Raw genomic sequence first — 72,089 nt, forward strand, 5'->3', positions numbered from 1 at the left:
CGGGCCGGGCTCAGGTTTTTTGACGCGGGCCCGGGCCGGGCTCGAGCTTTCTGGTGGTGTGCATGTAATGTGCAGCAAGTTATTCTCGGGTGTCTAAACTCTGAAAAACATTATTTTTCGGTCTCGGGCCGGGTTCGGGCCGGTTTCGAGTCGGGCTCGGGCCGGGCTCGGGCCTAAGGTAAAGGGGTGGCGGGCCGGGCCGGGCGGGTAATGTAGATTATTTCCGGGCCCGGGCCGGGCCCGGGTCTCGCCATAAAAGTTTTGATCGGGCTCGGGCGGGCCGCCCAACGTAAAAACGGGCCCGGGCCGGGCCCGGGCTGAAAAAATCGGCCCGTGCAGTGCTCTATGTGCAAGTACAACTAGACCCATTAAATGTTCAGTTACGCGAAATCATTTCCCAAAACAAGCCCGTAAATATTATAAAGATTGACTTTAATGATATATTTTCTCCCAGTGACAAAGTATTTCGAAATTCTATTCCGTAAATTAGGCACCCTCAAACACTCAATATATTTCTCCTTTGGGGAGTCTACATTAAGTTTTAGGCACAGGAATTCCTTTATGCCACAAAGCGAATACCTGGTTAACTTATTTATTTAATAATTTACATTTCCCAAACTTGCGAGTTTTAACTGAATTAAATTTATTAACTTCCAATTTGCTATCATTTCCTAAAGCACACGTTTTCCTCTGAAGGAAAAATAAATGTCTCTAAAATTAGTTAGTCTACTCTGTTTGCTGTACGCCTTCCGCTTTACCCTGATATAGACTTTATCTCAAGCTTTATCTCTCCTCCCCCGTTTAACCGACGGCTTCTTGGCCACTCCCCTGTGGTGGTTACGCGCCATAGTATACGAGGTGTGTTCAAAAAGAAACCGAAATTTTAAAATAGCGTGCTGCGGCTACTGAGCGCACGTAGCGGCAGGTTTAGACAACAAACTGCCATTTGCCGCGTTTCGCTCTGATCGTTAGTCGGCGAGCTACAGCCGCTGAAGTGAGCACGTGCACAAACTGTTCATCGGATTAGTGCTGAAGTGACAATGACGGAGCTTCAGGGAAAACAAGGGGAATGACAGAGCTTGAAGAACAACGTAAGTTGTTTGAAATTTTGCTACAAACTTGGCAAGACTTTCACAAAGACATTTCAGTTGCTTAGCTAAGCATACGGGGAGGACTATATGAATCACACGCAATGCAATGAGTGGTTTAAGCGTTTTGAACACGGCAGAATGTTGGTCGGTGACGATCCCAAGCCTGGACGACCTTCCACATCAACAGATGATGATCATGTCGAGAGAGTTCGTACTGTGATTCGTGGAAGTCGTCATTTAACTGTCCGCGAAGGTGCTGACGAAGTGGGCTTCAGCGTAGGATCATGCCATCAAATTTTGAGTGACAAACTTGAGATGCGTCGTGTCGGTGAAAAATTCGTGCTGCGTTTGTTGACTGACGATCAGAAACAGACCCATGTTGAAATCAGCCAGGAAATGCTTACCACTGCCAGTGACAATGAAAACTTCCTTAAGAACATCATAACAGGCGATGAGACGTGGGCTTATGGCTATGATATTGAAACGAAGGGGCAGCCGTCGCAGTGGGCACTGTCCATTAGGAACTTGTACCACGTGGTCAGATGGTAAACAAGAACAAGGAAGTCTACCAGGGAATTCTAGCGTGTTTGAGGGATGCTGTGCGCGGTAAGAGGCCTGAATTGTGGGAAAACCAGACTTGGATGTTGCATCATGACAATACGCCGCTCGCGCGTCGCTCCTTGCCCGCAGCTATCTGGCGAAACATCACACTCCCGTTGCGTCCCATCCACCGTATTCTCCAGACCTAGCCCCGGCAGACTTTTTCCTGTTTCCCAAGCTTGAAACCACGCTGAAAGGACGTCGTTTTCAAACCATAGAGGAGATTCGGGACAATGCAACAAGAGACCTGCGCGCCATCCCAGAAAGTGACTTCCAGAAGGCTTTCCAAAAATAGAAGAAACAATGGGAACAGTGCATTGCCAATATAGAGGGGAGTACTTTAAGGGTGGCAGTGCTTAAATTTCTGTTCAATAAGCAATAAAGATGTGCTAGCAAAAGTTCGGTTTCTTTTTGAACACACCTCGTATAGGGAGCAAGCAAACAAGCACTACCGCTATGCGTGACCGTTTGGGTCTCATCTGCACCAAAGCGCAACCGTCTTGGAGCGTGCGCATCTGCCCCATCTGGGCAGCGCGTCCTGCGTGGGTGCCAGCGCATGAGTAGATTGCGCCTCTTTGATTCTGGTTATAATGGTTAAGTATATTTTTCTAAGTTATCCAAATCTATCTTACCCCCCCCCCCCCCCCCCCCCCAACCACACCTCCTCGGATCCACGTGCTATATCCGTGAAAATATGGTGCTTTAAGCTACGCATTAACCCAACCTTTGCCATCACGAACCTTTTGTTCGATTTGGTTTTGCGAAGTTAGGTGCGTAAATTTACTTATGGGGTGAACCAGCAGGTGAAATGTGAGGAATAATTCAAATAAAAGGAAATTAAATATTTACTCTTCTCTTTATGGTTACAAAAGAGAGCGGGCGCAAGGGAAAAAAAAAAAGCTGCTCGTAGCAGCTTGAAAGCCTTACTCGCCCCACATGACGAAGAACAGTTTATGCATCACAAGTTTACACATGATTGGAAGCATTCGAAACACATGCTGAATTTGTAAACGGACAGGAGTACAACACATACATGTACACACTTTTTTAAATCGATGCACTCGACTAACATTTAATAATTGCAATAACGTAAAAGGCAGTGGTTAAAATAGTGGCACAACCCCCCCCCCCCCCCCCCCCCCCCCACACACACACACACACACACTAAACAGAAATAATCCCAGATGGGATGGGAGTAAATCCCTGGTCGCCTAGCGCATTCACGAATCAGAGTTTAATATGCTCCATTCATGTGGAGTTTTGTTAACTCCATCTCTCACAAGAGTTTTTATCGTATTCAAATTCAAATAGAAGTAAATATTACTTCATTTCTCTCGGGAATTTTTAAGATGTTCCATTTGGAGTGAATATTACTTCATTTATGGAAGGTATTCTAAGTATCCTAATTGTAGTGAATATGACTTCATTTTTTTGAAGGAATCTTTAAGTGTTTAAATTGGAGTGAATATTATTTCCATACTTGCAAGGGTTTTAGGGGTTTCATATGGAGCAAATATTACTTCGTTTCTGGAAAGGGTTCCTGAGGTGTTACAAATTGAGTAAATACTAATCCATTTCTGAAGAGAGTTTCTCGAGATCCTGCTATATTATTTATATTTTTTTCCTGCAGCTTTCGTGCCGTGGCTTTACGACACTTATTAATGACCGATGAAGTTCTGCAGGTGGCATGTTCTGTGCCGGTAACAATATTTTGCTTATTTGTTTCTTATTTTGTTTTCAACCTTTCTAGTTAGATATTGAAATTATTTATAATACTTCACTGGACATTACAATATAGAATTCAAGTATAGTAAGAGCATTTATCTATCCATCCAGTTAACCGCCCTTTCTCGGCTAGTCAACTCTCTTAATAACATAAATCGAAGCGCCAATCACGGAACTAGGGAAATATGCTCAATAAAGCTCCCTATCAACAATATTCACCAAATTATTGGTCTGTTTTCGTTGGTTTCACAGTGGCTGAATGTGTGTCGTTCAAGTGGTGCTCCCAGTTCACGCTCATGAAAGTGATTTGTGACCCGCTCTACCACTTCACGCGTAGGCGGCTGCATATGTATACTTCCAGTAGCATGGAAGCGCGTAATGTCGATCTACCTTAAGTAAGGATAGCTCCAAGATTCAAATTCTTGCACAGTCCCGGTGATCTCGCCTTTTATTCCTCACCGCACAGACCACTACCTACAACACCCTGGTTTGTATTTCCCGCCAACAAGCTATCAGGTGAAGTCGAAGCGCGAACCAAAATAATGCAATTGTGGCACTCAAATTCAATTTTTTTTCCTCGGTGAAAATGTAAATTACTTTGATTAGAACGTCCGTGGCGAAAGTACTTATGCTTCTCAATTATATCCGTTTTTCTGCTTATTTTTTCATGGACCACTTTAGTGTGTTACCGACGTCTAAACATAGGCCAAAATAGCGGTTCTGCCAAATTGAGGCTTTTATTTTAGAGCCTGTGCACAGCACATAGGCGAAAATAAAAGTTTATAATATAGTACGTTTTAGGGAAAGTTCTACGAAAGCAATTTGAGGTTTTCGTCCCTGACCGTTATTTGTGAAAAAAATTCCAAAAAACGCTATAATTTGCGCATTTTCACCTCGGTGCTAAGGAGTAAAGAACATAAAGTTATTTTGTGAAACTGTTCTGTAATGAAAGAACATCGTTCAGACAACGCAAAAACGCAAATTCTCGAAGAATGCACAACACGGGCGATTTTTGGCGAATTTGTTTTTTACTCCTGGTTTTCCACCATTTCGTGAAATTCAAATGGCCCTAACGTGTCCAAAAATGTTTTTCCGCTCAAAATATTTTGGAAAAATACTGTGTAAGTAATGCTCATATACATGTAACTTTTCAATAATTTTTTGAGAGAAATGATTTTTCTCGAGTGCCACGGTTGGGACAGTTGGCGTGGAATGACCCTGTCCAACAATATTATGATCACGCATCTGGATCTTTAGCCAATTAGGCTAGTAATAGATCAATTACATAAAAATATTCTAATGAAGATGAGGGCGAAATGCGAACGAAAAGGCACACACATCATAAATTTTTTCATAAAAAGTGTATACATAAATAGTGAATACAGAAGATATAGTTGATATTCCCAAATATATGTAATATTTAATCAAGGTAACGCATGGGTTACATGCGGTATACATTGATGTCTAATGTTAATGACACAAAAGATTTTGTCGATGAGCAACACGACAAACAACAGAAACTTTAAAGACATGTCAGTGCATGCAAAAGTCAGCTAACATCATTCCCCCGTAATAAAAGCATGTTCTCGCCCCACGTGCAAAATCTGCAGACACCTTCAAAGTGACCTTAAAATTAAAAGCACCGCAAATGGCTATACACACAAAGTGAAAACTAGCTTTACTTGCACTAGCTCCGATGTAATTTATATACTTGAGTGTTCTTTCTGTAAGAAACAATATATCGGCGAAACGGGACAATCAATGAACGTCAGGTTAAACGGACATCGTGCTGACACAGTTAAAAAGCTTCCCAAAGCCGTCACCGAGCATTTCAACCAACCAGGTCATAACTTTGATGAACTTAAACTCTACATATACTACAGTCAAATTTCCGTTCTGCACGAGACAGAAAATATAGAGAATCGTACCTCATCCATAAGTTCAAGACATTGCACCCAATAGGCACGAACGTTTCAAAGGGAGCTTTAGAATCTATTCGCTATGCTAAACTTCAAAGCATAGGCAACAGCACTTCGTTATTTTTCATTGAAATGTTTAGTTGTTGTTGTTTTTTCTCTTTTTTTCGTTATTCGATTGTCAGTAATATTCTAACCTCCCTTTGCTTTCACTCATTCCTTTCGTTATTTTATTTATTTGTTAGTGCATGCTACGTTGTGAATTAGAGCTGCAGTTTTTAATTACGTCTGAATGAATGGTATAACGTTCAAATCTTTAAAGAATGGAGCAGATGCAGTGTTTGTAGGGGAAAAGGTCATAATTCTTATCGGTCTCTTCCGCAGAATGCTTACAGCTGCGTAATGCGACGAGTAAGTGTGACCCCATGATTCTATGCAGTAGGTCGTATATGGCAGTGAAAAATGTTCAAATATATTAGTCGCAGTATTTCCTTACAAAAATGCCCTCGAGCCTTAATTAATGCCAAACAACCTACGGTCAACTTTTTACATAGGTCAAATCTGAGTCAAGTTTCACTCCTATATTTATATGCATCGAGACCTTCTGTAGGTACTCCACTAAGGCGGAGACTGCAGTTATTTGGGACACGTTTGCGATTTGAGGCGGAAACAATAAATTTTGTTGGTTTTGTATTTATGGCCAAGTTTATCGCTGGCAAACCACGGCATTGTGTTATTCAGGTCCTCCTTCGCGAGAACTTCTGCTGCTTCTGTTGAGTAGCGTGTTATTAGAAGGGAAGTGTCACCCGCGTAGATTACAGCCTTTGATTGCGCAAGATACGAAGGACAATCATAAACAAACAAGGAAAAGAAAAGAGGTCCGAGTACGGAACCTGGCGGGACTCCGGCTGTTACGTGTTTAATGTCAGATTTTGTTTCTGCTAATCGTGTGTATTGTCTACGATTCCTCAGATAACTACTAAAAAACCTAATTTCCATCCCACCGAATCCATACCGCTCAAGATTACGCAAGAGGATATCATGGTCAACAGAATTGAATGCTTCTTTATTGTCAATAAATATGCCCAAACAAATTTCGTTATTGTTCAGTGCATGGTTAATGATTTCTGAGACTGAGACAACAGCTGCAGATGTGGAGAGGTTGCTCCAAAAATCATGTTGTGTTTAGGTCAGATATTGTATTTTTCGAGGAATTCAGTAATTCTATATATTTTTCGAAAAGCGTATTTACGCCGGAGAGTACAGTAAATGGACGATAATTAGATCGTTTGGTCACCAGTTTTAAATATTGGTACTACTCTTCCAAATTTTAATAAGTCTGGATAAATCCCTGTAGAAATGGATTGATTAAATATGTTTGCCAGTGGTTGACAACGAATTTCGATGTTGTCTTTTATTAGCTTAATAGTTATTTTATCGTGCCCAACCACCTTGTTCGTTGCCATCTCTTTGACAGTCATTATTTCTTCGGTTGAAGTGATTTCTGAACTCTCTGAGAGAGTACAGCGATAGTCGACATTAAGTGCAAATAAATGTCCATTCTGTGAAGGTATACTCTGCAGTTTTCATCTCTTTCTTATTGCCAGAACCGGTGGTATATGTATTTCTTTTTATAAAATCAGGTTCGCGATTTAGGCGACATCATTTTCTTATTGAACCAATAAAAAAACGGTGCGTGTTATATTCGGGGGCGCGTTAGAATCAGGTAGATATTTCTAAAGAAAGGTACGGTGTGCTTGGACGTTTTTATGCCTTTTAATTCGACTCTCCAGATAATTCGATCGATTCCCTGGATTCCGTCAAGTTCGAATTAACGGAAGTAGTTACTTCTAACTTGAAAAAATCTATTGCAGATGGCTGCTTCTGCAATATATTACTCCTTGCTCAACAACTCTAGGAGGCCAAGATAAACGACTTTCTCTTGTGCCTTGCACCTATGCAGTAGTGGAATTGAGGAGTGCAATTGCATCTTTATGATTAGGTGAGACACATGGCTATCTCGGCATCTGCAACATAATGCTCAAGTTCTGAAAAGCAACGTATACAGCTACTTTCATAAGTGGTCAGGCCACAGCAAAGATAACAAGAGCTGCTGCTGTGCTGTGCTGTGCGGTGCTTCCCCTGTGGTTAACCTGGGGCATTCATATAGTGGCTCTAAATGTGTGGAGCACAAGGACAAGTTCCAGTACTCTCTAGATATTTAGAATTTTGGGTAAACCATATAATTCCTCTCGCACTGGCCAGCATCAATTATGGTGACATGTACCGCAGCGTAAGAGCTTTTGAGTAGCAGTGTGCATCATAGGTGCCCAATGTATGTCTTGTAAGGCACAGTGGTGTATACTTCTTTAAAATTATTATTGCAGCCAACAGCACTTGCATTCACTTTCATACATCATGGTTCCGCTATTCCAAGTGGGTGATCGGAATATCAGGTAGTTGACAAACACTGTTCAGCAGACTAGTCAGCAATTCCCGTGTCACCTTGAGTAGATGCAAGTGGTCAGAATTAGTGGTGGAAACAGAACGTCACGTTTCACAGACTACAGTGAAGAGAGACGAAATCGTTGCATTTTCCTTGGGAATTTTTTAAGTCAAATAAATCTCAATGAACACTCAACTAAGTTTTTTGTGCGAAGGCGTCAAATGGCTCATTGAGCAAAAAAGCCGGCGTCCGGTGTCGCTAGCAGCCTTAATTATCATTGGCTGCGGCGCCAATAAAGTCGCGAGCACGCCTCGACGGCGCAGAGCGGGTGAAACGGTTCACCAGCGCGCCAGGTGTTCCGTGAGGGGCGAGGGCATCGCCGCGACGCTACGTCACCCTCGCTCTCGGAAGCCTGCATTATCGGCGCGTTCCTTGCCCGCTCAAGCTCTCGCCTGCGTTCTAACTTCGCCTCGGTAAGGCCAAATCAAAACGCTTCAAGCGTCTCAACGCGCTTGCTTGGCCGCGAGGAATTCATAACTCGAAGGACAGCTCAGCGGTGTTCAATTGGACATTAATGCTTTCGCATCCACAACTCATACGAAGGGCTTAGGTGTCCTCGGATTTTTATATTTGGATAACACAAAGCACTTCTTTGTGTGCTCTTAGTTAGGCTATTTAGTACATGTTTCTTGTCGGCGCTGTGCAAATGTGTGTGTTATCACGGAAGCTGTTATTTCTCCAAGTTTGCTATAAATCTCTCGATTAGAGCACTGCATGAGCCGTTTTTTTTTTTTTTTTTTTTTTAATCAGGACACTGTTTCAGCCACTGTATACTCATTAGAGACATGACACATTTTCGTCTAACTTTCAACATCACTAAGTAGAATGAAAAACAATGAATGACAGTAGTAGACACTAAAAATTGCCTCTTTGTTGCAGGTGGAAGCAAGCCCCGTGTTTCAACACCTCTGGTGATTCGCAAAATTCGCGAGTACAAGCAAGAGAATGGTGCTTTATTTGCTTGGGAGATTCGTGAGCGACTACTCCTTGATGGAGTTTGCCCTCGAGACTCTTTGCCCAGCATATCTTCTATCAATCGGATCCTGCGGCGAACGCTGGGCCGGTCAAAACCCCAACGCCTCATGACACAGCACCACATGGACATTGAACAGCACCCTCCTGCTTCCATGGGAGTAGACACACAGAAAAGAACCTTCTTTATTAAGGATATTTTAGGTCGGCACATGTAACTTATGCCACAACTCTTTTCAACACGTAGGCTAGTGGAAGAAGGTAGAGCTGACGCTTGTTAGGCACAACTAATTTTACACGGTTGTTTAGTTGTACTGTTTTTGTGGTGTGAAATAAAGTTATACAAAAATGTTGGCCCAGAGTTTCCTGAAGTGCCTCACTTTCACCTATACGAACAGGCTTGCATCTTCACTGCCTATAGCTTTGCCCAAGCTTGAATCTCAAACCAGAATTACAAACGTTTGCACACTTCAACTTACAACGCAATAATTTCAAATATAATCAGTTTTATTTAATGCACAAAATCCAGAAAGAGAATATTCGGTAGCTAGTGGACTAGCAGTGATGAGTTGCTTATGTTGGAATTTCAGGCGCTGAGAGGTGGACGGTACACATGTGTCAGAGTTAACAAATACACGCATCTGCGCAGCAAATCTCAATAGGTGACATATTCTGTAACAGTGAAGTGAGATCCGCGAATCAGTAAGAACCTGGCTATGCTGTTCATGCATGCTAAGAAATGCTAATATATTCTTGGTCACGATCGAGAGCTATTTTTTTTTTATGTTTGCACATTATTACTTTTTTTTCATCAAAAACATTTTGAAAAATTGCTTATATCAGCGGCGCTTCCACACGCCGCCAGCCTTTGACAGCGCGTGTCCGCGCTCATCGAGTACGTGTGATGTACTACAGCGTGTACCAGCGCGTCGGCAACATCATCTGGAAAAGGAGAGAGTGCCGGCTTGGCGGGCTAGGCCAGCTTCAGGATCAGGTTTGAATGAAGGGAGGGGGAAAGGTCAATTCCACCTCTCTCCAGGCAGATTACTCGAAAAGGCGAACATTATTTGTGCAAGAAATCACGGTGTTCGGTGTGCTAGCGTGCAAAATGTTACTTGCAGTCGAACCTCGTTATAACGAAGTCGCATAAGACACGAAAATACCTTCGTTATATTCGATATAAGCATACACGCAGATATCGTCGAAAAAGAAATCGCGATCAGGTATATACGATAGCAACGCAAGCTGGGTTGCTCCGATGGGCCAGTCAAGGGTCTCTTGCAGATTTTGATGACCCGTCAACATCTTGCCATGCCGATAGTAGGCACGGGGACCACAATAAATTACCACGTGCTCTGCACCGCCACGAATACGCAACTGTGCTATCGTTGTTCGATCGGGACCCGCACGTTGCTTGCCGACCGCGATCCAATCAACCCAAGCCACTGACCAAGAAGCACACGCTGCTGACAGACTTTTCGGACATAGAGGGGGCCGCACCTGGAACCGTACTCCGCAACTATATACGGCCGTCAGTCTATGGCCAGTGCGTCTTAATTATTTCCAATAATGTCTACGAGTGCGAAAAAATTGGCGGCGAGCTTCCAGGGACACCACTCTGCCGACTGCACTGCTTAGGCCGCTAGGCTTAACCAGCGCCGAACCGTTGGCAACCAAAGCTGCGGTTTCGTGCCAGTGGACATGGCGGCAACTTATTTGGTCATGGTCGCCATGTTTGCACATGTCACGCGGGGATGCTCGAAACACTGTGTGTTGTTCGAAAGTTTGGTTATTGCCGTTATATGTACACTGGCGCTAGGAGTACAATATAGGTTAGGTTATTGACAACAGTGACAACAGTGACTTCCTATGGATTCCTTTGGACATCCACTGCTGGGATATGGATATCCTGGAGTTATGTAGAATACGTCCGGCGGACGTCCCTCACATGATCGTTCGGCCGCACTTTCCGTGTCCTGCGGACATCCGTTGCATGTCCACGAGGGACATCATGGGGAAATGCTGCATACATTTTACGGACATATATGCCAGTGACTTTTGCACATTGTTTAATGTGATGTATATTTCGGTCGCACCACATGCTGTGTACAGATGCAACGCGCAGAGCAGCCACGCATAAAAAACGCATACATTCTGTGCACACGTTACACGCGCACACACGAGTCTGGCAGTGCAGTATCAATATACTCCTCATTCTTCTATGCATTCGGCCAAGCGCAAGTGGCCGGCTTATTGAACTGATGTTCTCAAAGTAAATTGCGTCAGAAAATTCGTAAGTACGACGTACACACGAGCTGCACACATGACAGCATCGAATTGTAATTCGAACATGCAAGAAAATAAATTCTGTTACGAGAAAACTCAAAGAGAAAGTCTCAATTTGAAGACAAATATTCACGTGTATGCCTAAAAATGTCCACGTGGCATAACCTTGTGACATTCGCGGTAGAATATTCGAAACAGGTCCATGTGAGGTATCCTTGGGACATCTGTAGGATATCCAAAACCGGAGGTACGGCGGATGTTTTATTTGTCTCCGAAATGGTGCATGGACATTGGGACATTATTTGGATGTCCTACGGATGAAGTATTTTCACTAGTAGGGGTAGATGGCGGTGCCGCAGGAATCATGCAGGTCCAAAAAATCTGGTGTCTGAAAAATTGGTCGGCGACAATTGTTTGACATCTTTGCAAATAAAAATTTGCTTCACCTAATGGATACCGTGTCGGATCCCTCATTTTCGATTTCATTATAGCACGAGAATACTCCATTGAAATAAACCAAATGACCAGCCAAACTTTATATTTACTTCGTTATATCGGATAACTCGTTTCGTCCATGTTCGTTATATCGAGGTTATTCATTTTAGGGAACGTGCTGGAATTGCTGAAGGGAAGCCTAACAGTAATTTGGTTTTTCATTTAATAAAAATATTATTAGCAGCGCTATTCTTGAGATATTCTTTCCAAAATTGTAGTACAACATATAATGGTGTTCCAGTTTCCCCAAAAGCCCCCTTGTGCACTGCGGGACAAAACAGAGCACCAGTGTATTTTCTTGCACCATTTTGATGATAGATCACTCGAAACTTGTGCTAGTATGAGGATTCCTCCTTATTGAACGTAACCTCATTACCAGTGAGCTTTAATCCCTCACTGCAACATGAAATCCTGAAGTCAGCAATAATTTAGTTTGTGAAATTTAGCTAAATGAACATTGCAATTTGTTATGCAAGTATTGTTCACCTCTTCTAGTAACATACCTTAGGAGGTGGAATAATGCTATCTGCCACAAACAATTGTTTAAAAATCTGTTCCACATACATAAAAGAAAAAACTGTCAATTTATGCACATCCTTAAATCTTGCTAGCACTTTGTAGCAGGAGTACACTAAAAAATTGAGTTAACTAGTAGTTACGCTTGCCTGAAGTGTGGTCAACATTATAGGAGGGGAAGTCAAAAAGTAAAAGGACATTTGAGAAAAGGTACATTTATTCTAATGAGAGAAAACTGAAACATACATTATTTTTCTACATAACCTCCCTGCACTTCAATGCACTTTGCCGAACGTTTAACAAGTTTTTTGATTCCGTCGGAAAAAAAGTTTTGGGGTTGCACCTGTAACCAATTTTACACTGCATCAACTACTTCTGTATCAGTTGCAAATCTTCTTCGCCTGAGCGCTTCCTTCAATGGTCCAAACATATGAAAATCGCTTGGAGCCAGGTCTGGACTCTATGGCGGGTGTTCCAGCAATTCGAATCCCAACTCCTTTATTGTTTCAGTCGTCCATTTGGCGGATGGTTGACGTTTAAATTTTTAAACTTCTGGCGGCGTTGAGTGTTTCCAATCCATGCTCGCTGCCTTACTTTCCGGTTCGTGATGATGCACCCAAGTTTCATCTACAGTAACAATTTGCTGTAAAAATCCATCTCCCTCGCGACGATAACGGGCCAAATGTTTACGAGAGATGTCCAAACTTTATGCCTTACTTTATGCCTTATGGCTGACAATTCTTTCGGGACCCACCTTGCACTCACTTTCTGTAAATTTAGCCTGTTGTGTAAGATGGAATACGCTGAACTATGACTGATATGTAAAGTATTGGTGATTTCATCCTCTGTGATTCGTCTGTTTTCCATCACCATAGAAATGACTTTCAAATTGTCCTCAGTCATTGACGTCGATGGCCTGCCCGCTCTTTCCTCGTCACATAAAGAAGTTCTTCCTTGTTTGAAATGCTCTATCCATTCGTAGATCTTGCTTCGCGATAAACAACTGTCATCATACTGCGCTTGCATTCGACAAATAATTTCCGCAGGTTTAACACTTTCCATAAACAAAAAGCTAATCACTGCCCTCATTGCCTCCTTGGTGCAGATCGACAATGAAGCTGCAATGTTTAATGGTCTGCTACACTCTAACGACTAATGCGGGAATAAGAGTGACACGTTCCATAGAAGTGTTGCCGATGACACGAATTCAGAGCTGGATACTAGCAGTGTTACCAAACCCTAGTGCAAGAAATTGCAAAAGTCCCTTTACTTTTTTGCTTCCCCTCACGTATTAGTCTTTACTTCATGGTGGATGAGTATGTACTGTGCCATAACAAATAGTACTAGAGATGTTTGTATCATTGTTGCATCTAATTAAGATAACACTATATGTATTTACCATTTCTTTCAGACGTCACTTCTGCAATATAAAATCATTTTCTTGTGGTAATTTCTTTTTGCCCTTTTCCTTTTTGCATGAAAAGAATATATATATCAGCGAGCAAGTAATTTTGTATTGAAGGATTGTTTCTTAGTTGTGTTTTTTACAGATTCCCTTCTTGTGCACCGTTTCATAGTGGGTGTCAGTAACCCAAGGGTTCCGAGGAGCAGCCATTGCTTTTCTGGATTTTCATTTACAAGAATAATGCTGAGAACACTCTTAGTAGACATAAAAACTTCAACACGGTGCACACCGCTAAATGCATGCTGGAACTTTTGTAGGTACAGCGTATATTCTCTGCCTTTGTTTCTGTTCTCTCGCTGTCCCTATCTTTCCTAAACTAACCTCTACATAACTTCGGAGAGCGCAAAAAGGAGGGAAAGACGAGCAAGGTACACAAGACAGGCGCTGATCTTCTGTACTTTATCTTTCGTCTCTTTTTGAGCTATCCGAAGTTATGGATCTGTACCAACTAGCCCTATCACAGTGTTCGGTAACCTCTACAAGCCCTCAATCCCCTTCCCTCTGCTGGCCAGTATTCCAGTGTGAGTTTCGAGCTAGGCAGTTATGGTGTGGCTAACAGAACCTTTCCTTCCTTTCCCTCATCAAACAAATAAAAACACTGGCTCTCCCGCAATCGAGAGTAGATGTAAGCATGAAATGGCTACCTTATGGTGTTTTTTGCTGCCTGCGGTGCCGCCGCCTTCAACCACTTTCTTCTGATAACAGTGCAGCGCACTCAGCGTCTGTCGCTACTTTTTCTGCTTGTCGCGGACCGCTCATGACTCACGAACCGCTGGCGTTCAAAAGAGCGCAGGCAACTCTAACTCAGTGCCAAAAGATGACAAGCAAGTGTATGGTGCCCTCTATCTACCTTTTGTACGTCGCTAGTGGAAATACCAAATAAAACTTCAGCGTACTAGAAGTTACAGATTGAGTGATATTGTGAACAAGCATTTGGAAGAAATTGAAGCAATATTTTTAAAAACTTTTTTGGGCACTAACCGGCGTATGTAATGCGGTTCTGTACAAGTTTCTTACATGTTTTGACTGGTTGCCCGGATGATCTTGTTTTACTCTTGTAACGATGCCTGGATGTTCTCATTTCGTTCTTGCCCCATTCTCGTCTTGAGTGCCCGGATAACGGCTCTGGATTTTGGCTCAAGGTCTCTTGAAGGTCGCCGACAACGGGAGCTAAAAGCATTTCATGCTTAACACCATGTGCCTGTTGTCAGCATACTATAGCTCCATGCACAATGAAAAGAAAGGTGTAGCATATCTTCATCACCACGAGTCCTCATCATCCACAATTATCAGAGCTGCCTACGTGCATGTGAGTTCAGCCACGGGTGAACAAGAATGCACTTTCGTTCTAGGATAGGCTGGATGCTGCAATAACCATTCTGCATGCTCTTTGGAATAAACATGAGGATGACGGCTCGCCAAGTTGGTCACGGGCATGTCGCCCTTACAAAAGGCAATGCCATGTGCCACAGGGCATTGTGATGCCAGCAGAAAATACCTGGCGCACATTAATAGTGATGATGCGCTGAAGCAAACAGCAATTCTAAAGACGAAGCCTTTCTCAGTGAGTTACCACCACTTTTCAATATTGGATATGTTTCTAGCCTCTTTCGTGGGCGGATCCTAGAGATAGTGCAGCCTAAAAAATGTGGGCTGATATGTTCTATTAGGCATGTGCCCCTGGGACTCCCTGAGACCAGTGGTCGCCTTGATGTTCAAGGAGGCAAGAAGACATGTTCGCTGAACCCGAATAAATATTCACACACTCAACAACACTATTCCTTTGCAAACGTCTCGGTCAGTGGCCCGGCCTTCTTCATCATCTTATATATATGTAACTATTTATTGAAATAAACAAATAAACATAAATGTCTGCCAGGAGGATTCGAGCACAGGACCCCTAGCACAGCAGCTCGATGCTCTAACCATTAGGCTCATGCCTCAGCATGCGGAATAGAACATTGTTAAAATTTTCTGTGTGCCAACACTTGGTGCATTTTCCGAACACCGACGGCTTCCTGTGTATCTCGCCTTGTGCACCGTCGATGCGCGACACGTGCAACCCTACAGGCAGGGCTCTCCACCATGCCAGCGTTGTAGGACATTTCGTAGCTGACAGGGTGCTGTTACTTCTATCCAGCAGGAGTCCCCTTAAGTGCTGCGTTGCTGTGTCCCTGTATGTGAGCATATACGGGGGCACCACGCGTCGTGCCAAGATGTCGTACCCGCGTATACTTTGAACAACATCCGAGGAAGTCCAAGCACAATGCTGAACCTTGCTATCACTGTCGATGTTTCAATTGCCAGTTTTTAAAATCAATAAATTAATGAAATTGTCCGATCACCAGATTTGAACAATGGACCTCTAGCAGAGAATCCCGATACCGTAACCATTATGCCATAGATGGTTTTTCCCCAGTACGGTGCGCCTCATAATCAGATCATAGTTCTGGCATGTAAAACCCAGGAAAATATTTTAAATTATTTAACACGTCATTATGCGTCAAAATGTGGGCCAATTGCAAAAATCGTGCAGTCTAAAAGTGTTAGCCGGTGCTGAAGATAGTGCAGTCAAAAAATTTTAAAGCCCAACACTCCTCCTACTCCCCTCATGCAAGGGCTGACGCGATACCGTCCCGTATGTAACCCCGCCCCTATCTGACCCCCCAACTCGCTCGGGAAGACTGATTTTCATTGACTTCAACTGGAGATTGAATCATCTTTCAACTTTCTTTTTCCTTTTGCAAATGAACACATGCTTTGTTGGACTCTTACTTACAAAAATTATTAGTACAAAAAATGATGCACAGTGCAAGCTGCAGATAGAACAATGAATACGCTGTAGATCATGAAATTATATTCAACAAGGTCACTTGGCATTATGTCTACACTCATGTCATGCAGAACATTATGGTATGTTTTGGAAGCAGCTGTCAAGGTGCCTGAGGTAAAACGTAAGTATCTGAAAAGTAATAATCTTCAATCTTCAAACTTGCCAGCAGATGCCTATCGTGTGATAGAACTATGAATACATAAATTCTTCACATATGCCAGCTCATGTCATCCTCATTAAGTAAGCACAGAGGCTGACTGTAATTCACAGAGTCGCAAAAAATGTTTAACAAAGAAAAGGAGAGACAGGAATAAGTTTAAGACCACACAGGTGCTAGTATAGCTCACCTCAAGATACACCCTATTACATCATTCATTGCCAATTCTTCGATGTTCACTGTCTATCAAGGCACCTCTTGGAATGTGAACATATTCAAATTACCCAGGGACACAGTTTAGTGACATGGCTCAGACGGTGCTGCAGACCAAAATTAGAATGTCACTACGAAAAGAATGAATACTGTATAAAATGATCATGCCAAGAGCTATTGGCCACCAGAAAGAAAGGCATTTGGAACACTGTGCATATAATTGGTAAAGAAAGAATGAAACAAACATAAAGACGTTTCTCTTGAATAACCTCCACAAGGTAAACATCAAAGTTGGTGTGCTCAAAGGATACATCCTTTTGGCTAGCTTGCTCACTGACTCTGCATGTGTGTGCACATTTTTGTACTAAAGACAGACGCCACCTGAATATAAATGGATAGGTATGCAACAGCAGTTCTGACCAAGTGCTATGGCCTATTGTACAGCTTCAACAGAAAGAATTGCCCTCATTTAAAGTTTTCCCAATTGTACTAGAGCTTTTGTGACACTTTTTTGGCAAGAGTACACACTTTCTCCTTTTTTGTTTTCTTTTTTATGAGGCATTTGGCATTTTAGTATGCTGCATCATACTAACAGCTGTGTGATTCTATGTTGGGACCATCTGTTTTGCCACTACTGTCGATAGGTGGACCCACAAGTTTGTCTCAAAGGTGCAACACATGAGGCATACTATGGATCAGTTCGTTGAACAAGACATTGCAAACAGGACTTGGAAAGGAGACAGTGCTGTGTAATTTTCACAAGCCCCTTTTCCACAAAGTGTACTATCATTTCCTTTGTACTGGTAGTTGCAAAGTTGAATGGTAGTGTAACTTGGTTGAGTTGGTGTTTCACTTTAGGAAAAAAAAAAAAAAAAAACGTGTTTAAGCAAAGGTACATCAAAAGGAGGGCACAGAGCGTGCAGATCATGCATAGTGTGTGCACTCCCTTTGTAAAGGCAGCAGTAAATGGTTTAACCGGCAAGAAAAATTTCTGCAGTAACTATTCAGTCATACTGTTAATGGCTAATGGCATTGCCTTCTTTTTTTTTTTTTTGTTGTTGTTTAAACACACCTTTCAGCACAACACGTGTACGCTTGAGCGTGGGAATGTATAAGAACAAGGCGAAAACTTCCCAAATCACCTTTACTGGTACATTTCGTCTTTGCGCGCAAATTTACGGTCAACCGACCATAGTTCGCTTTCTTCCACGCTGTTTTACATCTTCGAACTTCTTCCTGATGTTCGCAGCATTTTGTGGGTAGTTTCTTGAGTAGCTATCCAGGAATCTTTGAAAGAAGCTTTCGATTCCTGGGTGAGCACTCAAGAATGCCCTTTCTAGAACGTACAAGTCGACGCCTTTGTCTTCAGCTGTTTCGCTAATAAAACTCAAGCCAAAATCGATGACATAGATTAGAGGTGATGCTGCTTCGCGACGCTGCACCATCAAGTTTGAAGTGGTGAGGTCACCGTGAACCATGTGGTTCTTATGTAGAAGTGCAACAACCTCGCCGATTTTGTCCATAAGAAACTCCAAGCTTTCCGCACGGCCCGCTGGTTCTTCCGATTGCAGAGAAACAATCCTTTCACGAACTGTCTCGGAATTTTCGATGTATCCTGTCACAATGATTCGCGACGTCATGTCAATAAAGTACACAGGCGGAACCGGCACACCAGCCGCTCTGGTCTTTCGCAAAGCGCGGGCTTCGGCTCGCATGCGCTCAAGGGTCAGTAGCCGGTCCAAGTCAGGGTGCCTGTACTTTTTTTCAAATCTTTCCTTGAATATAGCGGGCTTTCCTAAATATGTGCCTTTGTACACCTTTGCTTCTGCTCCTTGTTTGACGAGAACTGCGTCAAATGCATCCATAATGACATCAACACAAAGCATATACCATAAGTAGAGTCTTGCAGTATCAGTAGACCACTCGGACCGGCGTAATGTCATAAATGTTCAAGTCGTAACCAGTCGTAACCTCGTAACTCAAAACTAAACCTGCGCGCGTGCCTACTCAACATTCGTGGACATCGACTGCAGATCCGCCATACTTACTATTACGAAACTGCTAATGCAGCGTGCACCACCTTTACTGCGACACATGCTGTAATACTGCAGATCGTTTAAAGCTAAATAAAACGCGCCAATAAATTTGATTTATTTATGGTTAATTGTGATGGGAACGGTATATTAAGAATTAGTTCTTAATACAGTGTAATTATTTATGCCTCTTAACGTTTAGGGAGTGACATCTGAGTCATAACTACAAATAAAAAATATGAGTGCCATAAATAGGAATGTTTAATTAATTGTTGTGTTTTGATGTTGTGATTTCTTGCAGTGATGAAATACCCATCGTATACGGCACTTTCGCTATTATAGCGGCTGCAGTTGTTAGGTGTAGAAGAGGCTACGGTGTAGCGTAGGAAGAGTCCTTGGGCGGTACGGTAGCCTCTTCTAGACTTAAAGTTTCGCTAAACTTGTCGATTTAATTCTCATTAGTATTGACGTGTCATCACTTGTATCCCCGAGCAGAGAGACTACACTAACTCCACGATGAGTTTCTTTGCGAAATTGTTTGGTGGCGGGAAAGCTGGCGAGAAAGCACCTTCGCCAGGCGAGGCTATTCAAAGATTGCGCGAGATCGAAGAAATGCTTAATAAGAAGCAGGACTTTCTCGAGTCGAAAGTCAAATTAGAACTAGAAGCTGCCAAAAAGCACGGAACGAAGAATAAGCGAGGTGAGTAAAGCGGACCTTGATCCGTGATTTCACATTGGCATGGGATTGGGGTATCGCTGGTGTTGTGTCATCGCGTTGTCAAGATGCTTGGCACGCAGTTGCCGCCCGCCGCTAATTCGTATTGGGAGTGTCATTGCGTACTTCAGAGCGTTTATGTTACATCACAAGGCTAAGAATACGAACGGCCTCCTGTAGAAATCTTGTGCGACGGAGCGTTGCACGGTTGAGCGCTTCCTTGCGTCTGGTAACAGTGAACTCAAACTACATATGACTCACGACCTCTGATACGGAAACAGGTTCATGCGGTCAGCAACGTTCTTACGTGTCAAGCTAGTTGCCTGGTCATACTAATGTGCCATTGAAGAGCAATTTCTATAATACTACCGGGTAGTCTCCGCATGTTGCGTTACACAGCTGTTACTATGGGCGAAGTCGTATAAAGGCGGAGCCGATGCATGCTGAGGTCACTCATCCGAGTGTTCATCTCATTCATCTCCTGCTGGACCCTGCTGACTGCGGCGTGAATGAAGTTAACAGCATTTCATTATCACGTGGACATTGCTGTCGGCATATGCTGTGTATACAAATTCGTTTATTTTGCGACTGTGCGCACGTATCACATGAACCAAACGTCAGCGCTTCATTTATCGAAATAGACTGAAATTTCATAATTGCTAAAGTGCGAGCAAACATTTTGTGAAAATTCTCCGCAAGCTGTGCCACTTCAAGTAGCAGTGCTTTCGGAGTCGCTCGAGGCTGAGTTGAGCCCCAAAGCTAGTTACTTCCTAACGAGAAGCGCGCTTGCCTCAAATGACGAACTCAAGTTCCGTCAAGTTCGAAGTGGTATCGCTACGGTGACAGTTGGTAACGTGTTTCGTTTCCCACAAGTCTGAAAGCATATAATGTGAGATTTCTCGCAAAGATAACTTAATAAAAACTTTGTGGCCCGGTGGTTTCTCCCTCCTCCCATAAATTTACGCTAGCGCTGCGATTTGTGACATGATAGTTGGGGCTGTGACGTTAAGATATTGTGGATAGATAAGTGTCATCTGTGAAATAGGCTACGGAATGGCTAACTATGCCACAAAAATAAGAAATGTACCCTAGTGACAAATATGAGTGAACAAAAACAACAGAGGCATATAAAGAAACATGTCTGAAGGAAAAAAAAAAAAAAAAAAAAAAAAACTTCGCACAGAGCCAAACCTGGCTTACCATTGGGCAACACATACTGCATACAAAGAGTGCACAATATATACCCGCCATACAAGAAAGTCCTGTCATACACTCTGCAAAAATTACAATGTCACTATATCACTATATATGCAAGGCTTTCAGTAAACATTGAAAACAAATACAAAAAATACCCTTGTACACAGCATAGAATAAAATCACATTACTGTAGTTACTACATGCAAGTCAGAGAAAATACTGGTGAAGTTTGCAGGAGCATGTATAAAGAAAAGCATGTCTTGCAAAGCGAGATGTAGGAACCTGCTTCCTGCCTTATTAAATCTTTATTCAGTATTTTGGCTACAGTAAAGCTACTTGAACACACAGTCACATCATGCATGCAGGAAGTCTGCATTGTTGCTGTTACCTGCAAGAGGAGTGGATAACACACATGAAACTGCTTTCACTGACCTAAGAGCATCAGTTGTTAAAATGAAAACTGAAGTATACAGCCTGTTTTTAATTGCCAAGGCTTTCTGGTAGCCTTGAGCATGCAGTTTTCAGACATGCTACTAGGCATTCAGCAATATGTTTTATTCACAGTGTAAATGAGGGATCCTGATGTGTGCTGTTACTTTTCTCATTTTCAGCTGCCCTTGCTGCTCTGAAGCGGAAGCGGAGGTATGAAAAGCAGCTTGCCCAGATTGATGGCACTCTCACCACCATTGAGTATCAGCGAGAGGCACTTGAAAATGCTAACACCAACACAGAAGTTCTCAAGATTATGTCCCTTGCTGCAAAGGCTCTCAAGAATGCCCATGAAAACATGTGAGTTGGTCATAGGCCACATTTCACAATTTTTTCAGTTCCTTTTGCAATGGTTTTATTCATTAAAGCTGTTAAGGTTACCTGTTAAGTTACATAGAGAAAGTGAGGGATGAAGGTAGGTATTTGATTTGGGGGAGCATCAGGGGAAGTGTGAGATGATGCACCACATCGGTTCACATTAATTTGTCTTTCTAGTAATATATTGGATTCTGAAACCTTTAAACTTGAAAGAAAAAAAAAAAAAACCCTTGTCACTTAAACTATAGCATAACCAAGTAAAAGCTTTTGGGTTTTGTGAAATACGCCGGTCTCACCATGCTTACAGCTGCACATGCATAGGTTCTGTCACTGATGTGATGCCTGTAATTCTTGCCGTATCTTGCCTTGATTCTATGTGCATAGGTTCAAGGCAACATTGAATGGAATTGAGAGGCTAGCCATATCGTGGTTGTACTGTCTAATTAGCATGTTTTTTTCGCACCTACTATAGAGTGCTTCTAAAGGTGTTGTGTCTGATGAGACCTGGGAAAGAATGACACCCTCACATCCTTAGTTTAATCGCTTAAGTGCTTATGCTCCCATCTACCTCTCTTTTGCTCAGCTTAACGCCTTAAGTGTTTTGGAGAAGCTCAGCTCATCAACGACAATAATCTCGTTTTCAAAGTGATTTGGACAAACTCGGCAAGTCCACTTAGTTTTTCTTCTGATACATAGATGGCTGCAGTGCCAGCGTTTGGAATCCACGGTTATTTCGCTCATTTTTGTTTTATTACATAGATGTCAGCACTTTTTCAGTGTCTCGAAGGCCGCGTTGATTTAGTCTTCGTGTTCTAAAACATAGATGGCAGCCATAAAGGCAGCATTGAAGGGCCACATTTATTGCAGTCTTTGTTTTCTATTGCATAGATGGCAGCAATTTGTCAGTGCTGAAAGACAGCGTTTTTGGAGTCGCAAGCTTTTTGCCCCTTTTGGCATATTTGGAACGATGGCGTCTGCCACTGACAGCATGCATGCGAGTCGTGCGTACAAAAGAAAGTTGCTGCTTGACCTGCCTTAGAAGTGCTAGAATGCACAAAAAACTTTCTTTGGTGAAGAACTTTGCTTCGCAGAATAGTTGATATTGAAACATGGTAAAATAAATCATTTTTTCTCTATTGTAACTGTACCCGAGTTCATAACGCTGAATTGACACATACAAGGAAGGCTACTGGACGAGCACACGTCCTGTCGTCTTTCTTATCCGTGTCAATTCAGCACTATGACCTCAATTACTGCAAGGAACCAATTAGCCCCAAAATATGTTCTAACTGTACCATTTGTGGCCATGACAAGTACATATATAAAAGCTTTAGAAGAGTTTTCGATGGATTGAAGTTAAAAAATAAGCCATAAAAATTAAATCAAAAGGAGGTCACTTTTGGTCAAAATACTAAAACACTTAAAGGATTAAGGTGGAAATGACTCATAATGGGACTGGTCAGCTACATATATAGTGACAAACACATCTTCAGCTTGTGAAGTGGGGATGTGTTTAAAGGTATAACGTTTGATGATAACAGCTTACCTCTAAGGTAGTCTTTATATCTTCATCAGTTAAGCGTGAAACGTCTCCATTGTGCAACACAGTTGTGTTGCAGTGAGGTGCATTTCTGTGATGTTATTTTCTTTCTCAGGGATGTTGACAAGGTGCACGACCTTATGGATGAAGTACAAGAACAGCAGGAGATTGCTAATGAGATTTCAGAAGCCATATCTAATCCTGTTGCATTTGGCACAGATGTCGATGAGGTAAGTTTTGAGGATCAGTGTTAATGTTGCCTGAAGACTTAAGTTGCAATAAAAGCATGAAAGCTGCCATGACTGGCAGCTGAACTAAAAAGTGGCTCTAGCAAAGCAAGATAAGTGAGGCTAACCAGAGCTCAGTGTGTCTACACGCATAGATCACTACTACATGCCACTTGCTGCTGCATCTATTTCTGGCAACGAATTAATTGTTGCATTGACTTGTTAAGGGAGGCATACCACACTTCTGTGAACTTTGCCTTTGGAAAAGGGTAAACTGAGCAAGTTGGTACGCATTCGTGTTGAAACTTCAGTGTGAGAAAATAGACAAAGACGAAACGCAGAGCACATTCTCCTTTCTGCCTTTGTGTATTTTATGTCTAGTTTGCTGTATTATGAATAGACATCATAATAGGAAAGGTAATGCAGTCCATATCAGCTCTGTACAGGTTACATTAACATAAACAATAAGAGCTCGTTAAACTGGATCTAACATGGTCGTGAGTAGTGAAACTTAGTTAAGTAAGATATGCAGCTTCCTGAAGCGCTTACGTTCACAAAGGCAGCAGGAATGCTGCTTATGTATATTGTGCTAGGTTATAGGCACTGGGCGGCCGTCGTAAGGCGCCAGCGGCGCGCCGGCGATATGCTGGCGAACAGCGCCGCGAACGGCAGCTGTCAGAGCACTGGCATGTGAAGCAGACGACGGGACGACGACGCTCGGTGCTTCCAGTGATTTGGCACTGCGGGTTTTAAGGGCTGACGCACCGGAAAACGCATTTTCGTGTGTCTGCTTTTGAGAAAGGTAGTCACTTGTACGTTGCAGATCACATTCGTGGCATCAGGTAGTACATAAAGCAGAAAACGAGGAGCGCGAATTGCGATGCAAATGCAATTCCATGCACGCGAACGGAGCTCACAGCGACAAGCCATGACGTGGAACTCCAGCAGTTATATTCCAGATGTTATTTTGCTGTGCGAGTTAACATTGCCGTGTATTTAAGGGGGGACCTGGGTTGTGGACTAAAAATTTTGTAGTATCTTTATTCTTTGACGTATAGTGCTGAAAACTTGTACATATATGTAATGTTATGTGCTTATTACGAATATAAGGTCAATTTTCGTTTATCTCTTTTGGTTCAAATTTCATTCAAGTTTCCTTTAATTATCTTCCGGAAAGATTTGCCAATTATATGTTTTTTAGATATCACTAAATACAGTATCAGTGGTTTCTGTATGATTCAAGGAGTGCAACAAAACCAACCTTATTGGTCTGCCGCACCTAGAACACGAGTTACTAGGTACTGAATTAGTCACCAGAAAAACTTTTTTGAGTTTCAAGCTTTGAAGTCTCGCAACTCTTGTTATAGGTAAGGCAGAGCAATAAGATTCATTTTGTTGCACTCCTTGAATCGTACAGAAACCATTAATACCCTGTTTAGTGATATCTAATGAACACATAATTGGCAAATCTTTCCGGAAGATAATTAAAGGAAGCTTGCATAAAATTTGAAACCAGGGGACATATACTGGAAATAAGACTTATATTGGAAATAAGCACATAGCATTACATATATGTACAAGTTTTCAGCATTATACATCAAAGAATAAAGATTCTACAAAATTTTTTGTCCAAGACCCAGGTCCCCCCTTAATCATGTAAATAGGCGAAGAACACAAACATTATGGCCAGAAAAAAAAGGAGACATACGTCTTCCTTATTCTGTACATATACAGATGTACATTTACATGTACCGATCGTACATGTGTCAGTAAGTTCTCGTTCTCTGTCCGTTGTAGTTCATCTTTGTAATGCTTCCCCATTCTTAATTGATTATAAACTAGGCCAATCTTCAGTCACGGCCGATTTTATATAGCTTAGCGCGACGGGAGCCGTCAGTGACGGCGAGTGTGAACACGCCTCTGCGTTGGCGTTGGCAGTCGATGCACAGCACAGTCATGTGCCGGACGCAACCAGAGTTGGGAATTGCTAGGAAGGAAAATGTACATTAAAAGGAAGACTGATACACTGATAAGATGGCAAAATGACGACAAATCTGAGTGTTCGCCTTCGGTTCCCAAGCTTCGGAGCCGTTACACTGCAGAGGCGAAGACAGGCAAGTGGGACACGAAGCTCTTGCGTATGAAAGAAGCTCTTGCGCATGAACGGCTCTTTTATTAGCGTTAGAACAACTAGACTATAGCAAATCAGCGTCAGAAATGTAAGTGCCCAGCGATTGAGGCGCTGGCAGCGCGCGGCTGTCGCCAGTTTTTTTTTTCTTCTTCTTTTCGCGCCACAGGTGCGCGCCGTGGGGCCAAATGCAGTCATAATGCGTTAGGAAGGCTCTCGCTTTCACTCTACACCAGAATGCATCAGTTTGGTGTTTTGCATTAGTCAGTGCAAAAAGCGCTGGCGACCATGCGATTCGAGTATCGCGTTTCAATTGCTGAGCACTGAACGCGCTGCTGCCTATATACAGACCGCACATATACAGACTTTCCGCCTGAAAACGCGATGCCGCGATGAACAACGATTGAATTGAATTGCCCAACCAGCTTCAGTCATGTTTCAGTAACTGTTGGTGCACCCAAAAACGCAACATGTTTGATCAGACTTGGTTTCACGGCAGCGCCAGCTGCGCGTGGCCCGGCCGCCACATGCCATTACTTTCGCGCCGCCGCCGCATGAAGGCGCCACCGGTCCAAATTCATCCCGCGCCCGGTGCCTATGGGCTAAGCAATTAAAATGTAAGCAATTTAGCACACCCTCTTTTCATGGCCGTGCAGGCACTTGTCAGTGTAATTCTATTCATAAACCATTCTTTTAATAACCTGTGTACCCATAAGGGAAAACCACCCTTTGCGTAATGTCAATAATTCTTCAATGTAATGCTTCATCCTGTGACATTACAAAGTTGACATGTGGCTGAATGGCATTGCGGAAGCATTGCAGCATCGTTGCTTCTGAGGATGCTTGCTCAAGCATAAACTTAAGTGGGGGGTGAATGCATTTGGTGCATACAGGCCCCTAATCAACTGTTTAATGCCAGTATTTGGGATAAGAGATCAAGCCAATAGACTGCAACATTTTTGCAAGTTATGTTACTGGACAAGGTTATGTTACTGGGCAAGGTGGGTTTCATGCATATCTCAATTGGCAAGAAGAATAAGGGTATCCGAGGGAATTTGTTTTTTGTGAGTCACCAAGTTCACAACCATTTGAAGAAACGGACAACGAAGCTTGAGAAAGTATAGGAGAAATTGATTGTCATGCTAAATTGAAATGTAAAATTGCTATGTGTGGGAACTAAACCCTCATCTTGTGCATTATGTGTGTGGGGCTTTACTAATTAAGCTACTGTAGAAGCCATCCTCTTGTCCACTTTCTTGGGTATTTGTGTATGTGTACAAGATTAGCTTGTAGGTGGCAGTGTTGCTCATGGCCAAGGCGGCAGATGAGGAAAATCCTTTTAACCTTAGCAAGCATCACATAGTATACAGCTTAGGAGCAGGTCCTGGAGACTTAGAAAGTAAAACTCAAGATTTCAGTATGGAATGTGATGTGTGCAATGATTGTATGATAATAGGTGACAAAGTAGGTGGGCTATGAGTAAATGTCTTGAAACACTGCTCATAATTTTGTCTAATTTTGCATTGAAATTGTGTATTGTGAGTGGTCAAACTGTACCTCAGTGTGTAACAGTAGGCTGGTGACGATTCAAATTTGCCTATATTTCCAGTTGATTCTAACAAGTTTCAGAAAATGATTGAAATACATTGCAGTTGTCTGCAACATTCTTGAATGTTGCATAATTAGAAGAGCACTCTTATTTGGAACATTTAACAACATTAGATTATTTTTCACCCATTAGAGCAGCTTCCAGTGGCAAGAATAGCTAGTATTTAAAATTAAGGTATTGAAGTGTGAACAGTATGTGAGAAATCTTTTTTTTTTTTTTTGACATGTCACAAAGTTTAGATTGTTGATAAAATAAGGAAATGTCATGAGCTGTTCACTATTTTGTCTATGCAGCCATTTTTGTCATTGTGCAGTGAGTTTATACACTCGAATCTCGTTATAACGAAGTTGAAGGGGGGAGCCGAAATTACTTTGTTATATCCATTTACATTAATGCAGTATATGCCCAATGGGGTGCACAAGTGTAAACATAGAAATAAGAGGGCTTTGCGGCCCGCGGAACCACTACGTGGCCATGCTTCCAATGAAATTTGATTAAAACCACAAAAGAATCTTTGACGTGCGTAACACGTGACTTGGCACCTGATGCGACAACCTTCAAATAACTGCCTTCTGTTCCATTGTGATAGTCTTTCGCATCCGCTTTCCACTTGGCTCGTCGTGGTCGAGCAGCACGTGGCACACAACACAGTGCTCCGCCGTGTGATCGAGGAGGCACGCGAACTTCGCCGCGCCGGCTTGGCGTGGCCGGCAAGTGGCCTCCAAGATTCCACCGATGCCTATGTTATCTCGAAGACCATGCCCAGCTGCCAGCCTGCACGGTGCACTGCAGGGATAGAGAGAAGCGAATGTACAGCCTGGGCATGACCCATGAGATTGCGCCGGGGAGGTCTCCGAGGCCAGGCCCTCGCGCAGCACGCCGTAGAGAAAAAAAAGTTAAAGCATTAATCTGTCGCACCGCTATGTGTAGTCGCGCAGCATGGTAAGACTCGTGCATTCTTGCGTGTGACCCCTGCGAATGCGCCAGCGAGATCTCGGAGGCCACGCCCAGCTGTGCCTACCTGCGCAACGTGCAGAAATGAATACACTAATCTTTCGCACCACCGCATGTAGCCACGCAGCCAGGCACACGCAAGAGAGAGAGAGGTCAGTAGAGAAGTGTGATAGTGAGCTATGGAAATTGCGCAGGTGCACAGCTACGCGCGGCGGTGAGACCAGTGTTACTCAATGACTTATTTTACGCGGGGGCGTTGGAGTTTTGAACTCCCGTGGCGAACAAGTGCCGAACCCTGTGTAAAGCGATGTACTCGGCACGCAAATGTTGGATATTTTTTGCCTTCGGAGATGAATTTAGTTCGTTATATCCATTGGTAGAAAAATTTCATTTTGTTAAAACGAATTTTTAAATACATGGTTCTCTATAAGGATTTCACGAGGAATTTCATTTACTTCATTATTTCCTGTTTCGTTATGTTCGAGTGTACCTACTTGTGTCTTCAAGTGGCATTTTGTCATTCACAGTATTTAGGTTTTGCAAGTACATCTATCCCAAGAAAGGTTTGAATTAATACTAGCTTCATAAATGTAAATTTTGGTTGAAGTCTGTTGTAGCTATGACACTGTGTATGCACTATACAGTTGTCCTACTATGTAATTGCATTCTATTTAGTTGATTGTCTGATTTCTGTAACATTTGATTTGTGTAGGATGAACTGCTTGAGGAATTGGAGACCCTAGAGCAACAGGAACTTGATCAGAAACTCATTGATGTGGCCGGACCAGCTGCTGAGGACCTTCCCGAGGTGCCTACTGCAGAACCCACCAAAGCTCGTAAGTGATTGGTGTCAGTCTTTTTTTTTTTTTTTTTTTGTTTATGTGCTTGGTCTTGGAACTTGTACAAGACCCTTGCAGGGAAACAATATTTGTGTTTACTTTTCTCATGCTATATAACTTTGCCTAAACAAACTTCAGTAGGTCTTTACAAAGTGTTCACTAAAGTGAAACATCTTTCAAGTGCAGTAAACAATCAAGAGCCTCCTATCATGAAGAAAAGTAGAACAGCATGTCATGAAAAAAAAAAAAAATTATTTTGGATTTCACAGAGGCACAGACTTTCAGTGCCTTGCAAAAAGTGATGTTATGCATCATGTATATCAGGTGTTGTGTAAAGTGGGTTTTTGTATCACCTCGTTAAGCAAAGTGGTCTGCTAAGTTATGGTGCTGTGAGAGGCTACTTCCACTACATGGGATCCACTTTTGTCTCTGGTTGTGATGCAGATTGAAACATATCATTCTGTTGGACTGTACCTGTGGCTAGAAAAAAATAATTGTAACCATCTCTGTTCAAAGCAAACCTAGCAGCCACCGCAAAGGCCATGTTGAATCGTGTGGTTTGCCGTTCCTATTATACAGTCGAATCTCGATAATTCGAACTCGAAGGGGCCTGGAAATTTGTTCGAATTAAAAGAAGTCCGAATTAAAGAACGGACATATTTTTGAAGTATTCGAGCACATTGCACGAACGGTGCGAGTCGTGAAATATCGTGGCGCGCAACTGCCCACGCTGGCCAACGCTCGGTTCCCAATAACGACAGCAAACGAAACTTCAGGGAGCAGACGGTGCCGGATGGCAACGGGCGCTCGCGCGCGGAGACCATCGAAGGTGAGGGAGGAGGGCTGCAGGGAAGCGGATTTGGCCTCGGCAACTCCGCCGCTTCGGTGGCTCCCCTCGCCCTCTCTCAGCTCCCTCGCAGCTCCTTCCCCTTCGACTGTCTCCATGCGCGCCCGCCGCCGGTACAGCCGGCTGGCATAGATTAGCTCGCTCCCTGAAGCTTCGTTTTCTGCCGTTATCGGGAAGCGAGCGTTTGCCGGCGTGGGCAGTTTCGTTGGCCGGACTGGGTCTCCGCCGCTGCATTAAGGGCTCTCTCCTAAGCTTTTGCTCTGGCGGTGTCGGAGCAATGCCGGTTGGAGGTGTTGCGCGTTATTTGGCGCGCTGCTGAGAGCATTGTCGGTCCGAGGTATGTTCGAATTAACTGTCGCAAATGCTTTTGCGTTCGAGATACCAAACGTTTTCACTTATTGAAATACATATAACTTTGACAGGACCACAGCGTCAGTTAGAATAAACCGGCAGTTCGAATTAAGCGTGTTCAAATTAACAAGATTCGACTGTAGTATGTTCATTAAAAAAAATTATATTGGCGAACAAAAACTACAATGATGACCTGGAATATGTGAGGTAGTGTCGTGGAAAATGTTTGTACAACGATAAGTTGTGCTGACTGAAGTTTCCTAAAATGAAATTTATTTCAATGGACAATAATGAGGCTTTGATAAAGTGTTCCAGAGCATTGTTGAAATAAAAGTTCACTTGAGTGATGTTTGCTGAAGTAATATTTCACTGCATCATTCTGTGACTAAAAAGTGAGGTACTTTCGAGGCACTTGATTATTATGTAAGGTAGTTTTTGTCGCCATGTAGTTTATGAAGCAAATTTCATTTTGACAGCATAAAATCTTTTTTCACAAAGTGTTTCAAGTTAAATTTTTAGATAAGGTAAAATTAGTTGTACCAAATATTTCTGAAGTTTGTGTTGATTTTGATTTAAAGGGCAACTCCGACGATTTTTTCACCATCTCAAGGTAATTAAATATTTAGGTTCCCGAGACCCCCCCCCCCCCCTGTCACGCGTCTGAAAGTAGAATTGTTCCGCTAATTCTGAAATAATTTTAAATAAGCAAGAAAGCACAAAATGGAAACCGGACCGAGCAGTCGTGTGATGTCATGAGCGGCACACCAGCGGAGAAGGTGGGCCAGGCATGCCTGTCTCACCCGCGGGGAGGACGAAAGCGGCGAGCAGCAGATGCTCAGCTGATTCGTGACCGCGCTGGACCTTTGGGCGACAATTTCAGTTGCAGCAGCTCTTCGGATCTGTCAAACAGTGACAGCTACAATTCCGACGAATTCTATAGCCACGAATCGCCGTTTGCATTCGACCGCCACCACAAGAGCCAGCACCCATGCTCAACATATCGTGCTGCAACATGAAGGCTAGTGGTAGCGCTAACCACTGATTTTATATGTGCTGCTGCTTTTTAAGTGTTTTACCCTTCTCAGGGAAGTGCTTCACATACTCGCTATAATATGTTGTGGAGCACTGCTTTCTGCATTTGTATCCCAGAACACCACTGACAGTTCAAAGCACCGACTGGTACATTTGTTTACATCGGCAGCTGTACTGCAACCGCTTGTCGTTCGCTTAAAATATAATGCTATAGCCGCACATCAGTGAGTATAAATAATCTCGGAACTTAGCAAAACAAGCAGATTTTGTGCATGTAAGCGCCATTGCATCACTTGAGTCACGCTGATATGATTCACCACATACCTTTGAAAACAGCCCGGGCTGTGAGCAGGAGACTGTAGTACGGGCGCGTTGTTATGCTCATCATTCTTCTTACTCTCTTTATGTACACAATGTGTTCTGTAAAGTAGACATGGGTCAGCACAGTTGTCTCATGGAAATGCCGATGCCAGTATTGACACCGTTAGCAGCTCAATGAGGTAGTTGAATGAGGGGCTGTTGTATCGAAAGGGCATCCGCTTGTGGCCCATTTGGGTTATGAGGTCAAAAACAGTGCACCATGGAAGCTAAATGTTGAGTCAGCATAACAATATATAAATATATACACCCATGTACGTAGTCACATTTAACTTAGGGAAGTGCCGGCGAGTGCTACTGGCAGCCTTTGAGAACGGCAATGTACCGATGTTCATAGTGCACCGTGTCGTCACTTGTAGCGTTTTGTGTGTGCACTGTACAAAATGAAAAATGTTGAACTTCAAATCTGTATGGTCAAAACTAAGCTATAAATGCAGTTTTATTCATCCTAATGGCTTAGTTAGCTTCAGGTCAGTTGCTCGAGGTTTGCTGGTTGTAGATGCATGAACTCAGCGAATGTGGTAGGTCTAATCTTGGCTGAACACGGTTGACATTGGCTCAAAATAGCGAGGACGGAAGCTTGCGCAGTCAACAATGCAGCACCCATCTCTTGCCTGTCCACACAGAACGTAACTTTTCGCGACAGTAACTCAATTCTCAATCCAAACGCTAGCTCACTACTACTAGCTCACTCCTCGGCCCTGTCGTCTGCCATTCATTCCCAGCATGCTCTGCTTATGTCACCTTTTACATTGTAATGCAATGTGGCTAGCAGCTGAGGAGTAGGCAAGGCAGGTGGTTTGAGGGAATCAACGAAATTCATTTGTAAAAAATCTTCGCAACTCTCAAGCCTGATGTTTTCAAGATATGACAGAAGTGTGCAGGAGAACACACTCGGCAAATTACATTCAGATCCGGTGACCTTGAAAAATCGCCCTTTAACACGTTGGGACAGATAAATCAGCTATGGTCTGGTTGCTGCCATAGTGTAGTCAGGACTGGAGACATCCAACTAGCAATATTCCATTACCGATCACTTGATTAGGCTCTGGGAACCTCAGTGCACTGATAGGTGTGACTGAAGCAGATACCATATTGTGATGCCACTGCAGCATGTACCAGTTCTGCATTGCTTTATAGGTTGTTTGGAAAGATTTACCTTTCAAGCTGCCAGAAAAGTAGAATTTAGAAGTTTATTTGACTGTTCTATTCAAATGTCAAAATACTTATGGATGTTTAGTGTAAGATTTAACACAAGTGTAATATTGCCTGCTCAAAACGCTCAAGGCACCACTACAAAAATATCTTGCTTACAACATGAAGTACTTCAAAAAGGCTTTTGCCTGCTCTACCAATGAGTGCGCATGTGTTTTGTGATGGAATACTTTCACCAGGATTTGTCCACCTCCTTGAAAACCCTTGAATTTGGAAAAATTCAAGGGCCCTTAAAACTCCTTGAAAATAAATGTGCTCTTTGAATTTCTTAAAAACTGGGGTTGGGGGCAACTTTTGAGCACTCAAAGAAAGTCTGCATAGGGGCTATACCATGGACACTATCTATGGAGAAGAAATCCTAGGGATTTTCTTTTGGAGGGTGTTACTAAACAATTACAATGTGGCTTGTTAACATCCACCAACGACATGCTTAATTAGGTCACTGCTGCCATTGTGGAGGTAGACACAGGCCAGATCAAGCGACTAGGCCGTGCCTTTTGTTTTGCTAGTTCACACTACAGCCATCATGACTCCATTTTCGACCTCTAGGCTCCAGAAAGGCCTGGCAGAAAGTAAATTTCAGCCATTTAGATTTAGCACGAGTATCCTTGGCGTAAGTCGAACACTTAACTAACCATCATGCCAGAAGACAATTGGCATCATTACAATGGAAAAGTCAACTTGAAAAAGCGACTTGAAGTGCTTGAATCGTGTGTCCAACTCAGAAGTGCTTCGCTGCAAGAAATTGCAGCTAAGAAGGATATTTCACTATTTTCCAATGTATGTGTACGAATAAGGTTTGTTTTTCCCTCCTTGACTTTTTACCTTTGACATCCTTGAAATCCTTGAATTGTCATTGAGTTTTGAGTCAAATGTGGGGGGCTATGTGAGTTCAAAGGATTTGGACATGGATTAGTAAGTAGTGTATTTTGTTTGATTCATGTCTGGACTTCAATTAGAAGTTAGAATTAACTGCGCCTGTTTATATTGAATCGCGATACTACCTGCATTGAACAGCAGAAATGTTCTCTTGAAAATGCCATGTAGAAGTTGGGAGCATGGTGGCTTTCGAATTCTAACTACAGGGCAGATGCGACAGATTGGACTGCATGAAGTGCCATTTTCTAGATTGTGAGCCTTCTGTTAGCACTTCTGTCATGTTGGTGCTGCCCTGAGCCTTTACGGTCTCTTTTAATTTCTCGATATTTGATCTATTAGTTGCATGAGACTTGTTTCAGAGGTATACTTGGCTTTCTATGTACAGTCTGTCTCCTCTGATGAGTAATTAGTCAACTGTGATATACATGATAGAACTAGCCACAGCTTCTTTACTCACAAATTAAGTTTTTATGGCCATGGCACATAGTTTGCTTGGATAGATGTTTGCTTTGTAATGTGGAGAAGAGTGGTTTTTCTTCATGCTGTAGGTTTTGGTAAACCTGCTATACCTAGTTTTAGTAAAGAAACTTATCATAGCATGCTTTGTTTATTTACCATTTTTTGTGTCTGTTTTTATGGAATTTTCCCACCTATTGTTTATATAACTTCTATTAAGCCACTACTCAATGCCCCATCGGGCCTTGTAAGGTACGTTCAAATAAGTATACTTCAGGTTAGTGCTATAATCCTCTTTTCCTGCTTGTTTACTTCTCCAGCACCCTGGCCACCTGCTGCCACTATCACTGGTTATTATATATTCCGCTTCAGAGCCTCTAGCTGGCTTATGAAAGAAGTAGTGTTGAGATGAAGAGTGTTGCATGATGAAAAAATGGTGCTATCTTCACAGCATACAGGGGACTTTAGTTTCGGTTTTGGGTTGCTACAGGTTGATGGCACCTCACTGTCCAGCAGTGCTAAGAACCATTGCAAAACTGAACCGTTTAGAAATTCATATTTTCTTCGAAGCATTAGGGAATGGCACATACTGCCTGCTTCGGCGGTTGCCTGTGGCACCATGGATTCTTTTTTGAAAGTGTATAAAGAAATTATATAAATGTGTGAGGTAAATTGACTGCCCTCCTTACTATTTTTTCGTTTATTGCGATATCAAGTATATGGACACTTCAGGCACATTTCTGCCGTCGTTGTCACCGTGAAGTTCTGTATAAAGTCCAAGGGCGATAAAATCGTCGCCGCGCGCAGTATGCTGTATGTGCGAGTGAAACCGTGGAAGCATGAGGTGGTGATTGCGACTCAATCTCGTGCACACAAAAGAGGAAAGCGGGAAGGAAGGGCGCATTACTCCGGAAAGGGGGGGGGGCTCAGGGGGGGGGGGGGGGGTTCTACTCCGGGCCGCCGTATCGTGAAAGCCATCAGCGGTGGGGCACAGTCCACCGTGCACTGTGTTTTTGCCGCTTAGTTCGTGGTGATGTGAGACGCAGGACGAAGGTCAATTCGCTTGCTGCTGCTGCCACGCTTCTTCACTCCAGCGGTTTGAGAGCAAGTTTCCGCGGTCATCCAGTGAGATGTGTTGATGTTTCTTGTGCGCATGACACTATGCTTGTTAATTTTGTTAGTATGCCTATGTTTACAAGCTTATACGGCCGATAAAACTACTATCCTTATTTCGGATAGCTGTCAAATTGAGTTATGCCTGTGTTTACAAGTTTACAAATTAGTTACATTTACAATTACAGTTACAATTTTATTGCGATAGCAATTATATGTGCACTCTAAGCGTATTTCTGCCGTCGCCGTGAGGTTCCGTATAAAGTCCACGGGCGATAAAATGTCGCTGTGCGCCGTATTCTGTGTGTGTGAGAGAAAGCGTGCAAGGGTGAGCTGGCGATTGCTGCGCTATCTCGCGCATGCAAGAGAGCGAAGCGGGAAGGAAGCGTGCCATCTTCCAGTCGTGGGAAGCGCTCCGGAGGGAGGATAGGGAAGGAGGGGGGAGTTATTCGCACCGCACTAGTGGGCCCACCGGGCTGCAAGGCCCCGGGGGGAGGGTAGGGAGGGGGGGGGAGGCCGTGTACTTAGCCGTGCGGGGCGGGCGACTGTATCATGAAAGCCATCTGCGGCGAAGGCAGAGTCCTTCCTCGCTGCTTTGTGTTTTTGCGGCTTAGTTTGCGTTGATGAGAGCGGCGTGACGAAGGTCAATTCACTCGCTGCTGCTGCGCTTACTCACTGCAGCGTTTTGACAGCGAGTTTCTGCGGTCATCGAGTGAGATGCGTTCATGTTTGCTTGTGTGTGTGTGACAGCATTGTTAATTTAGTTAGTATGCCTATGTTTACAAGTTTATACGGCCAAAAAAACTACTATCATTGCTTCGTATAGCTGTCCACTAGTTTGCTATCACAATTGATGCTTCACCTTTCGGGCGAAACTGCATTTTTTTTTTTTACAGGTTTACAAATTAGTTGGTATGCCTTTGTTTACAAGTTTATATGGCCGATAGAACTACTATCCTTACTTCGTGTAGCTGTCAAATTGAGTTGCTTTGACTAAAAGCTTTGTTGAGGTGCTGCATGATTGACATAGGAAACCAAAGCACCTCTCTTGTTGAGGTCTTGCTTCTGCTGTGCTGAAGCTTTCTTTGGCATTAGCTTCCTTTGTCAATACGGTTGCTCAAAGGTTCTTCATAGCTACAAACATATAATGAATGGCAGGCTTGTGATTGTGTTTAAGTTGTTTTTTGAGCATAAGCAAGAGTATTTGGTTGCCTTCTGCAGATAGTGCAATTGATTTTTGGTCATGGAGACCTGCTTGTGTGACTTACATTGAAAGTGCTCTCTTGAAATTTTCAAGCGAAGCTTGTATTGCCTCACTCATGTCGGCGTCGGTGTTGGTGTTGGCATACGAAAAAACCCAAGCCGTGCGAAAATAAAAATTGCTCGTCGGGCTGCGGATTTGAATCACCGACCTCCAGGTTGCGAGAACACCACGCTAACAGATTCAGCCAATGTCGGTTCATCATACGCGCCCTTTAAAGAGGGCTTGAAGAAGTAGACGCAGCGTAAGGCGCGTCTACTTCAGTGCACACTCAGCAAACGAAGATGTCTCGAAGATGTCCCCTCCCTCCCGAGGAGGGAAGGGGTGTGATAACGTGTTCGCCCACCTCGCGCCCTCCGTTTCCGGCTAATTGTGCTAATTTGTGGCCAGTGTAGTGTTTTATGACACAATTTCTTTTTTCTCTACAGCTGCAGCCCCATCCAAGGCAGCAAAAGTGCATGAAGAAGACCCCGACATGATGGAACTTGCTAAGTGGGCTTCTTGAACAAATGACTGCTTGTCACATTGCCTGTTTCTTGATGCCTGCAGTCAGCACTTTCAGTAAGTAGAAATGAGTTCGTTGAATTTGTCATGATTTATGTTCATTGTAATCTAAGCAAGAGGTTCTGAATAATCTTGCCATCTTTAAAGGTGCCCTGCAACACTTTGGGGTGATAAATAAACCCTATTAGTTGCAAGACAATGGTGTCATGAACAGCTGCACCATATAAAGGCAACTTTTGCGCAGCAGGAAATGTGCAGCTCTAAAGTTTACTCGTGCGTTCTTGCGACTTTCTATCTCTGCCATCCTTCAGTGCACATATGGTCACTATTGGCAGATTGCGGATTGTCACAAAAAAATGTGGTTGATCCCTCTTATATAGGAATCGGTATAGAACACGAAAGTGAAACGTGTCTTCACAGAAGTAGTGTAATGTTTATTGCACATTGATATATAATGTCTATTGGTGTTTTGTGGCTAAAGCGCCCTTAGGCGTTGATGCACCCACGCTGACGCCTGGTGGCACGTCTCCTCCATCACGACTACCAACGTCGATGACCATGAGCAACCGTCGTGCATATGGAAGCTGCACTACGCTGCACACGCTAGCACAACGCGAAAGACGAAGCACGTAACTGACACACTAATACACGCGCAAGACAAAGCACGTAACTGAATCGTCACCGAGTCAAATCAGCGCGTACAGCGCGTCGTAATTGCAGCCTCCGCGATCAACTTCAGAAACATTTTCAGAGCTAATTGCGGAGGCCACGCTCCGCTCTGCTGAGTACGGTGAACGCCACCTAGGTGGTTGGTAGTGCTTCTTGATGCCAGCGTCCCTTCGAATGCTGGCATCGAGGCGTCGTAGTGCTGAGACCACCGAAGCGTTCACTGTCGGTGTCGCGTTAGTGTCATAATGCAGTACTTCTCTTTTCTGCTCGTAGGCGGCGGCACCGCCCCGAGCAAGAGCGCGCGTACACGGAGGAGTGTTAGATATATAAGGCGCGTCTGTGTAGCTCTCTGCAAATGCGTTTGTGGCGCAATGGGTTAAACGCTCGGCGATCTATCGTCGCGGACCGAGAGGTCGTGGGTTCGATTTCCAAATTTTGCATGTTTGTGGAACTTTTTCTTCTGGTTTCTTTCTTTGTATTATGTTCGTGTACATTGTAAGCTGACGTATTTCCGTGACGGAAATACGTCAGTGAAGTCTTGGTGGACCCCGGCATAAAACACTTTCGTGTTAAAAATCATTACGTGGAACAAAAGCAAGAAAATGTTAAGCAGTGCTGTCATTCTTCATACTTATTTGCTCTGTAAAAAACGATAATGACCACTGTCTCAGAAAGTTAAACAACAAAAATTCATTTAGCACTTCTGCACTTCTGCAATCTGGAGCCTGCTTGAGTTATGCTGCCTGATGTGTAGTGTGATATCATTTCATTGCTAAAGTTTCATTGATCGTCCTGCATACATTGCATTTGCATTTTTTGCTGCACATTTCAGTTTGTGAATTCTCTCTAAGCAGCTGGATTCATGTGAATGCAGGCCAAAGTTATCATTGGTTGCTGCTATAGAGCCACGTGTTTCAAGGCATGCAGCGGACCTGCATTGCTTACTCATTTTTGTGTCATGGCAAGCTCATTATTTTTCAGGAGTGAACATGTAGAGCTACCACTGCTGTGAATGAGCAAATTCACGTTTTAAGCAATTCTCAAAGCACATACTCCGTAAGCAGACAACATGGTGCAAGTAGCACCTGTTCTGCTCCTTGCTCTTGTGCAGTCCACTGAACCCACCCTCAGTGGTGCTCAAGGCTCACAAATGGCGCACATGAGCAACATGCTTGCATGTTTACATTGACAGTGTACTGCCCTGCTTGTGGTAATATAACACAATTAGTCTTCTTGTGGGTGGCCCTAAATTCTCGTAAACTGGTCTGTATGCCTATGCACCTTGCTGCTTCCGGTTTTCATTCCCAAGCTAAACAGTTCTTCAAAGGTGTATACAGTCAAACCCGCATATATTGAACTCACAAAAAAAAAACTGGAATTAGTTAGATATATTGAGTAATTCGATATAGAACATTTAAAGAATTTGACAATGTACAAAACGCACCTCATTAAAAAAGTGTTCTTTATTTCGTAAATACATGTGCGACGGGCATATTAGCGCGAGAAATAGTCGCTGATCTTCTGCTTTTTCATTTTTAAAGCATTGTTGAGCATACACTTTTCAACATTGTCGAGTGACTTGGAAAAGCCGAGCCCACGGCCTTCTATGGACGCTCAGTAGTGGCGAACAACGCTCAGTGCATGAAGTGCATCGGAACATGTGGGCGGGTCGGAACTGGATGGGTCCTCGCAGTTACTGTCGCCGGCAAGATCCCTGGCCAGATCGGCAACGATGTCTTCGTCAGCGAGCTCTCCGGTGGTCGCAACATGGTCGTCGACGGTGACGAAGTCTGTCGCTGCAGTCCCATCACAAACGGCACCCGGGAACTCGGGACAGCTGGCTAAACAAATCATCAAGTTCCTCAATTGGTTCATTGCACTTTTCAGATGAGCTTGCACCAGCCTCGCCGGAAACACTGAGTCCACAATGACGGAAGCAATTCTGAAGTGTTTCTTTTTTTATGTCATTCCATGATGCATTCAGCATCATTATTGCGCCCAGGAGGTCAATTTTCAACTCCCGGCCAGTGCGAAGGTTTAGCAAAAGCCGTTGCACAAGGCGTTTTCTATAGCCTACCTTCAGTGCACGAATGACGCCTTGGTCTAAGGGCTGCAGCGCTGAGGTTGTGTTCGGCAGCAGGAAACGAAGCTCGATATTGCTGACGCTTACCTTACAATGATGCACAGAGCGACATGCGACTTCTTTTATCTGCGTTCAATTCTTCTGATGATTTCCAGCTTTGCGGATATTGGCAGGTTCTGCCATTTCACGGCAGCCATCTCTTACGGAGCGGACGAGCGCTGCATTCCGAGGATGCTACTACGCACACGATCTTGCACTTTCACAAACAACAAAACACTGAAGCAGTCGAGCCGATCGTATGCAGGCGCACGTGGCCGTGAGTGAGAGAGTAGTCGAACCACTTTTTCTAGGGGGTGGCTGTCCGAGGGAGCGAAAGCAGCAACGCATGTGCGCAGTTGGGCTAAACCACTTTGTCTGGGGGGTGGGGGGGGGGTGGGAAGGGGTAATGGCGGCTCGCCCGGTCGCGGTATCGTATACGGCGCTCGCCGCGCGGGAATGCCAACTTCTGGGGTAGTTTTGCGCTGCTTGAAGTTCGATATATCGATAGCGGCTGCTATTTTTGTTCGATGTAATCGTAATTTTTGCTATATATTCTCATTGTAACATTATGGTGTTCAAAAATGTTCGATATACAGGGTAAGTCGATGTAAACGGGTTCGATATAGTCGGGTTCGACTGTACCATGCAAACGTTGCAGCCATTGTGTAGACAAGAAATTTGTGGCAGGACTTCTACTGGCCTGCATTCAAGTGAATTTAATGCATTTATCATGCGGTAACTTGAGTACTGCCTCATAGCTTTGTATTGAAGGGCCTCTCATTAATTTAGAACTTTTCTTTTTTTGAACCAAATTTCAATGCCCTTGGAGTTCAAATTTATGAGATTACCCTGTGCACGCTAACACACGAGGCATTGTCATTATAAGAATGTGTGAGAAGCCTGTCCACAAGCTGAATGAAGTGTGATGGAAAGCATTGTGGCCCATGCAAGAGAAAATTGCAAGAGGCACATGGTTTTTCTGTAATGCACTGGTAATTCACTAGAAATACAGAGGATGGTGTATGCTATGAATTTGTTGTGGTAGCTTCAGGGCTAGAGAGATTGAGCAGATGGCTAATATTGTCCACAGAGATGTCATCAGTGGCTGTGACACACCATAATGACAGTTGGGAAACCAGTCCCCTGTCAACATGCCCAAATGACTTGTGTGCCGGTGGTATGACATTTAAGAACATGTTTTGTTGACATTGGCGATACACTTTAGTGGGAACAAACCATGGGAGTGGGTTTGTTGCACTGTGCAAGTGGTCTGCAAGGAAGCTGTTACAATGGTGGCTTGTGTTTGAGCTAAAATAGGGCATTGTGCTAACACGTTACAGCGCAAGTGTGATGAGATAAGAGGAGGGGACATTTTACCTGGTCTTGCTGCACTCTGCTGCACATGCATTTGTCTGCCAGTTCTAATTTATATATACTTCCACATTGGAATGGTGCAGTTTCATACAGAAAAAGCATGACATCCTTTGATTTTCGTATATATGTCTTGGGATCCCATACTAATGAGTCAGTATGTGTATCTGAGTTGAGATTTGGCTTAGCAGGCTTTGTTCCATAAATGCAGTTTACTGGTGGTATGTTGGCATATTCAAATTGGGGCTTGAACACTTATATAAGAATTATTTCGTAGATAAGTTAATGTTTAGCTGCAGTCTGTTTTTAACAGAATATAGTCAAACCTCGTTAATACGTACCCGCTTAATGTGTAATTGCGGTTTAAACGTAGTCGCGAAGATTCCCCCCACCCAGCCCCCATTGAACCCCATGTATTGGTTGACCGCTTAAGCTGTAGTCGCTCATTGCCCACCAAACGGTTAGTGCGTACTATTTTTCTTTCTTGTTCTACATGCACAGGCACAAAATGTGCAAAATCTCATGTGCGCAGACGTTCGATTCTTCAGTTGCGACACCCGGACGACAGTCACCAGCGATAGTGAACATAAAACATGGCCATCATGACGTATTTCCCGCTCATACAGCTCTTGCCGAATGCTTCGAGATTAGCTGCCGGTAGGGGGGGTGAATTCGCTGTCGCCGTCGGATCCAGTTCAAGTACAGTCGAATCTCGTCAATTCGAACATGCTTAATTCGAACTGCCAGTTTATTCGAACTGACGCTGTGGTCCCGTCAAAGTTATGTGTATTTCAATAAGTGAAAACGCTCGGTAATTCGAATGCAAAAGCATTTGCGACGATTAATTTGAGCATACCGCGGACCGACAATGCTCTCAGCAGCACGCCAAATAACGAGGCGGCGCCTCCGACCGGCATTGCTCCGACACCGCCATAGAGCAAAAGCTTAGAAGAGACCCCTTAATGCAGCGGCGGAGGCCCAGTCCGGCCAACGAAACTGCCCACGCCAGCCAACGCTCGCTTCCCAATAACGACAAACAACGAAACTTCAGGGAGCGGGTTAAGCTGGCACCGGGCCGGCTGGACCAGCAGCGCCGGCACCCATGCCGGCAAATGCTCGCTTCCCCATAATGGCAGAAAACAAACTTCAGGGAGCGGGCTAATCTGCGCCGGCCGGCTGTACTGGCGGCGGGCGCGCACGGAGACGGGGAGGGAGCTGAGAGAAAGGGCGAAGGGTAGCAACCGAAGCCACTGCCACCGAAGCGGCGGAGTTGCCGAGGACAAATCCGCTTCCCTGCCGCCCTCCTCCCTCACCTTCAGCGGTCTCCGCGTGCGCTCGCCCGGCGCCGTCCGCTCCCTGAAGCTTCGTTTGCTGCCGTTATCGGGAACCGAGCATTGGCCGGCTTGGGCGGTTGCGCGCCGCGATATTTCACGACTCGCACTGTTCGTGCATCGTGCTATGGTGCTCGAATACTTCAAAAATACATCCTTTCTTTAATTCGAACTTTTAATTCGAACAAATTTCCGGGCCCCTTCGAGTTCGAATTATCGAGATTCGACTGTAGTAACTGCGCAGAAGCACATTTTATTGCAAAGCGCATTTCTGCCCTCACTGTGGACGTCAATTTGAGGTTCCGTATAAAGTCCAAACACGGCAATACGTTGGCAAAGAGGGCAACATCGTCGATAAGTGCTGTACGCTGCGTGTGCGAGTGAAAGCTTGCGAGGGTCAGCCGACTCAATCTCGCGTGCGAGGGAGAAGCACTTCTGCGCGAGGCACGGCGGGAGGAGGCGAGAAAAGGAGGAACTTACTTTGGTGGTGACCACCATCCCGCCGTATCTTGAGAGCGATCTGCGCGCCCACGCGGGTTTATCTTCAAATCTGCAGACAATATGCAGCTAGTGGCCGATAGCTTCGTATGCGCTGTGCTTTCGACGTCTAGTTCGCGTTGAAGCCAGAGACGGCACGCTCGGTGCTGCTGCCGTACCTCCTCACTCCAGCGTTTTGAGAGTGAATTTCTGCGGTCATCGAGCGAAACGGGTTCGTGTTTCCTTTTGCGCGCGTTACACCGCGCTTGTTAATTTAGTTAGTAACCGGGGCCTCGTGGACAAACTGGCTCGTCGTGGCCTTATCGAGTTCAAAGATGCCGTTATTGTGGCAAGTGAAAATTGCCGATTTTTTGCTGCCTACCGGCAAATAAAGCCTGTCTGAGTGCGTGTGTTTGAGAGCACCATGACCTAGTTCTCTTCCGGCTGTTAAGTAGCCGCTAAACAGGCCTTGGCGGTTAATTCGTACATCGTTTAGAGCATACCTAAATGTTGTTCCCGGCTGACTACGTATTAATGAGGTTGGACAGTAATTGACTGAAGTTATGAGAGCATAATGTGGCTAGAGTGCCTTCTTGAAATTATCTCTAAAACTTGCTAACAGGATTGTGGAGTCCGAGCCCCTTGTTTTCTAATTCATTGTGACTAAGTACAGTCATAAGGATGTTTTTTTTTTACAGCAATTAGAATTGAATAGCCTGGTTGCTACACTTTTGTAGCAGGGGATTTTCGCTGCTGATTGCTTGATGAACAGTTTAGCAAGTGCCTAAAGCTTTGCTTCTGAACTACCAGTTATGTATTTATTTCATGTATGATATTTCATAGGTTGAATTTGAAAGCAATTTTTGTTGTAAGCCGAGCTGAATGCATAAAAATAGCTTTATTATGTCTTGCACTTTCATAAGAATTTTCCCATCTCGATAGTTTCGATGTGCCACATGGTATGGACAAGATGCTTTTTGAAACAAGGCATATTCAAGTAGCATGTGCAATTGCATACCGCTGCTGGCATCCCAATCAAGTAAATGCAATCTAACAATCTCCTTTAATAATGATTTTGTGCTTGTTGTTTTCTAAGTGTTTTTTTTTTATCACGAGGCACCATTTTTTCTTAAATATCGCTCAACTCATCTATTTGATGACATCTCATTTATTGCCTATCAAATTTGATATTGTGTGCTTCTCTTTAGCTCCTGTAATGTAAGCGCTTGTGCTTTTCTTGCAGTATTATTTTCACTCATATTAGTTTCTGAGTGTACTTTTCTTACTTTCCGGTAGGCACTCTCTAAGGAAGATCCTCTAGCATGTGGAGTGTGGCAGTGTGAGTGAATATAGTGTCCTCAAGGAGATGAGCTATGATGAGGAATACTACTCTATCTGGCAATACAAATAAGAAGTAGAATGCCTCCTTTCTGTTTCCTGTGGCAAAGGAAACTAAAATTAACTAAATTGCCTATAGACGCAGCGTGGAGGGATGGCATTCAGAATTGCCACTCGCAAGAGCCGAGAGGTTATGGCACTTAACATTGCAAGAAAAGCTATATTTTTGTACATCTGTGCAAAATTTGCAAGTAGGTTACAGTTTTGGAAGAAAGATACCTTTCTAAAGTTCCAGAATTCATAACAGTTTTCTGTGGCACTTGATAGTGGAAACACACAATGAAAGCCCAGCTCTATCAAATATGAAACAGATTGATACATTTTTGAACAGTTATCTATTTTTGTATTTTTGCACGATGCTGTTCTTCTCCATCACAGATTACAATAAATGTGTAACTGCAGTTTCTGCAGGCTTTCCAGAGTTATCATCGTGCTGTAGCGTACATGTGTTACGATGCATTGATAGGGCAGGGCTTGCACAATGCCACTTGAAGGGGCCCCGAACCACCCCTCTGGCTTGGTGAAATAACATAGTCCGCGGTTAGCATGCGCTGCTGTGAACATCTCGGCCAAGTTTTACTGTCGTACGCGGTGCGTGGAGCTTGCAAGTGGAACGCGGAGTCACCTTTCTCTCAAACACTCTTCTTTCAACAGAAGCCATGATCCTCACTCTTTTCTGTGTGCTTTATTTCATAATAAGCACATTCCAATACGAGGTTGTTATTGGTCGCTGCGGTCGGCTACACCATGGCCACCATGGCCACTGCGGGGTGCCGCCACGAGTCCACTGGCTAAGCGCACTGCAGCTCGCTGAGGACAACAACATTTGGCTTACATTTAGCGCGTCGTAGGCACCAAAATCTGACGTCATGGCATCTACGCTAGCATCCAAAATTAAATTTGAACTGCGTGCCACGGTGACATTTCGAAGGCGGAGCATTGTGGCCACGCCCCACCTCGTTGTAGCCTTTGCAGTGCAAGGCATTGAAGAAGGAACAGGAGCTCAGCGGATACCGTGTTTGATTGCCAATAACTCCACTTCTGCTTAACACATTTAAGTACTTTTTGCGGCAAAGTGTTTCTGAAATAGCCTATTTTCACTTCAAATGTCTTTCTCCACTTTGATAAAAAGTGGTTCGGGGCCCCTTTAAGCTGGAAAGGAGAAGTAATTTATTAGCGGTTTTATGAACTGCTTAGATTTGTGAAAAGTGGCTTTTTGTTCCATATCTAGAAATAGGTATATGCATGAAATGGTTTTTTATTGTACTGTCAGCAGTTTAAGTGCCTTATCTTAATATGCTTCTACACCATGCCCACTATTACGGGGAAAATGGTCAGAGGAGCATTTGGGTTTTTAAGGAAACAAGCGACGGTGCAGTTATACATTGCATGTTCCACTGGCTCTCACTGATTTTTAGCCCCTTAAGGGCTCATTAAAAAAAAGTAATGGTACCAAAATGCCCCATTTTATTTAATGACGTGAAATGCTTCAATAACATGCTTAAAGCACAAAAATAACTCTGGAAACATTTAATGCAAGCAGTTTCAATCGGGTGGTTTTCCAACCAGTACAGCCTTTCGTTTGGCTTCCCTACAATGCCCTGAAGTATCAAGACCAAAACAGATGTGGAATTCTTCACACGTAGCAGGAAACCATTTCCGGAAGTGCGAATGCTTGCCCAGCTTCGTTGACTTAAAAAAACTGAGGTGCATACCGATTTGGATCAGCTACAATAACGTCAAGGAGATATCAAAGTATGCCTCAAAGAGCTCTAGCGGCTGTGGTGGAAAGCTTACAGTGAAGGTCAGTCCCGATGAACCCTTGAATTCAAACCATGGATGTCTCACTACAACATTTGTTGAGGTCTATACTACACCATTCATGGGACCTGACGAAAGTCTCATCCATACTTTCTTTGTCTTTGGACTCTCTGTCGTCTAGAGGGGCGTCACTGATCCTCACTTAAAAAATGAAAGACAAAAATTGACATCCTCATCACTTTCGCTCATATGTCAGCCGACAGATAGCAATCTACCGTACTAAAATGCTGCATGGATAATGCCATGTTTGTATGAATGCACGAGAAAATTTTATGCAAACAGGGTTATTTCAGCACACACGTAGAGTTACTGTATATCGCTACAGTAACTCTGCACTCAAGGAATGCCTGCTGCCATATAGTGCGAAAAATCGTATTCAATAAAGGTGCAGAAAACAAAACTGCCATCAATGTTGTAAATGGAAAAACACCCATTGACAACCTGTTTGTCAAAAGCCATTGAAAAAGTGGTGAAACACCCATGACGAGGTGAGCTCTTTATAAGCCAAAAAGTGACGATTATTATGTTGAGCTGAGGTCGTCAAGGTCCCCCAAGGGGTTAACCAGCAACTTCGGCAGATGCCTTGAGCTGCAGTGCAACTACTTCTCTGCTGCTTTCAGCTGTGTCCACTTTAATTCTGTTGTTTGATGCAAAATGTGCATGATATTGGGCTTCTGTTTTTATATGTCACCCGACGTTAGTATTTTCTTTGTCTCTGAAATAGTATTCACTGCTACTGGTCATGGCCTGCAATTTCTGTGTCCAGCAGGCCTACACTATTATTTTTTATCATCATTATCATCATCATAATTCTTTCAGTTATTGAACTAATTGAATAACTTTTTATTCACACTTTGCATACTTGTTGTCTGGATAGGCTTTGTTCTCCTCAATTGCACCACATACTCTGCCAGCTGCAGCAGCTCTTCCAAGGGTGGACTGGTATTGGTGGGCTCAGTCTTTACAGCACAGCTTGTGCAGTTAAGAGGTTGAAAGTTTAATTGTTGTGTTGGCTTTACTAGTCAGTTAAGAGGTTGAAAGTTTAATTGTTGTGCTGGCTTTACTAGTGAGCAAAGTTTCCTCTGCTTCTGTACCTGATGCCTATGGACTTCTTGTATAATGTGAACAGCCCTATGCGTACATTTGCCTGGCGTCTCATCCTTGACTCAAGAAACGTGCTGTCCCTACACAGCCTTAGGCGAGTCACACAGTTCGTTAGTATGATGGTACTGTAGCTCACGAGTGCACAAAATGTGTAACTACCATGCGTGATCTGTGCACATTCCTGCAGATATACTCAGTGCCTGGTGAATCAAAGCTGTTGCACTTAACGGTTACAATTAGTGTGAAATACAAGCGAACGGTTTGGCACTGTTACATAGCTGCCTAGTTCACGGGTGAAGTTGGTGCATTGAATGCCATATTGAATGTTGCACACTTTTATGTATAGTGCTCAGCGACTCAAATGCAATAATCTGATGGCATGGTGGTCAGCGCCTTGTTGTGCCGCCGGTCCATACTGGGTGATCACTGGGGGGGCCAAATGCAGTTGCAATGAGTCACTCTCGCCTTGATTGTATACCACAATGCATCAGCTCGGTGTCCCCAGCGCACATCGGTTGCGCATAAAGCGCCGGCAGCCATGCGTTCCTAGCAGTAGCGCACCCAGGATCTCTGCCGGGTTGACAGTTTGCCAGTACCATCTAAACAGCGCTAATTTCGATTTCTTCACGGGAAATTGTCAAAAAATCCGCCTTTTGCGAGTGTGCAGACGATTGCGCGTCTTACATCTTAGTTGCAGTACTCAAATGTGCAAGGAAAGAAAAGGGGTTAAACAAAAGGGGGGGGGGTTAAGTCGGCCTCATGGGGGGGGGGGGGGGTTACAACCCCCGAAACTCCCTCGGTCGGTGCGCCACTGGTTCCTAGTACTGCATTTAAATCGCTGAGCAGTGTACCTTATGACAGGAGCTGTCTCTGTAGACACACTGCTTGCATAGCAGCACACAGCAGTAAGTTGGCATCGCAAGTTTCAGTGAAGGAAGACCGGAAAAAAAGATGCAAAAATTATACAAGAATATGTGGTGCAGCAGGCGACCAGATACTATACTCCATTTCTTAGTTAATATGCACTGCTGTGGAAGCTACACAAGTCATACAGTCATGAAAATGCATCTCTTCACATGTTTTCTTGGTCAAGTGGTTTTGACATCCATCTTCGAATCAAAAGGGTATAGCTCTGTATAATTTTTCATGTTCTTTTTTATGGTATATGCCATGAAAGTATGTCTCGGTAACTTTCTGTGGTGTCTTTTGAACATTGTAAGAGATATTAGTGTGATTGCACGTATGCAGCGCTGTGAAGTACTAGCCACTGTCATAACATGCTAGGTAGGCTGCAGGAGACAGGCCACGAGTGTCTGGGCCCGAGAGACCAGGCATTAACGAGACTAACAAAACTTTTTATTCACATGATGAAAGTTAAAGACAAAAGAGCGTAAGAAAAAAGGGGCCACTGGTCTTGTACACTTGTAGGCCCCAGGAATGTCCCTAGTTCCCTAGAAGGGCCAGTGCCATTATTCTTGGAATCCTTTTCTTCCGCAGTATGGCCGACAACCCAGCTAAGTCATAATGTGAAAATTCATGCTCTTACCTTATTTTATGAGGCTCTTTTGTGTCTCACATTTGGCTTTCCTTTCAGGCCTAATAAACATTGAATACATCATGCTAAATTATCAGTGCTGCTGCACAAAGTTGCATGGTAGGGTTTCATGACAAAAAAAAAAAAAGTTTGCTGATTACAGACCCCTGTGCAGTTCGTTGTAAATGAGACTTGCGTGGGCTCCAGAATGTTAGGAAAATTTTCACTTGGCCAGTGTCTGTAGCCTCTTGCCATGCTAAACGGCACCTGATCTGACCATACAAGTGCTTGACCTATTAGTAGTACGAACATGAGATTTAGGGGTACATCTTGATGTGTGTAGATTTGTCTTGAAATTTGACATCACATGTCTGCATTAAAAAGTATGTTCTACTCCTTATGCATATTTTTGTGTAGAGATAGTTTTGTTGAGAACTCGCACTCATTGCTTGTGTCTTATGTAAAGCTGTGGTATTGAACTGTTTTCTGTAAATTCATTGAAATTGTTTAAGGTTCTTGTGGCTTTCTTGCACCATCAACACCACTAAAAGCAAGTTGAATGACCTCAGTTTGTCATCTCTTCCCCCCCCCCCCCCCCCTTTTTTTTTCTTTTCAGGAGTAATATCCCTTGTTCCCTGGCAACTACCACTGAAATGATTCAGTCACTTTTGTTTGTTGATTAGCTGCAAGAGTTGAGCCAGAGGAAAGCTTATCTGCATGATGTCAAGACACAAGATGATTGCTATCTAAAAATGCTGCCTTGCTGTACTTGCACAAGAATAGGACTTTGCATGGTAGGGTTTTTTTTTTTAAATAAAATCATGTACATACAATTTTCAGTTAATAAATACAGGTTTTTAACCATGGTTCCAGCTTGAGCGGAACTTTGGTTTGCTTGAATAAACTTGGACATTTCTGGGAACAGTTATGTTACATTGTGTGCTTTGCATTCACTAAAATTTTGAATACTAATGATGTACTACTGACAAATGAAATTTTATTGGCATGCTTGATGAGATTTCTTTTCACAATTTCATGCTGAAATATCGTAATTTGTGGACACTAGGTTTAAGGTGGCAGTCCCACTCTGGCAGCAATGCACTCCGCATTTTAGGCAATGTTCGCAGACGCACTGTGCTTTCGGCACGCATTATGCAGGTCTGAGTTATATTGCATTAGAAACCTTACTTTCTGCTCTTACAAATGACACCTAGTAGTATTGCCTAGCAGGAAGCGTTGCCTGATGGAAATCTAGGAGGATATAAAAAGATCGCAGTTTTTTTTATATCCTCCTAGATGGCAATCAACACATTAGGAGCACAAATTGGAATTATTGCTGTACTATAGCCTCAGTTGTACTGCGTTTACGGCAGAACTGTTCAACATAACAAAATGCAGTTTGCTGTCCCTTTAGATGAAATGTCATACATTTCTATAAAGAGGTATTGTGCGTAAAGCGATTAGAAATTGATATAGGCCTGAATAAAGTTAGCAATACAGTAGATGTGTTTAGAAACGAGTATCTTTTTTCATTTTCGATGCAGAACCATAATTAAAGTTATGTTTTAGGCTATAACAATACTACCATGTATGAGAAGTTCTGTGTTCTGACAATTAGTTCATGGGTTATTATTACTTCAAATTGGCAATTTATGGCTATACTTCGTCATGCATTCTCAAAGAAGGGACAAAACTATTCAAGCTGAAACTTCGAAATTTTAATCAAGCAGCAAGCAAGCCCTTCTCTCCGTTTCTATGAAGGAAAAGTTGTCTTAACTTTATTAGGGAATCTACACGGGAGCAGTGAATTAAGCTTATTTTTTCTGCTGACCCGGTCCGTCCATATTGACATTATTTTCTATACTATCTGTCAAAAAAATTTACGGACCATGGGATCTCGGAAAACGCTAAATATCCGAGCAGACTTTAAAGTAGCCAGTAAAACCGTAAATCACAGTGTTGTTCGCATATACCAGTAGAGGCTGGAAATGGGAATACCAGGCTGCGAGAGGCTGTGTATTGTTTTTCTCAGGAGGACACCAGTTTCGAGATATTAAATCCCGAGCTATTCGGAGATATGCATTGGCGTTCCAGTTAATTTTGTGCTTCAATGCATAAAGCGACGTTGTGTTAAGAAACTAACTGGAACGCCAATGCATTTCTCTGCAAAGTTCAGGAATTAATATCTCGAAACTGATGTCATCCCGAGAATTCATTCCAAGTGGATCCGCCTTGCGAACTTCACGGCTACAATTTGTAAATTGCAATATGGGCCATCAGGTAATTAGTTAAAAACTTAATTAGTGAATTTTTGTTAATTGGTCAATTATGCATTTCAATTTCTTGTGCAAGTAATGTCCGCCTCTTCGAGTAGACAAGCTCGTGAACTAGAATTGTGCTATCTGCCACAGGCAACCTTTAAGAATTTTTGAAAGTGTTCGCTGAAGCACCCGGTATACTGCTTTCAAGTGTTGTCAAGCAGACACCCGAAGCGGGAAAACATCCCCACTTAATAAGAACCGTAGCGCAGGTGGGACTAAACTTTCGTTATCAGCTCGCTTAGGCACTTCTGAAGCAGACGCCGCCGCCTCTGTGGCCATGTGATCCCTCATATCGTGTCACGCCCGACGATGGCGCCAGCTTTTCCAGTGGTGGAGCTCGCCCCCAATATTCGGGACTCGGCGAGCATCGCGCCTACGAAGAGCGACATCCCGCATGTGCTTGGTGTTTTGTGCACCATCTTCAGTGGAGGTGTTCGCCGCCCACAGGCGATGATTGCATTCTTGTCTCTGTTCCTGCCGTCGCTCTTAGTAGGCGCGTTGCTCCTCGGGAGTCCGGACTACACGCGAGTATGATGGAAATAATATAATAATAACAGAGGTGATACGAGAATGTGTGTGCATACCTTTCGTCATGATGACCACTGACCAAGACAATAAATGTGTTCGTACCTTTGTCCAAAATTCTGTGTCGTGTGCATAACAGCTTCGCTACTCATCCACCTTCACAGAGGGGAACGGCTCATGACTTTTTTCTCGTTGGGTAAGCATAGGAATGCTTACGCATTTAAAAGAAAGAAAGAGGAAGCGCCGGGTACAGCTGACACGTGAACTGCTGGAAATGTAGGGTGCAGCTAAAGGGAAGAAGCACAGAGGAAAATAAATTACAGGGACAACGAAAGAAGAGGGTCTGTTTGGTCTACTGTTCACTACAGTAAAGTGTCAGTTGTACGAACGTCGGTTTAACTAGTATTTCAGAATAACGAACTTTTAGAAAATCCCCGGTGGTTTTCCTATGCATTCTATGCAAGAATCTTTCAGTAAAACGAATTTCTGAACAGCGAATATTTGAGTTGAACGAACAACATCCCGCTGGGGATAGAGGTTTGTCACCAGCTATGTGTAGTGTGTAATGTGCTATAAACAGTGTGATAGTGAGCTCGTTACCTGTGCTGAACTGTCGGATCTGAAAATTGTTTTGAGTGTTCGTCCCGAAGAAGCAGAGTGCGACGAGGAAGATGCAATGGCAGAGGCAGATTCAAATCCTGCAACTCTAGCTGAGGCTGTAGGATACCTTGGAAAGTTGCGAGACTTCGTGTCTCAGCAACAAGCTGTGCCAGAGGAAGTGTACAAAAACGTAGACTCTCTGGACAGCTTTGTTACTTCTTGTGTTTTAAGAGCACCAGTGCAAATGAAAATTAGATTTTTTTCGAAATGAGATAGGCAGCATGCGTAACTGGATAAACCATAACTCCATAAATTGAATTTCACACTTTTTACTCTAAGTCTGCTGTGCCCTATGCTGTTACATATTCTAGTGCATATTCAGTTTAGTAAACTTTCAGCTAAGGGAACTATTTGCTTGGGTCCCTTGAAGTTCACTTAAGTGAGAGTTCACTGTATAAGGACTAATAGCATCCCCAATTTTTTCGGGACTTCTCGCGTCCTTTGCACGGCACATCATGAGTAGTATATGCCAACTAGCCAGCAGGTTAGGCTATTGTATCCTTGTGCTTAGGAGCAATTGTGGATAAAGTAAGGTTGCAGAAATTTGCTGGGTGCCCACTTTTGTTCACGGGTGACTGGAAGCGTTTTTGAAGTGCACACAACCTGCCCGCGTCTCCTCCTAGCTCCCACGCTCGTACGCCGATATCTACAAAGTGCAGATCTGGCCGCGACTGGCGCTTATCCTCTTGCGAGAAGCATCGGCAGGAGAGAGAGAAAACATTATTGTACGAAGTGGTTCAGTTTCTAAACCTTTTTGTCTACAAATATGTCACCTTTTCCAGAATCTGAGGCATTCCAACGTAGACAGCGTGTGCATGCGGCTCCCGTTATTGCACGGTGGTTGCCTCAGCAGTTATGTGGTTTTCTTCATTTGAAAGGAAATTATGGGTTGGAGAGGTTTTCTTGATGCTTCAAAGAGAATGTCATTTGGCTTTTATGCCGTCAATGGGAGATTTTGGGGGATTCGGACATGAACAGGGTTTCATAGACAGCGGCGTGCATACAAATGCAGATATATAAATAAATCTGCTGTAGCGCGAGTACAACTCGTGTTTTTTTCTTGTTTTTTTTTTTTCCCCGATGCGAAAGCGTCAAATGGATCTTTGAGTGAAAAAGCCTCGCGTCTATCGTCTGTAGCAGTGAAACGACACCTAAGGTCCCATTGCCATTGGCTGCGACGCCACGTCATGAGCGTGTCTCGACGGAGTTCCCATTGGCTGCGACGCCATGGCACGAGCGCGCCTCGACGTAGCAGAGCGGAATAGCGCGCCAGGTGTTGCGTTAGGGGAGAGGGCATCGCCGCGACGCACGTCACCCTCACTCTCGCCGATTTATATATATATATATATAAACAGATAGCCGACTTCTATGCATCAACCGACTTCTAGCATGCCTACTTCTAGCATGCTCGCCTGCGCCCACTCTCGTTCAACCGTTGGCCGTTGGTGTCGCTTTTATGACCTGTTCGTCTGCTACTCTACGGTTGACTGGGGTGGCGTTGTTATTAGAACGGCGGCTGTTGTGTTGTGCCGAACTGCTTGCATAGCTGATGATTTTTATGAACGCAGGGACAGTGAACTCATAAGGCTTTGATCGGTAACTTGGCTCCAAAAGTTGACTGCCCGAGCTGGAAAAATGTCCGTGCGTGTAGTCCGCTGCTCTCTAATATAACGTTAAATAGCCGCACCTATTGCCTTTTCCACGCAGTAACAAACCGCACAGCTCTTGCACATTAAGTTACAGTGTTTACTGAGTTCGTAAAGTTCACAATAGTTTCATTGTTGACATTGTAAACTTCGCTTCTGTGCTTTCTAGGCACTGGAAACCACCGTAACATTCAAGGATAGAACGAATTACCACTCATTTAAACTTTTATATGTTTCCCGTGAGTGTGTCGTCAGTTCAAAAATAGAATTACGCATGCAGCTTAACTGCGTACGTATCTTTCGCACCACCGTTATGCTGCCGCCGTACCACGCAGAAAAGCTATAGCTTTGCAGCTCGGAAAGAGTTCCGCACGTGCATGACACAAGGCCTGCAGTGCAGCACATTTTCAAACACTTGGGGACCCTTTGCAAGCTTTCAACTCACCTAGACACCAAACAATATTGAAAAAAAAAATGAGGATGCTGAAGCTTTGCCTTTAAGAGTTGGAATGCGATAGTGTTACCGGGACCCGGTCGCATCGCATTTTTCTTTGAGTGGGCTTTATTGCAACAAACAACGTCGGAAAGCCAGCTTACAAAGACCAAGCTTACATCGATCCCCTTAACGTCGGCTTCACTTTTAAACAGAAATGGATTGCTGGGAAGACGTTTTTCCAGCGGCAATATAAGTCGTCTTATATTAAAATGTGAAGGCCCTAGGACATTTTTATTATTTTATTAATTGTTTGTTATTGCCCCGACGTGCACGCGCGCCCAAAACGCATTTGGCAGGCCAAGTCCCAATTCGACCTGCCGTAGAGTTACTGTATATGCTACCTTTGGTAGCATATACAGTAACTCTAACCTGCCGAGGATGCGAGCGCCATCTGGATAGTATTTTTGCAAGTAGCCTACCCGAGCGCGCCGCTGTTGGTATGGTAGAAATGCTTGCAAAAGGGGTTTGTGTTTGTGTTTCCTCGTAACAGAATTATGTTTGCTCGTACATTCAAATAACAGTCCGATGCCACCATGTTTGTAGGTTGTGGTTAAGTTGTACTTTACCATTTTAACAGCGAAGCTGTTAAAGCCAGCCGTAATTTGTGGCGTGTACTATCAAGAAACTACCAAGAAAGAAAATTTTGAGGACGCTTAAGCTTCGCTTTTAAGAGTGGAACGCGATAGCATTCAAAGATTCCTGACTGCTTCTCACGGTTCCTGACGACTGCAGCTTATGCAACCATAATGGTTACTGGCAAACACTAGCGGCGAACGCTATGCACATAGGCGAGCTTTCTGGTAGAAACGCAGCCTCTTGCGTGGGCCGATCCCGGAGATGGTGCACAAACGCGCCAAAGAAATTACATCATTTTTTTAAGGTTCCCGTGTTTGTTTCGCACTTTTAGTATTTCAGTCTGAGATTTAACATAAGAGGCATGCGCTGTGGGTGTTTTGTTTCATGACATTTGTTTGTGGATTGTCATTGTCAAATTTCCGAGGAATAGCTTTGTCAAGAATGTGAGACAAGGTATGAGCAACATTTAGTGGTAGAATGGTGTGGCAATATAACCCGCACATACCGCACGTCATATATGAAGGCGTGGCATATGCATATACTTAAATATATTGGGAGGGCCTGCATGGTTGGGGATGATTTTCTCCGCCACCCGCCGACATCGCACGCCTGTTGCCGACGCCGGATTTTCTGCGACACGGGGCCCTTAACGCTATCGCGTTAAAAAAAGCATGCTTACCTTTCCTTGAAACAGCCTCGATCAGTTTCTTGCACACATCGAGCGCAGGAATTACTTGTGAAAACTTTTACCAGATCCTCGGCCTACGGCACACAGATAATTAGATCCTAATGTAATATCTGACATTTGGCTATCTGTAACCGACTCAAAAAAGCTAGTTTATCATATGAATCGTTTAAAACATTTTTTTTCAGTTTCTTACGGAGGGAAGGAAAGGAAAAGTTATGCCGTTTAGCCTTGCAGCTGCCACCTGTACTCGTTTACGTTTCTTGCACCGCTCCGCCTCCTCTAATCTCACTATTTAAACACAAAAGATTCGCAAGATTTGTTTTCTTTATATATTTGTGAATTAATTTATTCACCACCAATACAAACGCTTTGTGCCTGCCGAAATGGCAGCATGAGAATTGGAACAGATTGCGGAAGCAGACGACAGCGAATAGGTTATAACTAGTGCCACTCCACCCGTACGTTCTGTCCCTAGCGGCAAAACAGTTCAACTAGACCAGACGTGCTGGGCAAGGGACATCTGTGCAGGTCTGGAGTTCAGTAGGTCGTGCTCTCGCCTGCGTTCTAACTGCGCCTCATTAGATAAATATCAATACGCGCCAAGCTTCTCGAAGCGCTCGCCTGCTCTCGAGGAGTTCATAACCCGAAGGATCGCTCAGCGGCGTTCAATTGGACATTAATGCTTTCGCATTCACAAATGATAAGTGCTTAGATGTCCTCGGATTTTTTTTTATTTGTCCTTTTTGAGAACTAATCAGGAAATGTGATGCGCGTCAGCGCCCTTCTCAATTCTAGCCGGAGGGAAGAGGAACCATTCTCATGCATGTAATTTTTGAAATAATTGTACAGGTAGGTCTGCTGACGAGTTTCTTTTTTCTTTCTTTCTTTTTTTCTTTGTCGGAAAGCTGTTTCCAAGGCAGGCGATGTTCAAGTATTTGGAGTTTGTTTTACAAACTAAGCATTCTTGACCGTGGTAGTAATCCTACTACCTGCCTAAAGAAAGGCTAAAGGAGAGCGGCAAAGAGCGTTCCAATATATCGTGTGGTGGATATTCAACTTGTAAGCTCATTTGGAACAAGCTGAGCTTGTGAGAAAGCACTGACAGAAGTGCGGGAATCCCTATGCGATTAACTAGTTCCCATGAACAGCTCACTCTGGACGTCAGGGTATATTAGCAAGCAGACAAAGAAAAGGATGTCTTAATTTGGATCTGCAATAATTGAGCGCTTCTTCACACTGTTTTGTGTGCTCCAGTGCTCAACAGTATGAATGGCGAAAGTTTCGCCGTTTGGGTGAAACGCAAAGTTATTGCTAATAAATTTTGCTACTTGTTTAGTCATTGCACTTGTGCAGGAAAGGTATATATATTGAGGCGAAAATACTTTCGACCACAGACTAGCAGAATGAAGAATTGTTCCCATTCAATATACCTTCACTTTTACCATATATAGCGAGACCCTGCACACCCCTCTACTCTGCAAGGGTTGGGCGTCGGTAAAGGCGACTGAATAGTAACAATACATTACTTCTTGGTGGCCAGGTGTTGGGTGTGGGAGCACTGTGGCGGCAGGAATGTTTCCTAGTAATTCTCGGAAAGCCATTGCGCTCGCCTTCTTCCCTGGTTGAGGACAGAGACCGTACACGAGGAAGAAACATAGTCTGTGGATGCGAGTTATTCCTTGAAAACAGCCTCGTGTGGTAATGGATGGATGGATGGATGCAAAACTTTAATGAAAGTCCTGAGGTACGCGACTCAGCGCGTAGCGGGTCGCTCCCACGTTGGGACAGTCAGGCCATGCCCGACTGCCGCATCGTGGGCCCTCTGGACAGCCCATAGTTGCGCCCCCCGCATCGGGCTCTTGATAGCGGAGAGCCACTTGTCCTCATTGATTTGTTCCGTGCCTCGCAACGAGGAGCAACGCCAGAGCATTTGGTCTAGGCTAGCGAAGTCATTGCAGTGCCTACAAGAACTACTGACATAAGTGCCGGGATAAAGCTTGTGTAATAAAGCCGGGCTGGGATATGAGCCTGTTTGCAATAATCTGAGGGTCAATGCTTGCGCTCTATTTAACTTCTTGTGAGGAAGGGGAAAGTTTCTCCTGCGGAGATAAAAGTGCTGCGTAATTTCGTTATATGTGGTCGGTTGATCTCTGTTCTCCACCAGTGCGGTTAACCAACTTCTTGATTTTAGCAAATACATTTTCCTCGATATGCAGGACCGTGAAAAGTCAAACGCGATGGAGACGGAGCCTTTTTCAACCGTCGGCGAGAGAAATCACGTAACTGCAGCAAGCGAGCACAGCGCTTTCTAACCACGCGGTGAAGTACGACGTGCTTGGCAGAGTACTATGTTTGGCGAGTTGGTGCATAGCTAATCCGGCGTACTGTGACGCAAAGCAAGAAACCCTACGAAGAACGAGACAGATCACAAAAAAGGCCAAAAAATGTTAGTACTGTGCTGCAAGCCATTCTCCGCACACACTACCTGAGGAGGTGAATAATGAAATTACAAAAAAATTATCGTATAGAACTAAGAAAAGGTGCATGAAACACTGACACGGGAAAGGGATTATTGTAATAGCAATGGTGTTCACATATTTGTCTGTGTTATATATATGTTCTGTTTTGCTGCAATAGCAATTATATGGACACTCCAAGCGCATTTTTGCAGTCGCCATCGTCGTCGCCGTGAGGTTCCGTATAAAGTCCAACCGCGATAAAATCGTCGCCGCGCGCCGTGTGTGCGAGTGAAAGCGTGCGAGGGTGAGCCGGCAACCGCAGCTTAATCTCGCGCAAGTGAGAGGGGAAGGCGGCCGGAAGCGCGCGGTCTTCGTTCACGCGCGAGGCACGGGGAGGAGGCGACGGAGACGGGAGGGGGGGGGGGGTGCGTTCTGCCAACACTACCTAGCTATCTAGGTGGTGTTGGTTCTACTCCCGCTGCTGTCTCGCCGCCGTATCTTGAAAGCGATCTGCGATGCGGACGAGGTGTGCGCCCGCGGGGACCTCATCTTCAAAGCGATCTGCGATGGGGACTAAGTGCATTCGCCGAGTGCCGGTAGCTTCGTATGCGCTGTGCTTTCGACGTTTAGTTCGCGTTGAAGCGAGACCCAGCGCGAAGGTCAATTTGCTCGCTGCCGCTGGCGCGCGCGTTCTTACTCCAGCGTTTTCACGAGTTTCCGCGGTCATCGAGCGAGATCTGTTCATGTTTACCTGTGTGCGCGTGACACCGTGCTGGTTTATTTAGTTAGTAAGCGAATATTTACAACTTTATACGGCTGATAAACCTACTATCCTTACTTCGCATATCTGGCTACTATATTATAATTTGCTATCGCAATAGATGCTTCGCCTTTCGGGCGAAACTGCTACTTTTTTTAGTACTACAGCGCAATAGCTGGCTATGAAATACTAATATAGTAATATAATAAGCCAAAAATGACACCAAGGGCAACATAGGGGGAATTACTTGTACTTACTAAGTGAATTAAAGAAATGATATTTTAGTGTAATTGAAAATGGATGAAAAAACAACTTGCCGCAGGTGGGTAACGATCCCACGTCTTCGCATTACGCGTGCGATGCTCTTACCAATTGAACTACCGCGGCGTCGTTTTCCCATCCACTTTCAAAGGTATTTATGTTTTTACTACTAGAACCAGCGGCCGTGCTAGAATTAACCCGGGGAGGGTTAGCCAGCGCCACCACTCGCAAACCTTGGCGGCGGTTGTGGAACATCCTTTCTGCCGCAGGCGTCACGAGTACGGGATGTTTTTGGTTGAAGGAAACTGGTCAATAAACCCACACATGCTACCTGAAGGCATCAATGTTGCCGGATTCGAGACCCTCGTTATGTAATGAGTGAGAAGAAAGGGCACCGAGGGGCCCGATTTTTATTATTCAGAATCACGATAGGATTAGCAGTACAGAGTGAGTGAGCCGTTATTTCCCCAACTGCATCATTGGGATCAGACACATGCTGGCGGGATGCCCTGCGACTCTCACCAACCCTGAAGAAGAATGGCTTCATTGGAAGATGCGACAGAGTTCATCTTTTCAAGATCAGCTACGGGCTGTCCAGAGGGCCCACGATGTCGCTGAAGGGCTGGGCCTAACGGTGCCATCGTGGGAGCGGCCCGCCTCGACTTGAAATAGTCGAGCCTCAGGACTTTTGTAAATAAAAAGCTTTTACACACACACACCGAAAAGTGTGGATGGCTACGTGACACGCGCAGTAAGCCGAATGTCAAGTGTTCCGACGTCCAGTGCAAATGCACATTACCATCGAGTTTCGAAGCACATGATTTCCAGTGTTCTCGTTGGAAAGATCTATTTACTCGCATAATCCTCGCACTAGCGTAATGCTCACATCCCCCAGAATGGCCAATTTCTATTTCGAGTAATCGTCGTACCCTCGAAAATTGCTAGCACTGACTGCTGTCGCGCTTGTTGCGGCCGGTGATGATTGTGCATGGCAGCCGAGCTGAGTTAACCGCCATTTCTTTTTCCGAAGATTTCCCGCCATTGCATGCGCAGCAGCGCGCTTGCGTTCGATAGTCTCTGATTTCAGCAGCAAAACGAAAAAAAAAGAAGGCAGGGAAATACGGACTGCGCGACAGACAACACGTGCATAATTTACGCTATGTAAGCTGATGAATTTTAGAAAACGTTACTTTTAGCGAATAAACTGTTGCGGCCGTTTCTGCTTGTCTATAGCCTGTTCTCTTATTCCAAAGGCCAGTGTGAGCCCTTGACATTGGATGCCTGTGTCATGGGGAGGTAGGGACACTGTCCTTCGCGAAAGCAACGACAAGGGCTGTCGGCGAAACTCGGCAAACATCTGAAGGCTGTGCGCAAGGCTATGCGCGAGTGCTTGCCATGGTCATCATGATCACAATGCTGGTGCAATGAGTGCTAGCAGCGGTGAGTGACTGTGCATTTCCTGAAGCGTATTGTGGATTTCCTAAAGTGCGACCACATCATTTACCATTTTACTGCACCGTGGCTCTGAAACTCGAATAACGGGATCTCGAAAACCGTGCGCGCGGGCGGAGCGTGCTCTCCAGCGGGTGCGCCATCGCGGCAGGCGGTGGTGTCACTGTCGTCACGTCATTAAAATAAAAGAGAGTAACCGTCTCAAGCGGGAGCACCCCCTTATAAAGCAGACGACACGAGCAAACTATATACCTTTTATTTTACTTAGTCGGTCGGTTGTAAATATTTCTTTTATTGCGACAGCAATATATGGACACTCCAGGCGCATTTCCGTCATCGGCGTTGCCGTCGCTGTGAGGTTCCGTATAAAGTCCACGGGCGATAAGATAATCGCCGTGCGCCGTATGCTGTATGTGCGAGCGAAAGCGTGCGAGTGTGAGCCGACGATCGGGGCTCAATCTCGCGCACGCAAAGGCGGGAAGGAAGCGCGCCGTCTTCCAGTCGCGCGCAGCGCTTCAGGGAAAAAGTAGGGTAGGGGGCAACGTTCTTAGTAGCGTTAGGGAGAGTGGGGGGGGGGGGGGGGCGTTCTACGCCGCGCGCGCCTGCCCGGGCGGCTGTATCTTGAAGGCCATCTGCGGCGGGGGCACAGTCCGCTCTGCGCTGTGTTTTCGCGGCTTAGTTCGCGCTGATGCGACGCGGCGGGACGAAGGTCAATTCGGTCGCTGCTGCAGCCGCGCTCACTACAGCGTTTTGACAGCGAGTTTCCGCGGTCAACGAGTGAGATGCGTTCATGCTTGCCTGTGCGCGTGTGGCACCATGCTTGTTAATTTATTTAGTATGCCTATGTTTACACGTTTGTACGGCCGATGAAACTACCATCTTTACTTCGTATAGCTGTTTACTAATTTGTTATCGCAATCGATACTTCGCCTTTCGGGCGAAACTGCGACTTTGCTCTATCCCCTCTGCTATCAGCTCTTTTGCCACCACCCCTCCTCCACTGCTGGCCGCTGTTTAGGTGTCAGCCGACTGCGCTAGACAGTTACTGCGGTCAGCAGTAATTTCCTTGCCTTCCTGTTCCTTTATTTATCTGTCTATCAATTTTTTCATTCAATGGAACTTAATTTTCAAAAACAACAAAAAATGTATACAAAAATTATTTGCACCAGTAACTTAAAGTGGCTAGTGGCTGGTCCAATACATTATACAACAAAGTATGCAGAGGTCAGCTAAGAGCGTATATACAGGGTGTTTCAGCGAACACTTTCAAAAATTCTTAAAGTTTGTCTGTGGCAAATAGCAGAATTCTAGTTCAGGAGCTGGTCTACTCGAAGAGGCGGACATTACTTGCACAAGAAATTGAAATGCATATCGAATAATTAACAGAAATTTACTAATTAAGTTTTTCACTAATTACCTGATGGCCCATATTGCAATTTGCAAATTGTAGCCGTGGAGTTCGCAAGGCGGATCCACTTGGAACGAATTCTCGTGATGACACCAGTTTCGAGATATTAATTCCCGAACTTTCCGGAGAAATGCATTGGCGTTCTAGTTAAGTTCTTAACAAAACGTCGCTTTATGCATTGAAGCACAAAATTAACTGGAACGCCAATGCATATCTCCGCAAAGTTCGGGAATATATGTTTGTGCTTCCTCACGCCAGCGTTTTTGACAACGAGTTTCTGAGGTCATCGAGTGAGAGGTATTCATGCTCGTTTGCGCGCGCGTGACACCATGCTTGTTCAATTGGTTAGTAAGCGGATGTTTACAAGTTTATACAGCCGATAAAACTGCTATCCTTACTTCGTATAACTGTCTAATAATTTGCTATCGCAATCGATGATTCGTCTTTCGGGTGAAACCGACTTTTTTAATATCTTACCAGACATGCTATAGTAACCGTTTAGCTTAGCCCCAAATGGTCAATGTAACACAGCTGTTATACAGGGTGTTCATTTTCAAGTTTTACGGTATTTTTAGAAATTGCCTGTGGCAGGTAGCATAATTCTTATAATTGAGCTGGGTTATTCGATCAGGCGGACATTAGTAGCACGAGAAATCGAAACATATTTAACTAATTAACAAAACATTCACTAATTAACTTCTTAGTTTATTACAATACGACACATATTGCAATTTACGAATTGTAACCGGTGAGCTTGTCAAATTCATTCCAAGTATCCACTTGGAATGAATTTCCAGAATGACACCAGTTTGGAGGTATGCGCGATCAAACTCGCCGTAAAAATGCACTGTTGTTTCACTTACGTTTTTACCAAAATGCTGTTTTATACATTGAAGTGCAAAAGTAACTGGAACGCCCATGTATTTCGTCCCTCACTTTGGGAAATAATACGTCGAAACTGGTGTCATCCTGGAAATTCATTTTAAGTGGATGCATCTTGCAAACTCACCGGCTCAGTGAGTCGGTGAGCCGGTGAGCTCAGTGAGCCGCCGCCGCCGCCGCCGCCGCCGCCGCCGCCGCCGCCGCCGCCGCCGCCGCCGCCGCCGCCGCCGCCGCCGCCGCCTATATTTATGTCCACAGCAGGACGAAGGCCTCTCCCTGCGAGCTACAATTACCCCTGTCTTGCGCTAGCTGATTACTAACTTCATCACTGCACATAGTTTTTTGCCGTCCTCGACTGCGCTTCCCTTCTCTTGGTATCCATTCTGTAACACTAATGGTCCACCGGTTATCCATCCTACGCATTACATGGCCTGCCCGGGTCCACTTTTTCCGCTGAATGTCAACTAGAATATCGGCTATCCCCGTTATCTGATCCACACCGCTCTCTTCTTGTCTCTTAACGTTAGACCTAACATTTTTCGTTCCATCACTCTTAGAGCGGTCCTTAATTTGTTCTCGCGCTTCTTTGTTAACCTCCAAGTTTCTGCCCCATATGTTAGCACTGGTAGAATGGAATGATTGTACAGTTTTCTTTTCAACGACAGTGGTAACCTCCCGTTCAGGATTTGGTAATGCCTGCCGTATGCACTCCAGCCCAATTTTATTCTTCTATGAATTTCTTTCTCATGATCAGGGTCCCCTGTGAGTAATTGACCTAGATAAACGTACTCCTTTACAGACTCTAGAGGCTGACTGGCGATCCTGAATTCTTGTTCCCTTTCCAGGCTATTGAACATTATCTTTGTCTTCTGCATATTAATCTTCAACTCCACTCTTACACTTAATCATCATCATCATTTATTTGCCCTTAAGGGCCCCTGATGGGGCATTACATAAGGGGGGGGGGGGGTAACAAATGGTAACCTCGGGTCACATAAAAAGAAAAAAAAAAAGAAAAAAGACATTAATACAGGTTGCAAAAGCAGGTAAACACAGTAAACACATGAAACTTTCTCGATTAAGGTCCTCTATCATTTGCTGTAATTCGTTCCCATTGTTGCTGAATAGGACAATGTCGTCTGCAAACCGAAGGTTGCTGAGATATCCGCCGTTGATTCTCACTCCTAAGCCTTCCCAGTCTAAGAGCTTGAATACTTCTTCTAAGCATGCATTGGAGAGATTGTGTCTCCTTGCCTGACCCCTTTCTTGATAGGTAACTTTCTACTTTTCTTGTGGAGAAGCAATGTAGCTGTAGAATCTTTGTAGATATTTCCCATGATATTCACGTATGCCTGCTGTACTCCTTGATTACGCAATGGCTCTATTACTGCTGGTATCTCTACTGAATCAAATGCTTTTTCATAATCGATGAAAGCCATATAGAGAGGTTGATTGTACTCCGCAGATTTCTCAATTACTTGATTGATGACATGGATATGATCCATCGTAGAATATCCCTTCATGAAGCCAGCTTGTACTCTTGGTTGGCTGAAGTCAAGTGTTGCCCTGATTCTATGTGAAATTACCTTGGTGAATATTTCATACAATACTGAGAGCAAGCTAATGGGTCTATAATTCTTCAATTCTTTAACGTTTCCCTTCTTGTGGATGAGTATAATGTTGGCGTTCTTCCAGCTTTCTGGTACACTTGAAGTCGTAAGGCATTGCGTATAAAGGGCCGCAAGCTTTTCACGTATGATATCTCCTCCATCCTTGATTAAATCGACTGTTATTTCATCTTCTCCAGCAGCTCTTCCCCTGGTCATGTCTTTCAAGGCCCTTCTAACTTCATCGCTAGTTATAGAAGGGGCCTCTGTATTCTGTTCATGACTACTTAGAATGATAGTAGCTTGGCTGCTCTGGGAATTGTACAGGTCAGTATAGAATTTTTCCGCTGCTTTTACTATGTCATCGAAATTGCTGATGGTATTACCCTGCTTATCTTTCAGTGCATACATTTTGCCTTGTCCTATGCCTAGTTTTCTTCTCACTGATTTCATGCTGCGCCCATTTTTTACTGCTTTCTCAATCTTTTCCACGTTATAATTTCGGATATTTCTTACTTTCTTCTTGTTGATCAGTTTCGACAGTTCAGCGAATTCTATCTGACCTCTCGAGTTTGACACTTTCATGTTTTGCCGTTTCTTTATTAGGTCCTTTGTTCCTTGGGAGAGCTTACCTACTGGTTGCTTTGGTGCCTTACCTCCCACTTCAACTGCTGCTTCTGAGATCAACCTAGTTACGGTTTCATTCATTACCTCTATGTTGTCTTTATCTTCCTGTTCTAAAGCTGTATATTTGTTTACGAGCACCAGCCTGAATTGGTGTGCTTTTACCCTTGCTGCGTCTAGGTTGGTCTGTTTCTTCATGACTTACTTTATTCTTTCTCTCTTCCAAGTCCAGAAATCTAGGACATCGACTACTGCTGCGAAGCCTATCCTGGGGCGATGCGGTCGGCGTAACTCTATGGGCAGCATTTAAAAAAAATCTATTGCTGAGCAATGGCTCGTTTTCCGCGATTTGCACTTTAGGCACTCAATCCCGACAACGTTCTCACGCTATATGTCGAGTGTAGTTTAATTCCGCTGCCTGGAGTTTTTTCCTGGGGCACTTTTGCAGACCCATTTAAAATGCATGGGGTGATTTTTAAAATGTCATTTGCAGCACAGCAATAACTCATCCGCTAATTGCACTCTAGTGGCACATATTGTAGGTCTCTCTATATATGTAGGTCCCAGTTTGGTTTTATTCCGCTGGCTGAATTTTTTTCCTGGGGTGCTTTTGTTTGGCCACTATGCGGCGAAGCATCTCTACAGGGGCAAAAGATTCGTCCGCGGTTGAATTGATGGGAAAGAGCTTGTGGACCACGGTAAAAATGGACACGAATGTGCAGTTGTGATGCATATTTGCGCCATGACGTATAAGGAAAGATGATGGTGTTAGATTCTGCAAGAAGGAACGGACCAAATGGCTTTATGGAGTGACATCGAAGCACTAAGCCCTGCTGCGCGCGCCCCTTTTTCTCAGGTTTCGGTGCACGGTAAAATATTTCATTTGGTATTTAGGTAAATTTAGGCAAATTTTTGATACAAAATGACATCGCCAAATATAGCACTTGTTACGTGTGTTTATTTAATAGTGCAATGTGCCGACAATGCGGTGCTTTGAATATTATCAGTGTAAAAAAAAATTGAAAGGGAAAACTCATGATCTATAGAACGCGTGACGGAACGAAATAAAGAGGAAAAGATAGTCCCCGTGTTACAGCGAAAATCAGCAGCTTCGTCTCGTTTAATAAAGGATGCCGTTTTAGTTTTAAATGCATGAGCATTTCTATGCCTACTAAATGCGAAATTCGTCCGTCCGTCACGTAAGACGAATGCAATGGCTCATAACCACGTAAGGCCGAGGCTACAAGCGCTCAGCGAAGTGAAGCGAACAGCGCATGCATTCATTGAGATCACCCATACAAAACACAGAACAGCACACGTTTCAATAAATAACAAGTTAAAAACAAGCATCCGAACCATGAATAAAACATTGCATGCCCCCTTCAGCAATTGTAGTGGTGGTTTTGCAACAGCTTCGCTAAGGCTGATAAGGACCGATAATAGTTGACAAGGGTCGGATCGTTTTCGATAAGGTTGATAACGACCGATGAGGGTGGATAAGGGTTTATGCTGATCGAATCAAGTTTCACAACATTGATAATGACACCGGGCTGCGTGGCGATTAGCAAGCGGCACAATGCTTGCGCATATTTAGACAACTCCCAGAGGAGTTTCTGCGTGATTTTTTTTTTCAATTCGGAAGTATAACTAAAATCATGCGTGCCTGTTAAGTGTACGCAAATCTCGCACGTTATACGCCAAGGTAAGGTTGTGAAGGTTTGAGAAAGTGAAGCCGCAACCGGTGAACTACACCGGGTCTATTGTTATAGGGCCTGCTGTGAGCCACACGATTGCTTAGCTGCGCAAATAGGTCATCGCTTGACAATACTTCTCGGACCCCCGCCTTGTCGGGAATATTTCCTCTCGTAAGGTGACCGTTGCAATGTCCTCGTAACGCAACAAGACACTGGTCGGACAGTCGTTCGCACACGACAAACCTGATTCCGGGCTTTTAAGTTCTGTCGCACCAAAACGCTTGGAAATACGAATAAAACATACAATGGGTTTGTTTCTCCACAAACTCAGTCGTACTGTGGGGAAACAAGCTTCGAGTTTATGGCAGCCTTGTTTCCCGTACACAGCCTTTTTTTTTTAATTATTATTATGATAGCAATTATATGTACACCCCAGGCTCATTTACGCCGACCTCATCCGCGTTGCCTTCGCTGTCGCCGCGATGTTCCGTGTAAAGTCCAAGTGCGATAACATGGACGGCCGGATGCCGTATGTTGCCGGTGCGAGTGAAAGCGTGCGAGATTTAGCCGAGAAGCCTAGGTGGCTCAATCTCGAAGGTTATGACAAATGGCGCACAACAATGCCTCAAGCAAGCACGTCTCGCTGTTTATTGTGTGTATTACACGGACAAACAGCAGTGGTGCACGCAGGGTAACGTTTAACATCAACTCACCACTCTCGCATTGCACTATATATAAATGCTGAAGAAATTAAATATTCACCGTCAACATCACCGCGAGCTAATGTCACTCAAAGCAAACAGCACAGAAATATTCACTTACATTTATTCCCACATTGAGTCCGATCCACATAATTTTATTGCGATAGCAAATATATGGACACTCCAGGCACATTTCCGCCATCGTGGACGACGTGATTTTCCGTATAAAGTACAAGTGCGATAACATCGTGGCCCCGCGCCGTATGGTGTGGGTGAAAGTGGAAGCGTGAGAAGGTGAGCAGAGAATGGTGGCTCGATCTCACGCGCGCAAGGGAGGAAGGCGGGGAGAAAGCGCTACGTCTTCTATCGCGCACAAGGCCGCAGGGAAGGTGGGGGACGTTTCACTCAGTTAGCGGCTTATGACGCGGCTGAGTGCGGACGCGCGGCCCTGATCTTGAAAGCGATCTGCGCTGGGTACAAAGTCTCGGCGGGCCGACGGCTGGGGCCCTATAACGTAAAACTATTCCAGTCTGTTTTCGTTCCAATCTACCGTTGTCAAATTTACTTAACCGCCAACGCAATCATCGGGCGGTGACTCGCAGCGTTGTTTGAGAACGCTCTCCTATTTTATAGGAGGTCACTGTTTGCTTTGAAAAGGAATAGCATTGCCTAACTTGACATATATTACCTGATTGTCTGACCAAGGGCGAGGAGTACGCAGAAGTTGAGGCGGTAAGGTGGGGCCGAGCTAGCGCAGTGAAAGTAGATAACCTGATGAGGAGGGTGTTGCCGGCGTCTGCGTTTGCCCTACTCCTTCTTACTTAGCTTTCGGTGTCTGCTAGAAAATCGCGCCGGCGTGCTACGGAAAGGTAACAATGCCGCTAAAACGAATCCTCAGCGAAGAAAATTTGACACAGCTATGTCGTTTACGTGCCCAAAGGGCTCGACAACCATATAATGCCACGCAAAAAGTTTTTTATTATATGCAAATAAATCCATTCTCTACGGCAGCTCCGACTAGCCAGTGCCAGAGCGATCGGCGGGTATTCACCTTCTATTTATGTCGCAACGGGGCAGTGTCTGGCTATAAAGAAGAAAATTCAGTTTTGATCGGCGTAATAATGCACCTTTAATGCATACACGCCACTTTGACGCAGTGATTCTTTCACGGTTTTTGGACGTCAGGTGACAGACAGGTGAAGTGGGCGCAGCCCGAAAACTTTTGACCAATTGCGGAGGGCTGATGGTAAAAAGGCATAGAATTGAAAAATAATATTTTTTCTGTTGTTCCGTCTCACATGCACAATTAGTGCGCACACGTCATATCAGATGCGTAGCTTTCGTGGTTTTTTTAACAGCGGAGCTGTTTAAGCCGAACGTCAGTCCGTAACGTGCGAACAGAAATTGTGGGCCGATCCTGGCGGTTGTGCAGAAAGAGTCCAAGTGCAATGGCACATACCCCTGTGAACTAGTGAAGCTGACCCTGGCTAAGCATCGTTGGGACTACTTAAGCTTAGTCAGTCATCGATAGACAATCGATAGCCTAATCAGTAGCTAATCGATAATCGATAAATGATCAATAAATTCCGGGAAATGCTGGGGATTACTTGGTAGTGCTTAGCCTAGCCCAAAAGCCAGGACAAGCTAGGTGCCCATCAGCTCCGCTGTCTCTAGCATTGCGCCTCTCGTGCAAGCTACGCTAATATTTTTTTTCCTTTACGTTGCGTGACAGGCAAGTGAAGTTGGGAAATCATGGAGGCCTGATTGCAGAAGTAGAATAGGAGCAGTTTAGAATAGCTTTTCGTTAAAGCGCCCCTGATGCCTTCGTGTGCGCTGTGTTCTCGCCGCAATTAGTTCGCGTTGAAGCTAGAAGCAGCACGAAGGACAATTCGCTCGCTGTTGCTGCCACTCTCCCTCACGCCATCGTTTTGACAGCGAGTGTCCGCGCTTATCGAGTGAGAAGTGTTCGTGTGTGATTGTGCGCGCGTGACAACGCGCAGGTTAATTTAGTTAGTAAGCGAATGTTTACAGCAGTTTATGCAGCTGATAAAATGACTAACCTTATTTTGCACAGCTGTATAATAAATTGCTGTCGCAATCAGGGATTCGCCTGTCGGGCGAAATTGACTTTATTGTTATTATTATTATATTTAATATTATTATTACTTATTCCGCTCAAGCCAAGCGTAATACACATACAAGTTTTGAATACAGGTGCCTTTCTGTCTTATTGCGAGTGAGTGCCGATAGTTTTTTTCGAGCACATGGGGCGCAGCTTGTCGTTTCCAAAAAGCAGTTTGGTGTCTGCTACTGCGGATACGGTGGCATAGACATGTTGTAAATCCGGTTTTCGATTGGATGGCGCAGATCAGCACGCAGAAAGAGAATTTCGGGCGGTGGGTCGATTGCTTGTTGGGAAAATGGATATCTCTTTCGGCGCAAGCCGTAACTTTAGAAGTGAATCCAAAGTACAAGTGCCCAAAAAATGGTGGTATTAGGTAGTGTGCGCTCTATCCCGTCTCTTGTTGTTTTCTTCCTGTTTGTTTTGGGCAGCGTCTCAATACATTAACATACCGTAACTGTCTCGTTAGATGGAAACACCTAAACATTTTTGCAGCAGGTAGAGCCATCTGCGTTCGGCGTTCTTGGAAGTAGTCCCCTTCCGAGGTTATCAACAAGCTCAATGCTACTTCATCTTTCTTTTCTTTTCATTAAACGTGCGACATTTAACGGTAGTGCGCACAGGCGAATATTACAAGCTTTTCCGCTGTAGTCTTTTTTGTTGAAAGTTATACACGTGGCTCCACTCTCGTGCGGCCGAGACATGGACTGTCAGGGTATGGTCATTTATCGGACAATGCCAGGGCTACAACTTTGTTTTCTCGCCGAAGAACTGTCCCCCTTGTCGGTCAAATAACAGTCACAACCTTACCACAAACAAGACAAATTGGCTTTGTGCTTTTGAAAGTGGATAATGACAGTCTAACACCTCTCTGTCTTTGGATCTTAGCACTTGCACTTGCACTTGCTCTTGCACTTGCTCTTGCCCATGCTGCGCTAGAAAACAGTCGGCAGAATACTTTTTTCTGGTTACAATAACCATTATCAATATGCAGTTGTTATAATTTTCGTCAGTATTCGCCTTTTCCCGCAATGCGACAGTGTTGTGTAGAGCTTTGGGGGAAAACGGTCAAATACGATATTCAGCAGCTGATTGATGCAGTCTCGTTAAATGCTAAAAGCTTTTTGAGTGGCATGACACCATTTACACACCCTTACGTTTTCATTTTCTTAGCACATAAAAAAATTGTGCTCTCCAAATCAATGTTCAATGCAGTAAGTGCTGCATTGATTTGCTTTTTTTTATTTACTCTACTAAGCTTGAAAATGCCGCTAGTCAGACATAATAGAGCACAGAGAAAAGGCACAGCTGCACGCGGCATGGTCTTATCCTTACAAGAAATTCGTTAACGAGACAGATCATGAATCCAACAACAAAATGATATCTCACACCAAGGAATGAGGGAAAACCACTAGGACACACTAAGTTCGACAATCTTATTGTTAAAAGGTGATTCAAGGGTGACGCAAGGCGTCAACTGTTGCATATACGGCGTGCATACGACTAGACCATCAATATGACTTTAGTGAACCAAGAACCAATATGCAGACACTGCAGTAAAACTTTATTACAGGAACACATTTTCAGCATTGTTCGTACCAACTCAACGCTTGAAGCCTGTGTATATTTGCGGTGACATATATATATATATATATATATATATATATATATATATATATTATTGCTGCTTGGCCCACTTTGGGTATTAGCCTGCGTAACACCGTGACTCGCACGCACATTTAACCCTTCTTGAAAAAAGAACCAGGACGATTCAGTCACTGGAACAGCCTTTCATTTATTTATCACACAGTCCCATATTCGCTCTAGGAGGATTATAGCGGGGAGGATGTACACATGACATGACAAGAACTTTATTTGAGTCCTGAGGAACTGAGATCTCGGCGAGCCGAAGGCTCCCCCAGATTAAGTCGGTGGCTCCGCCCACGATGGGACCGGGACACCAAGTCCCGTCATGATGTCGTGGGCCCTCTGGACAGCCTGGAATTGAATTTGAAGATTGCTGCTCTTGAGGGATTCCTCCCATTGCTCTTTCGTGATGGGTGGAGAGGTGTTAAGGGCTTGGCACAACTAGAGCATGTGATCAAAATGGCATGAGTCATGACCACATTTGGAGCACGACTGTGAGTGGTCAGGGTATATCGTGTTAAGGGACCGGGGAGTGGGATACGAACGGGTTTGCAAAAGTCTGAGTGTGCTAGCCTGATCGAGGTTTGTTCAATTCGGGGTGAAGGGTGGAAATGTCCTCCTGCCGAGACGATAATGGGAAACAATTTCGTGGAAAGTACATAATGGATCTTTGTGGATGTTGACCTCGTTCCGAGCCTGGCTACCCCCGACAGCGCGGTACGTGAAATCGCGCGCTATCCGGTGGGCCTGCTCGTTAGGATTACATCCGAGCGGGTTAACTGAGGCATCTATATGGGCTGGGAACCACGAGATGTGGTATCCTCCTTCGCTGCTCTCCCGAGTTCTTTGAAGTGCTTTGTTCACAATATTGTT

At 44.2% G+C, this 72,089-nt stretch overlaps 2 protein-coding genes across 4 annotated transcripts; one reads left to right on the forward strand and one right to left on the reverse strand.

Annotated features, from left to right (window-relative positions):
• Positions 1-17,904: 17,904 nt before the first annotated feature.
• Positions 17,905-18,839, reverse strand: LOC119465102 (EKC/KEOPS complex subunit Tp53rkb). Its single transcript, XM_037725905.2, has one exon. It carries the CDS (start codon positions 18,716-18,718, stop codon positions 17,957-17,959), a length of 762 nt encoding a protein of 253 aa, XP_037581833.1. The 5' UTR covers positions 18,719-18,839; the 3' UTR covers positions 17,905-17,956.
• Positions 18,840-19,157: 318 nt separating this feature from the next.
• LOC119465111 (charged multivesicular body protein 4b) lies at positions 19,158-49,611 on the forward strand. 3 transcript variants are annotated; one of them, XM_049669164.1, is made up of 7 exons: positions 19,158-19,508; positions 21,332-21,509; positions 23,183-23,297; positions 28,698-28,821; positions 36,785-36,917; positions 43,773-43,869; positions 49,304-49,611. In XM_049669164.1, the coding sequence occupies exons 1-5, from the start codon at positions 19,325-19,327 to the stop codon at positions 36,859-36,861; spliced, it is 678 nt and encodes a 225-aa protein (XP_049525121.1). In that variant the 5' UTR covers positions 19,158-19,324; the 3' UTR covers positions 36,862-36,917; positions 43,773-43,869; positions 49,304-49,611. The 3 variants fall into 3 exon arrangements, with proteins under 3 accessions (XP_049525121.1, XP_037581842.1, XP_049525124.1); XM_037725914.2 differs by lacking the exon at positions 43,773-43,869; XM_049669167.1 differs by lacking the exons at positions 43,773-43,869; positions 49,304-49,611 and adding an exon at positions 44,127-44,211.
• Positions 49,612-72,089: the final 22,478 nt, after the last annotated feature.

Source organism: Dermacentor silvarum, chromosome 1 (assembly GCF_013339745.2).
Source record: "Dermacentor silvarum isolate Dsil-2018 chromosome 1, BIME_Dsil_1.4, whole genome shotgun sequence".
Lineage (NCBI taxonomy): Eukaryota > Metazoa > Arthropoda > Arachnida > Ixodida > Ixodidae > Dermacentor > Dermacentor silvarum.

What these genes read in the sequence shown, in the direction of transcription:
- LOC119465111 (XM_049669164.1), top strand. Translation starts at nt 19,325, where the DNA reads ATGAGTTTCTTTGCGAAATTGTTTGGTGGCGGGAAAGCTGGCGAGAAA. An exon ending in AAGAATGCCCATGAAAACAT is followed by an intron (nt 21,510 to 23,182) that starts GTGAGTTGGTCA and finishes TTTCTTTCTCAG; the next exon opens with GGATGTTGACAAGGTGCACG. An exon ending in TTGGCACAGATGTCGATGAG is followed by an intron (nt 23,298 to 28,697) that starts GTAAGTTTTGAG and finishes TGATTTGTGTAG; the next exon opens with GATGAACTGCTTGAGGAATT.
- LOC119465102 (XM_037725905.2), bottom strand. Translation starts at nt 18,718, where the DNA reads ATGACATTACGCCGGTCCGAGTGGTCTACTGATACTGCAAGACTCTAC.